The sequence below is a fragment of the Cervus canadensis genome, chromosome 11, assembly GCF_019320065.1.
Source record: "Cervus canadensis isolate Bull #8, Minnesota chromosome 11, ASM1932006v1, whole genome shotgun sequence".
Taxonomy (NCBI): Eukaryota; Metazoa; Chordata; class Mammalia; order Artiodactyla; family Cervidae; genus Cervus; species Cervus canadensis.
This window is the reverse complement of record NC_057396.1, coordinates 2104219-2176307: the sequence shown is the minus strand read 5'-3', so window position 1 is coordinate 2176307 and position 72089 is coordinate 2104219. Positions and strand designations below refer to the sequence as shown.

Genomic DNA, 72089 nt, shown 5'->3' with positions numbered 1-72089 from the left:
AGGAAGGCCTAAGTGGACATTTCTCCAAAAAGAACAGAGATGGCCAATAAACACATGCAAAGATGCTGAACATCACTAATTATTACATAAATACAAATGAAAACTATAATGAGGTATCACCTCACACTGGTCAGAATGCCCATCATCAAAAAATCTACAAATAATAAATGCATGAGAAGGTGTGGAAAAAAGAGAACCCTCTTGCATTGTTAATAGGAATGCAAACTGATGCAGCCACTATGGAAAACAGTATGGAAATTCTTTAAAAAACATAAAATAGAACTACCATATGATCTAGCAATCCCACTCCTAGGCATATATCCAGAGAAAGCCATAATTCAAAAAGATACATGCACCCCAATATTCATTGCAGCACTATTTACAATAGCCAGGACACAGAGGCAACCTTAACTTCCATCAACAGAGGAATGGTTAAAGAAGATGTGGTACACATATACAAAGGAATGTTACTCAGTCATAAAAAAGAATGAAATTGTGCCATTTGCAAAGACATGTATAGACCTACAGACTGTCACACAGATTAAAGTATGTCATAAAGAGAAAAACAAATAACATATAATATTGCTTGTATGTAGAATCTAGAGAAATAATAGAGATTAAGTTATTTGCAAAGCAAAAATAAGGGCACAGTGTAGAGAACAAATATGGATCCCAAAGGTGTAAGGGAAAGTGTGATGAATTGGGAGATTGGGATTAATATATATACACAGCTATGTATAAAATAGATAACTAGTGATAACCTATTGTATAGCATAAGGAACTACTCAATGCTTTTGGTGACTTGAGAAGAAAATCCAAAAAGTGGGGGCATATGTATGTGTATAACTGATTCACTTTACTGTAAAACAGAAATTAACAAAACACTGTAAAGCAACTAGACTCTAATAAACATTAAACAACAACAACAAAAAAAGTTTCCCAAAAGTCATCAAGCTTCATTTTCTTGGGTGCTCTAGCGTTTGAGACTGTATACTGTCAGTTTCAGATAAAGCAAATAAGAAAACTCTCTGGTTAATTATGATTATATTTCAAGTTTATACTACTTTGCAATTGATTTCACTTCTTAAAAAAAAAAAAAAAAACTTTTGGCAGGGCCAATGGTAATGATAATGGAAAAGGAAAAATATTAAAGCTATATTAAGAAGATACTGTTGAAGGATTTGCTTCTACTCTGAGAGGAAGAATTAAAACTTTAGAATCTGAATATTGCTTGCTATTTTACAAATTCATGGTAAGAACTGAACATCTGCTAAAAAGTCTCTGATGAAACATGTCACCATTTTTCTAAAGTTTATTTCCAGTTTATTACAAGCATATGCCATCAGTTTAAAAAAAATTAGAAGCTAACACATTACACAAAATAGAATATTTATATGCCAGAAAATAAATCTTGTCAATTTATCTCTTTATTCTCTGATAAAACTAATTAATACATTTAATTTTCATTTTATATATCCTCATCAATTCCATATACAGTTTTCTGGATTCATTCTTTCATAATACTCTGTGCCTTCTACTTTTAGAGCCTATCTTGTCCAGCCCAATTTTCATTCTTTAATACTATTTTTTTCCAGATTTTCTTATAGACTCTTGGTTATATGCACTAGTAAATTCTTTCACAACTTATTTTCAACTTCACGACATGCATGAAACTTGATGTTCATACGTGTGACCATTCTCATGGGAAGGAGCATAGTTATGTGACATTTCTGAAATGACACACTGTACATCTCTCCCTTTCAGTTAGACAAACACAAAAGCAAAAAAAAAAAAAAAAAAAAGACATAGGACAGCTCAATATTGTAAAGATATTAGTTCATTCTAAATCAGTTAATAAATGTCAGCCAGTTCAGTTCAGTTCAGTCGCTCAGTCATGTCCAATTCTTTGCGACTCCATTAATTGCAGCATGCCAAGCCTCTCTGTCCATCATAAACTCCCGGAGTTTACTCAAACTCATGCCCATCAAGTTGGTGATGCCATCCAGCCATCTCATCCTCTGTCATCCCCTTCTCCTCCTGCCCCCAATCCCTCCCAGCATCAGGGTCTTTTCCAACAAGTCAACTCTTCGCATGAGGTGGCCAAAGTATTGGCGTTTCAGCTTCAGCATCAGTCCTTGCAATGAACACCCAGGACTTATCTCCTTCAGGATGAACTTGTAGGATCTCCTTGCAGTCCAAGGGACTCTCAAGAGTCTTCTCCAACACCGTGGTTCAAAAGCATCAATTTTTTGGCACTCAGCTTTCTTCACAGTCCAACTCTCACATCCATACATGACCACTGGAAAAACCATAGCCTTGACCAAATGGACCTTTGTTGGCAAAGTAATGTCTCTGCTTCTTAGCATGCTATCTAGGTTGGTCATAACTTTCCTTCCAAGGAGTAAGTGTCTTTTAGTTTCATGGCTGCAGTCACCATCTGCAGTGATTTTGGAGCCCAAAAATGAAGTCTGATACTGTTTCCACTGTCTCCCCATCTTTTCCCATGAGGTGATGGGACCAGATGCCATGATCTTAGTTTTCTGAATTTTAAACTTTAAGCCAACTGTTTCACTCTCCTCTTTCACTTTCATAAGAGGATTTTTAGTTTCTCTTCACTCTCTGCCATAAGGGTGATGTCATCTGCATATCTGAGGTTATTGATATTTCTCCTGGCAATCTTGATTCCAGCTTGTGCTTCCTCCAGCCCAGCGTTTCTCATGATGTACTCTGCATAGCAGTTAAATAAGCAGGGTGACAACATACAGCCTTGACATACTCCTTTTCCTATTTGGAACCAGTCTGTTATTCCATGTCCAGTTCTAACTGTTGCTTCCTGACCTGCATACAGGTTTCTCAAGAGGCAGGTCAGGTGGTCTGGTATTCCCATCTCCTTCAGAATTACCCACAGTTAATTGTGATCCACACAGTTAAAGGCTTTGGCGTAGTCAATAAAGCAGAAAGAGATGTTTTTCTGGAACTCTCTTGCTTTTTTGATGATCCAGCAGATATTGGCAATTTGATCTCTGGCTCCTCTGCCTTTTCTAAAGCCAGCTTGAACATCTGTAAGTTTTCAGTTCATGTATTGCTGAAGCCTGGCTTGAAGAATTTTGAACATTACCTTACTAGCGTGTGAGATGAGAGCAATTGTGTGGTAGTTTGAGCATTCTCTGGGATTGCCTTTCTTTGGGATTGGAATGAAAACTGACCTTTTCCAGTCCTGTGGCCACTGTTGAGTTTTCCAAATTTGCTAGCATATTGAGTGCAGCACTTTCACAGCATCATCTTTCAGGATTTGAAATAGCTCAACTGGAATTCCATCACATCCACTAGCTTTGTTCATAGTGATGCTTTCTAAGGCCTGCTTGACTTCACATTCCAGGATGTCTGGCTCTAGGTGAGTGATCACACCATTGTGATTATCTGGGTTGTGAAGATCTTTTATGTATAGTTCTTCTGTGGATTCTTGCCACCTCTTCTTAATATCTTCTGCTTCTGTTAGGTCCATACCATTTTTGTCCTTTATTGAGCCCATTTTTGCATTAAATGTTCCCTTGCTATCTCTAATTTTCTTGAAGAGATCTCTAGTCTTTCCCATTCTGTTGTTTTCCTCTATTTCTTTGCACTGATCACTGAGGAAGGCTTTCTTATCTCTCCTGGCTATTCTTTGGAACTCTGCATTCAAATGGGAATATCTTTCCTTTTTTCCTTTGCTTTTCACTTCTCTTCATTTCACAACTATTTGGAAGGCCTCCTCAGGTGACCATTTTGCCTTTTTGCATTTCTTTTCCATGGGGATGGTCTTGATCCCTGTCTCCTGTACAATGTCACGCACCTCCATACATAGTTCATCAGGCTCTCTGTCTATCATATCTAGTCCCTTAAATCTATTTCTCACTTCCACTGTATATTCATAAGGGATTTGATTTAGGTCATACCTGAATGGTCTAGTGGTTTTCCCTACTTTCTTCAGTTTAAGTCTGAATTTGGCAATAAGGAGTTCATGATCTGAGCCACAATCAGCTCCCAGTCTTTTTTTGCTGACTGTATAGAGCTTCTCCATCTTTGACTGATAAGAATATAATCAATCTGATTTCAGTATTGACCATCTGGTGATGTCCATGTGTAGAATCTTCTCTTGTGTTGTTGGAAGAGGGTGTTTGCTTGTAAGTCAAATTAAAAAAACAAAGAACCTCTTTTTTTCCCCTGAAAACAGATTGAAGGTCATGTGAAAAATTAGCATGCCAGAACAGCTAAGAATTTCTGAAAAAGAACTATGTGGTCATGTTACTCCAACCAGGAATTAAACATGCTCTCATTCCTCTAATTGAATGCTATTTTACCATCATATAACTAGATAGATAGCCTGGTGAAATACAATTTTAAAAATCCAGAAATAGACCCAAGAATATATGAAATTTTTAGTTAATGATGCAAATGGCATCACCAATCTTTGAAATAAAGATAGACTTTTCAATTAAGTGGTGCCAAAATAATTTGATAGCTGTTTAGAATAAGATAAATGTGTATCCCTTTCACACATACAGAAGAATAAACTCCAATGGACTAATAAATCCAATATAAAAAATAATGCATGGACAAGTAGACAGTTTAATAAATCCTTCCATGTAAGGAGGGCTTCCCTGAAAGCTCAATTGGTAAAAAATTCACCTGCAATTCAGGAGACTCCGGTTTGATTCTTGGGTCAGAAAGATCTGCTGGAGAAGGGATAGGCTACCCACTCCAGTATTCTTGTGGCTCAGCTGGTAAAAAATCTGCCTGCAATGTGGGAGACCTGGGTTTGATCCTTGGGTTGGGAAGATCCCCTGAAGAAGGGAAAGTTTACCCATCCCAGTATTCTGGCCTGAATAGTCCATGGGGTCACAAAGAGTCAGACACAACTGAGCAACTTTCCATGTAAGGAAAGACTTATTATGACTCAAATCCAGATGTAGTAAAATAAAATACCAATAAATTGGACTACATGATATTTGGAAACTTACTTTTGAATGAAAAAAAAAATCAAAGTTAAAATATGTGTGATGTGTAAATGGAAAGGAACTTTCAGTTCAGTTCAGTCGCTCAATCAATTCCAACTGTTTGCAACCCCATTGACTGCAGCATTCCAGGTCTCCCTGTTCACAACCAACTCCCAGAGTTTAGTCAGACTCTTGTCCATTGAGTCGGTGATATCATCCAGCCATCTCATTCTCTGTCATCCCCTTCTCTTCCTGCCTTCAATCTTTCCAGCATCAGGGTCTTTTCCAATGAGTCACTTCTTCGCATCAGCTGGCCAAAGTACTGGAGTTTCAGCATTAGTCCTTCCAATGAATATTCAGGACTGATTGCTTTCAGGATGGACTGGTTGGATCTCCATGCAGTCCATGGGACTCTCAAGAGTCTTCTCCAACACCACAGTTCAAAAACATCAAGTCTTCAGCACTAGGCTTTCTTTATAGTCCAACTCTCACATCCATACATGGCTACTGGAAAATCCATAGCTTTGAGAAGATGGACCTTTGTTGGCAAACGAATATCTCTGTGTGTTTTTTTGTTTGTTTGTTTGTTTGTTTTTAATATACTGTCTAGGATGGTCATAACTTTTCTTCCAAGGAGTAAGTGTCTTTTAACTTCATGGCTGCAGTCACCATCTGCAGTGATTTTGGAGCCCCCCAAAATAAAGTCTGTCACTGTTTCCACATCTATTTGCCGTTAAGTGATGGGACCAGATGCCCTGATCTTAACTTTCTGAATGTTGAGTTTAAGGAACTTTGGCAGGTGGATGAAAGATGAATACTGATTTTTCTGGGAGGGCTTTCTGAGATGAAAATAGCATGTCTTAAAAATACAAATAATAATAATAATAATGAGGAGGTGACTGTGAAACTCTGAATATACTAAAAACTATTAAACTGCATACATTGAATTGAGTGGGTGAGACATAAGTGAATTGTATCTCAATAAAGCTGTTATTTAAAAAGAGCAGAAAGTATTAATTTTCCAAGGGAGAAAATTGTTATGCCTCTACTTAACCAAGTGATTAAATTTATTATCAGTGACCTAGAATATGTCTTCTAGAGTTACTGCTGCATCACTGGAACATCCAATAGTTAATGAAAATGAACCCTGCTCTGTATTCAGACCCTTTTGAGATCTGATAAGTGGTTGGTGAGGCTTCTACAGGCTTCCTTCGTTGCTCGGATGGTAAATAATAAGTCACTTGCTTATGTTTATTTGTAAAAACCAACTCCATACATGTGATATAACAGTATCTTCACTCTTGGTACCTTGAAACATTCTCTCAGATGACATTAAGAGATCTCAACTGTCTATTTCTGTACTTTGATGATTCATGGTGAAAACTTTCCAAACTCGAAAATAACGAGTTGATAAGTTAGATAAGTGGGATAGATAGACAGATAAATTATAAATAAATAGATTATACATAGATAAAAATAAATTCTTCTTACATAGTAGCTGTGCACAAGTAAGATCATGATCCAGACGATTTCACTAACCTTAGAGCATTATTGATAATATTTATAGAGAAGAAGCAAAAAGAAATTCTTCTCTATTACTAGTGGTAACTTTAATACTCAGTTTATCAGCTTACAGCAAATTCAAAACAGGGGCAAAAACCTCATCCTTATTACAAAATGATAGTTAAATTCTTATGTAAAAGAAAATTTCTGTTCTATCTGCAGGAAAACATAATAAAACTTCACTGGAATTTTAAAGATTAGGAAGTAGTGAGTACAGGAAAATGCTAACTAGTGTGGTAAAGTTAAAAACGTCATCAGATCTTTACCCCAAATATAGAAAAAAATAGTTGTGACACTGATACTATTATAAAATACTATATTAAATTACCATCTCTCCACTCGAGATGCTTTACTACTGTAAGTGTAGAGATATTTCAGCTGTTTGAAATAGATTCTGTGGATGTTCTGGAATGAATTCTTATCAATAGACTTTACATTTTTCATCCCATACTGAGGGACCTCAAGTCAGGTGTCTAGTGTTAGAGAAAGAAAATACATCTTGAAGAATTCACAGAATTATAGAGGGTCAAATATCTGTCTGTCTAAGGTGGGTATGCTAAAATTTTCTGTTTCACCAAGCTGGCATTTATCTGACCTTAATAATAAAAACAAAACAAAAGTTTTTGATACTATAGTTTAAGAACTAAATTCATACAAAGATGCAGCTATGTGTAGGTACATCTCATATATAAATGCAAAAATAAGTACATGTACAGGTTGAGAGCAACAAATAGAGTAATAGTTTAAATATGAGGTTGTCACAGAAGCCTAAGCAATCTCTAGCACTGGTGAGTGAGCAATTGCAGGGATTTCATTTTCTCCATTAGTGAACAAAGGAAAAAAAAAATCTAAATATTTTGATATCCTAGAATGAAAAGAGTACTTCATAGCTTTGTTCTGACTGTTTCAAAGCTTTGGGAGAATGCCATGGCACCTTCCCCAGCACCCCTTGCTGATAAATCTATCTTCATCTCCATCAATGCGGCCTTAATCTTAGGTAACAAGTCTGACACTGATTTGGATCACTTTGATTTATGTCATGTGTGTGGATTCGGTCGCTTCTGCCTTTTTGCGGCCCCATGGATTATAGACCGCCAGGCTCCTCTGCCCCTGAAAATTTTCAGGCAAAAATACTGGAGTGGGGCGCCCTTTCCTAATCCAGTGGATCTTCCCTACCCAGGGGTCAAACTCTCAACTCTTGCATCTCCTGCATTGGCAGGTGGATTCTTTACCACTAGAACCACCTGGGAAGGCCTTTTTTTTTAGGTCATACTGGAGAGCAAATAAAAATTTATTAATTCTGGAGCTTCATATTCACCCTTCTTTTTTCTTTTTTTAGAATATTTGATGAATTTAAAAACTCCATTTTTTTTTCTTTGAACTTCCATAAAAATAAGTTCAGGATAGTGTTGAATTTAATTACATATTTTATTATTTTTCTTTTATAGATTATATGAAATAACCTATTTATCTATAAAACCTTAAAAACCATGTGTTCTTGAAATTACATCTTGAAAAAGCACCACATTACTAGTACTTAACCTGTTATAATCCCTGGTACTGTGTTCTTGATAGTTTTTATATGAGTAAATGAGAGAAAAGTTTATGTTAAGCACCCTAAATTACTCACTGTTCTGTATTTTTCTACTCTAGATGAGACTTAGAAAAGATCTTATTAGAGTGAGTCACTGTGATCTTCAAAAAGTCATTTCCAAAAATAATACATGCATGTTTAAATTCCCTTACTGTATTAACATTATTTTAAAAATAAGGATTCAAATTATAATTAGCAATGATTGAAGCTATTATAACAAGATATAATATATTTACAATTTGGTTTTAATAAAGAATTATGTTGATAAAATTGTGTAATTTTTGGAATAGAGTTTTAAATATTTAGCATGAAAGTCACACAAACATATTAAGTGAAACTTTGTACACTATATTGAAAAAAAATTTAAGACTCAGAAAATGATAAAGATATAAATTTTATTTATAATAATATAGGTATTAATGGTTCCAGTGCTATAGTTGTAAACATAAAACAGATTTATTTTGATGATATAAAACAGTTAATGAGCTTGTCCTATTACTGTCAGTTTATATTTCAATGACAAGTGAAACAGATCAACTGAAATATCTTCTCCATGAATGCTCCAACTGTTTTGGGCATTTAAGCTGTAAGATTCATAATATTGTTTTATACATATTATATATTTTATATGATAACTAACTATAGAGAAGATGTAATTTCAATAATCATCACATTCTTTCCTGAGCAACTGGATTCTTAGAAATGTTTAGCTTGTTTGTTACTTATGCAGAAGAACATCAATAAATCACTCCATTTGAGGATATATATAGCTTACATGCCAGGTCATGTCATATCAAACTATGTCAAATGGATAAGCATGAGAAAGGCTAATCATACCTATTTAGAGTTTGTTTTGTGTATAGTGTTAGAGAATACACTAATTTCATTCTTTTACATAGAATTGTCCACTTTTCCTAGCACCACTTATTGAAGAGATTTTCTTTTCTCCATTGTGTATTCTTGCCTCCTTTGTCATTGATCAAATGACATGTATGGGTTTATTTCTGGGCTTCCTATACTGTTCCATTAATCTATATTTCTGTATCAGTTATTTTCAATTAACCCTATGTGCCACTGCAAAACAAAACAAAACAAAAACTGAGTTTCTCTCATTCAAGTGGGACAGTTTATAATAGAGTCAGTATTGAACTAACAAAAGATAAGTGATAGTAGTTAGACTACCACATTGGGACTTCACTGGGAAAATTGTAGACTTACACATATTTTATGTCAGAGAGGCAACTTCAAGACCTTTGAAACAAAACTTCTCCTCTTTTCTAAGCCCTGGAGTGGTCAGCTGGTTATTTTATATCATAGAATGAGCTATTGTAAAACCTTTATCAAAACCTCTAGCTTTCTGACTTCTAGTTCTAGACATTTTTCTATTATGCCAATAAATTCAGTAGTTCATTTTCTTTTTAATTTTACTTTTCAAACTATTTCAACTCTTTACCTCACAGTTTGTTGACATAGTATATCTATGAGACTATTTAACTAGATTAACTTTTAAAAATATGCATTTGAATGCTAAAATATATCTATTTTTTTTTGTTTTATGCCCATCCTAGGATAAAATTAAGTGCAGTTATAAAGAAGAATGAGCAGTCCACTTCTAATTTAGTTTTTAATTCCTAAAATTTACACTTTAAATTAAAATGTTTACTCCATACAGTTAAAACCAAAACATAAAATGCTTTTTATATTCCTAAATCTAGTGGCATTTCAGAAGCTCATCTGATCTCTCTGTCCTGAACTTGTTAATGACAATAAAGAAAATCTTATTTTAAATAAATGAAGGAAAAACATTAAGTAATGCATCATATCCATACAATATATTCATGAAAAATATCAAAGTCTTACTTATTTGCCATTAAAATAATTTAAAACACTTATTTTTCATCTAAACTCTTGTTTTCAATCTCATTAAAATTTCAGAACAAGTTAAAGAGACAATATAGAACTAAAGAGAAATCACAGATTATGAATAGTCTTCCTGGAACTGTGTTCTACTTTTCAACACTTTTTCAATACCCCTTTACACCATGATTTAACTTTATGAGCCATATAGTGTTTTAGGTTGACTGACTACGAAGCCCAGAGTAACAAATGATGCCCATCACTTCACAAATGAATAGATGTGTTAGAACAGAGCTAGTCACTACGTTCTTCAAACACTACTACAAGCACCCCAAATTTTGGTAAATTTGGTCTTGAGATGCTACTAAATCATCAAATTATTTCAGAAAGCATCCTCATCTAGCTATATATTTATTTAATAATCTAGTAATGTAACACGACCCATACAATATATGTCAACCTGAAAAGGGAATAAAGAAGCATCAGTTTGGTTACAGTTAACTATGAAGACATTGCTACACTGTGTAACGTCCATCCTGTGAATTCTCAGGCAACCTCGTACCATGTGAAATAGAGATAGTGGAAATTACCACACAATGGTAGGATTTGGATAGAAAGTGGAGTGGAAAGAGATTCTTGCAGGACTCAAAAAGGACATAAAGAGATGTTTGGGCCACTAAAGGAAAATTCATTTGGAGGCATAAGAATTAGTCAACTTGGCTAATGCCAAAAAAAGTAGTTACAATTGCAAATCCCTTAACGATAGGGGAAAAGTTGTGATGACTGAAGTAGAGGCTATTGTTGTTCAGTTGCCCAGTCTTGTCTGACTCCTTGTGACCCCATGGACTGCAGTAAGCTGGCCTCCTGGTCCCTCACCCCTTCCCAGAATTTCCCCAAGTTCATGTCCATTGAATTGGTGATGTCATCCAGCCATCTCATCCTTTGATGCCCTCTTCTTCTGCCCTCAATCTTTCCCAGCATCAGGGACTTTTCCAAAGAGTCAGCAGTTTGCATCAGGTAACCAAAATATTGGAGCTTCAACTTCAGCAATCTCAAAGTAGAAGTCAAGCAGGAAGTATTTACTACTCAACCTGTAGCTCTTTGAAATTCCATTTCTAGTGATGGAAGGCAGAATCAGCTCTGGTGTAAAAGAAAGAATAGTTACACTTGCAGGTGAAAAGAAGAGGTTTTCCTTACTTTCTCTTATATCGAACCAATATGTAACCATAAACGGACTGAGAATAGTGCATGTGATTGTGGATAAAAGGATCTGAAAATCTTTACAACTATTTCTATTTGACAAGGCTAACACTTATCCCCCCAAAACCAAGTGCATCACAACATAAAATAAAGGATTCTGTAATCTAAATGACCAATAATAAAGAGTCCTGATGGGTAGCCATGTATGAGTATGCATTTACTATATGATTAAAGGTGGCAGCTCAGATCCATAGGGAAAGAACTGAAAAATGACTTGGAGATAATTGGTGATGCATTGGAAAAAAGAAATTAAAAACAGATGCCTCCCTCATATCATATTAAAAAATGCATTCCAGAAACAGGAAAAAATTCCAGAAAAAAGATAACTTATACTACATACAGGAGAATAATTTTATAATTTTTGTGGTATAGCCCTTTCTAAGTATGACAAATATTAAAATTCATAGGTAATATGTATGGAAAACTTTTGGTCATAAGTGTGAAAAAAGTTAATAGAGAAAGACTATACAGAGTTAAAAAAAATGTTAACTGGGTAAAGCAAATTACTATAATTAGCAAATGGTAGATAATTTTCATATAAATAAAGCCTTTATAGATAAACATCAATTATTAAAAACATAATTTTATTATTATTAAAAACAAAATAATAAATATTATTAAATATAGATATGAATAATATCTATAAAATAATCAAATATATTGAACATTTAACACCTCAGACAATATGTCTTGTACTTTACATACAATGTATGTATGTATTTGTGTGTGTGTGTTATTTAACATTTATTATTTACCATGTGCCACGCTCTATTCTTAGTGCTTGTCACTTATGTTGCTTAATACTCAGAATAATTCTATGATGTAGATACTCATCTCATTTTTACAGATTAAGAAAATGAACTTCATTATAGTTAGAGCCCCTTCATGGATCACTGCCTTGTCATGGCGATGGGACTTGTGTAACTCAGTGAAACTATGAACCACGCCATGTAAGGCCACTCAAGACAGACAATCATAGTGGAGAGTTCTTACAAACTGTGGTCTACTGGAGGAAGGAATGGCAAACCACCCCAATATACTTGCCATGAGAACCTAATGAACTGTACAAAAAGATATGACACCAAAAGATAAGTCCCCTAGGTCAGAAGGTGTCCAGTATACTACCGGGGAAGAGCAAACTATCAATAGCTACAGAAGGAATGAAGTGGATTGGCCAAAGCAGAAACAACCCTCAGTTGTGAATGTGTCTGGTTATGAAAGTAAAATCTGATGCCACAAAGAGCAATATTGCATAAGAACCCAGAGTGTTAGATCCATGAATCAATGTAAATTGGACATGGTCAAGCAGGAGATGGCAAGAATAAATATTGACATCTTAGAAATCAGTGAACTAAATCAGTTATAGAAGGACCCTAAAAAAATTTTTTATCTATTTTATCAAAGTACTAATAATTGACACAACAGTCCTGGGAACTTTTGGGGAGCTCAATTTTCAATATTACAGTTCAATATTTCTTCTACTTAAGTGTGAAAATTAAGTATTAAAATGCTTCTTAGGCTTGCTACTCAATTGGGTGCAGATATGTGAAGATCATCAGTATGTATATCATATCTGGTACATATGAATTATTAGGAGAGATTTTGGTTGATATTAATTTCAATGTAGAACAAGCAGAAATAAAACATTAAGGTAGATTTATTAATGCCTCATTTAGGCATTTTAGGAATCAGTGAATTAAAATAGACAGAAATGGGTGAATTTTATTCAGATGACCATTATATCTTTGGTCAATAATCCAATAGAAGAAATAGAGTCGCTCTCATAATCAACAAAAGAATCTGAAACTCAGTACTTGGGTGCAGCCTCAAAAGCAAGAGGATGATCTTGGTTCATTTCCAAGGGAAGCCATTCCGCATCAAGGCAATTCAAGTCTATGCCCCTGCCACCGATACTGAAGAAGCTGAAGTTAATCAGTTCTATGAAAATCTAGATGACCTAATAGAACTAACACTAGAAAAAGATGTTCTATTCATTATCGGGGATTGAAACACAAAAGTAGGAAGTCAAGAGATATCTGAAATAACAGGCAAGTTTGGCCTTGGTGTACAAAATGAAGTGGGGCAGAAGCTAGCTGAATTCTGCAAAGAGAATGCACTGGTCATAGTAAACACCATTTTTCAACAGCACAAGAAATGATTTTACACATGAACATCACCAAATGGCCAATACCAAAATCAAATCAATTACATTCTTTGTGGCTGAAGATGGAGAAGCTGTTTACAGACAGCAAAAACAAGACTTGGAGCTGACTGTGGCTCAGATCATCAGCTTCTCATCACAAAATTCAGAGTTAAACTAAAGAAAGAGGGGAAAACTACTAGAGCCAGCCAAGTATGACTTAAATCAAATCCCCTATACATATGCAGTGGCAGTGATGAATAGAAGCAACAGTTAGTATTCTGTGTGGGACAACTGATTGTTTCAGGACTGAAAAAGAAGTACACAGGGCTATCTGTTGTTATCCTGTTTATTTAACATATCCTCGGAGCACATTATGAGAAATTCCAGGCTGGATGAATTACAAGCTGGAATCAAGATCAGTTCAGTTCAGTTCAGTCTGGTTCAGTCACTCAGTCGTGTCCGACTCTTTGCGACTCCATGGACTGCAGCACGCTAGGCTTCCCTGTCCATCACCAACTCCCAGAGTTAAGGTAGGCAAGAGAAATATCAGCAACCTCAGATACGCAGATGATACCACTCTAATGGCAGAAAGCAAAGAGGAACTAAAGATCCACTTGATGAGGGTGAAGGAGGAACGTTTGAAATTAAATATTCAAAAAAACTAAGAATATGGCATCCAGTCCCATTATGTAATGGCAAATAGAAGGGAAAGGGTGGAAGCAGTGGCAAGATTTCCTTTTTTTGGGCTCTAAAAGCACTGTGGATGGTGACTGCAGCCATGAGTTCAGAAGATGATTGCTTCTTGGCAGGGAAGTTATGACAAATATAGACAGTGAGTTGAAAAGCAGAGACATCACTCTGCCGACAAAGGTCTGTATACTCAAGGCTATGGTCTTCCCAGCCGTCATGTATGGTTGTGAGAACTGGACCATAAAGAAGGCAGAGTGCCAAAGAATTGATGTCTTCGAACTGTGGTGCTGGAGAAGACTCTTGAGAGTCCTTTGGACAGTAAAGAGATCAAATCAGTCAATCTTAAAAGAAATAACCCTGAATATTCATTGGAAGGACTGATGCTGAAGCTGAAGCTCCAGGATTTTCGTCACCTGATGCAAACAGTCAACTCATTGGATAAGCTCCCTGATACTGGGAAAGATTGAGGGCAGAAGCAGAAAAGCATGTCCGGGGATGAGATGGCTGGTTGGCACCACCAATGCTATCAATGGAATAAACTTGGGCAAGCTCCAGGAAATGGTGAAGGATAGGGAGACATGGCGTGCTGCAGTCCACCGGGTTGTGAAGAGTCAAACATAACTGGGTGGTTCAACAACAGCGGCAGCAGCAACATGGTTATACACTGTGGTCAATGTTCCACACTAGTTAAAAAGCAGAGTGCAATCAGACCCAGAGACCAAGATTTTAGCCATTATATTATTTGGAATTGTAAACTCTCATATTATTTTCAAGAGTGATTATTTTGGAAATAGGTGTCAACTAAATTATGAAACACCCATATTTGAAAGAATACATACTGTCGTGGTTAAATGAAAAGGGAAAACTATGTGTATTAACATGGAAAATAATTTCAGAACATGTTAAGTGGGAAAAAATGTTACAGAACACACTGACATATTTTAAAAATTCTATGTGTAGGTACGTTCATACGTACCACAAAAGCATGGAAGAGGTATTGAAAGGATGTGTATTTGTGAATATGGTTTTTCTTGAGGCCTGAAGTGGGATAAAGGGAAAGGAAACTAATAAGAACTTTCCAAAAGTTGTTCTAAGAGCTCTTAGCATTTGAATCTTTACAAAAATATGTAAATTTATAATTCCATTAAAAAAAAAACATATTGAACAGTGTGATTTCCTAGGAAGTGTAAGTTTGTGTGCAGCATATATGCAAAATTTTTAATATAGATAATATGCCATTGCTAAAATAACAAATTCAAATGGATGTGCCAAAATACTCTGTGAAATAGAACCTCCTATAGAAGCATTAATTTTAATATATGTATATATATATTGCTTATGATTATTTAGTTAAGAATTGCTTATGGAATATTTGGGACATTTTCAGACTGATTTACAAAATGACCAATATTTATCTTATGTATCAGCATCTTAATGTGTTTAAGAATGCCTTATCAAAATATATTCTTAGACTGAAGATGAGTCTAGAATGGGTTAAAATGTGTCACATAGAGCAAGCCTATTCGTTTTCCCCACACACATTATAATCTATTAATTTTCCATTAAAGTAAAAGTCTCCCTGAGATTTTTCCCTACAAGTCCACTTTCTGACCTTTAGGTCAATAAATGAGGCTCATATTTCTTTCCATATAACTCTTTCTTGCAACTGGCTTAAGGCATTCATCTTGAGATGCTATTACCACTGAAGTTGAATTATTACTAATATATACCAAATTAAATGAACCAGGAAATATGTTTCTCACATTTCACAATACCTAATGTAGGTACAGTGACTGATAGAATCCCCCAAATTACCCTCAAAGTTCAAATTGAATATGAACCACAAAATGCTTCTGTTTACATTGGAAAACTCTATCACTGCCCTGCATTTGACAAAGGGTTAATTTAAAGCTGAGGCCTTAATCAGTTGCTACTTGGATATCCATAAAAAATGCAGATCTGAATTTATTTGGGTCAGCATTTGTTTTCTTTCAATATCACAATGAAGACTGACTTTCTTTATCAGTTGAAACAAATGTGAGAAGGCAGAAGCATTTCAAGCACTTTCTATTCTTGTTTTTCTGTTTCAACATCTTACTGGAGTAGAGTAGCATACACACCCACAGAAAAGTGTAAGTATCGTAGTATACAGCTCAGTGACTTTCACAAATAAACACACAAGTAAACAACACATAGATGCAAAAATAGAACATAACCTGAATCCCAACTTCCATCTTGTTGTTATCCATGTCCATGAAGGAATTTGAGGGAAGCTGCCACAAAATGTCTCAGTTCCTTCCATATGAAAGTGTCTGCTTCTTAAGAGGAACTCTGAAAGTTGTTAAGCAAAACCTACTGCTGCTCTCTGCCAACCAGTGGTCATACATATGTTTGTATATGCTTCTGGTACATAAGAATATGATTTTGTGCTATAGGTAAATATGATTTTTTTCTTCTTAAACCATCACAATTTGCTTGAGTGCCTCCTATTACAGAATTGAAATAGAAGTTCTTACCATGGGCTTCTAGTAAATGGCATTTCTGGACTTTTTACCACTGCACTGGAAAGACAGGTTTAGAAGAGTAAGTGTGATATTATTAATAAATACTTTAGCACACCTTGTAAGAGCCTTCTAAAATCTAAAGTAACCATCTTTCCTGCAGAAACAGTTTAATGTCTCATTGACACCCATAGTGAACCAAGAATTTGAAAGAAAAAGTGGGTGCTTGATATTAACTGCATGGAGTAAAAAAAGATTCATTTTATTAATTATGTAAATTCAGTATTTACAAATTTTGAAAGAATGATATGATGAAACCCATTATTTAGTTTCCAAATTTCAACCTTCTTTCATCTATGCCTCCACCTCCATCTATCCTTTCCTCATGGATTATTCAAACAAATCGAAAATATTAAATATTTGAATGAAAGAACATGTATCATTATATATAAAATATAACAGTTTAAAATATAACTAAAGTCTTATTGTTTATTATGCCTAAAATATGAATGAAAATAGTATCATAATATTACCAAATATTCAGAGTTCAAATATATCCATATTGTTAAATATCATAATTGTTAAAGGAGTTTTAAAAATTAGAGTTCTGATAGGTTTTATATGTTGCAATTGGTTGATAAGTTCATGGGTCTATAGATTTTTCTTCCCCTCGCTCACTCTCGTGCCTGTGGTACATGTGCATGCTCTCTTACTCTAGCTCTTGTTCTCACTATATCGCAGTCTCTTACAATTTATTTGTTGCAGACTCGGGTAGTTTTCCACAATACGGTTTTGGCTGTTTGCATCCCTGAGGTGTTATTTAACATGCTCCTCTCTCCCTTGCTGCTGTTAGACTTAAGAGTCTTGATGGATTCTGGAATGTGGTACTTTGTATTTTCAGTAGGAAGGACATACAGTCTCAGCTTTCTCTCCTTTTTTGTGATTTTTAGCTGTTATTGGTAACTGTTTCCTGCATTTTTATTTCTCCTGGTTCTGATTCTGATTATATCATTTTTTATTTACAATGCTGGGCACTTCCTCAAAGAGAAATTCTGGTACTCAATTATTTAGTTACACTTAAGTAAAATTTACATTGGAAAAGCTGTATGCGGACTTTATCAATTTTCTAATAGTTCCTCTAGATCCTCAAATGTGGTTAATGTTGCTCAAACCCAGTTTTAACACTTGAAAATTGTGTAACACTGAGAAATGCACCTTTCCTCCCTATATATATGTGAATTTGGTAATGATTTTGGACAGTTAGATATGCAAAAACATAATAAATAGAAACCTCAGTTAAATAGAGTTGGAGGATCAGAGGCCAACATGAGAAAGAAAGACTTCTCTTCTTTCCTGGCAAGGACTCAGCCAATCAAAAGCTATGGAGTATTTGTTTACTGTGGCTCTCTTCATTTTATTTTTCTCCCTACAAAAGTGTCCTCCTTCCCTTAATGTGCAGGAACTACTACATGTCTTGCCATGATGGAAGATCCCAAATTACAGTTCTCTGCTGATTCTGAATAAGCCCATCTCTGCTGAAAAACTATCTGTCAGTGCAGTTTCATGTCAGCAGATGTAATGCGTATAGAGTGCACAGTAGTTTTTCTTGCATACTGTAGAATCTCAGTACACTATTACCATTACTTATTTGTTAAATCTCCCAGATCCAGTCTTCACACATTAAGAGTCCAGTTACAAATTTTTAGAAGCCATGGGACCAGATGAAGGAGGAGAAAAGAGACAATACTGTTTTTTAAAGCGAATACAATTTGGCAAGTGTAGGCTTCCCTGGTAGCTCAGATGGTAAAGCGTCTGCCTGCAATGCAGGAGACATGGGTTCAATCCCCGTGTCGGGAAGATCCCCTGGAGAAGGAAAAGGCAACCACTCCAGTACTCTTCCTTGAAAATTCCACGGATGGAGGAGCCTGATAGGCTACAGTCCATGGAATTGTAAAGAGTCAGACGCGACTGAGCAACTTCACTAGTCTTATTGAGTTAATATTTACTTAACCGCCAAGTGGAAGAAAGTGTGCTACAGTCATTTTAGGCCAATGGATGTCATTTACGGATGTCTTGTCTATGAAAAGAAGAACATTTGTTAGTGACTCAGCAGTTAAACAGAAAAGGTAAAGTTTATTCAGTTGTGGAAAGATAAATTAGTTGGGAGTCAAAGTATTGTGTAACTGATATGCACACACATACACACACATTTGTATATATATTCTACTCAAACTCCAGAATTTCTGAGAAAAAAAGGAGTTGTTTTGCTTTTATTTTCACCTGGTACATGTTCCTAGTACACTGAATTGTATTTTCACTTAGTAAATGTGTCCTAGTACACTGGACTATTTCCATCAAAAATCCATACTTCTAGCCCCATCTGCCATGTTATCTGCCATGTTTATATGCCCCTTCCTGGGTGAATGGATCTTAAAATACTAATTTTTCTATGAAGTTTTATGGGATCAGAGATGAGTGATAAGGGATTAGCTCTAAATAATAGAGCTAAATAGTATAAACTTGGTGTGTTTTGATAAAATCTAGCTTTAGCCTGAAAAAAGAAAAAACTATTTCTTTTTCAAATGGGATTTCATATAAGCTTGCAAGAAAAGGAGAATAAGAGTACTTATACAGATAGCTAACTCTGCAGGTGAGAACTCGATCAATCCAAGGTCAAGACCTCATGTTTAATATAGGCTCATTATTTTCATGTTTTCATGTCCAAAGAGTACATATTTAACACGGGTCAGCATTTACATAAATGCTTGCTCATTCACTCATAAGGGGTGATTTTTTTAATTTCTAACTCCATAACTAGAAGAAGATTTTAAAGTACTCTCATAAATTTCTGAATTGGTAATGTCAGCCTCAATTTAAAGCCAACATTAATAGTATTATGACCATTATTGTCCCACTGACTTATTAATTTGTATTTAGGATTGCTGATTTTCTTTTTATTGACAATAAAGTTCCTTCAACTCATTGAAGTAATAGAAAGTTCATAAATCAGGTAATCAACATGAGCTGATTTTTGGCTCTCCAGAATATGATCACCCTTCCCATGTTTGACTTCTTATATACCCTCTGATTTGGAGAAGGAAATGGCTTCCCTCTCGAGTATTCTTGCCTGGAGAATCCCATGGACAGAGGAGCCTGACGGGCTGCGGTCCATGGAGACACCAGACACCAGACACGGCAAAGCGACTGAGCACAGCACAGAACAAACACAATAGTTTCAGCCTCTCTTGCAGCTAGATTGGCAGTGTGTGGCCTTGCTGCAAGTTTGTGCCGTCTGGGACTTTGAAATGGGATTTAATAAGTCTAAGCCAGAGGACATGTAAATCGATTACAGCAATAGTAGCAGCATGCTCCAGGTTCCAGGGACGGGGCAACAAGAGTAGAAGCAGCAGAGGGCATGCCCAGAGTGCAGGGTTTGGTGCCACCTGGCCGAGGGACAAGCTGGCCTGTGTGGGGCTCAGCAGCTGCAGCAGCAGCAGAACTAGCATTTGGTCTACTGTTAGCAGTTACTTCGTTTCCCTTCTTCCTGGCCATTTTTCCTGCCTGATTCTCTAGCCTTCCTAAAATACTCTGTGAACCACTAGTTAGCCTCTTCACAAATATTCTGCTTAAATTACCCAGCTTGTTTCTCCTGCATGAAATAAGAAACCTTAAGTGCTATGAGGTGTAGTCACTTAAGTGATCAGTTAATTTTCTAAACAGGGCTGAAATGAAAAAAATTCAGGTAATATTTAGGGAAAGAATTCTGTCCATGTTTAGCATGTAATGGAAAGAGCAGAAGTATTATTTGATACCTGAACTCTATTTGTGTGAATACATATTGAAATATCTTTTAAGTAAATGTTAATAATATTCACTGTCTAAATTGAAAATTGGTATATAAAAAAAAAACTACATGTAGGTGTCAGTAAAACATTTGAGTTGCATGAGTATTAGTATGAAAGGATGTAGAATATGACATAAGCTTATCTAAGCAACTTTATTTTCTATAGGTTTCTGTCTTGTGTGTGCATACCTGTATGCTAACTGGCTTCAGTCATGTCTGACTCTTTGCCATGCCATGGACTGTAGCCTGCCAGAATCCTCTGTCCATGGGATTCTCCAGGCAAGAATAGTGGAGTGGGTTGCCATGCCCTCCTTCAGGGGATCTTCCCAACCCAGGGATCAAACCCATGTCTTTTATGTCTCCTGCATTGCCAGGCGGGTTCTTTGCCACTAGCGACAACTGGGAAGCCTCTTTTGTTTTGTGCTTGCATTTTAAAAATATGCTGTGCATTTTGGATATCACTTCTCCCTCATAAGTAACTTCTAAAGGCATTCTGATGCTGTTGCTGCTGCTAAGTCGCTTCAGTGGTGTCTGACTCTGTGCGACCCCATAGATGGCAGCCCACCAGGCTCCCCTGTCCCTGGGATTCTCAAGGCAAGAACACTGGAGTGGTTGCCATTTCCTTCTCCAATGCATGAAAGTGAAAAGTGAAAGTGAAATTGCTCAGTCGTGTCCGACTCTATGCGACCCCATGGACTGCAGCCTACCAGACTCCTCCGTCCATGGGATTTTCCAGGCAAGAGTACTGGAGTGGGTTGCCATTGCCTTCTCTGTAAAGGTATTCTAAGGAAGTATAAATGTCTGTGAAGAAAGTAGGTTATCCTAAGAGTCAGCAAATGTCATACATCAGAAGAAAATTTAGAAGTAGTCAAGTGTGACTACATAAGAGACATAATCCTGACTGTATTTATTCTCATCTACTGTGCATGTGAATCATTTCTCTCCGTGAGACAATACATAAGATATATAAAAGTGCTGTTGGTACTGGAAATATTCAACATGCTATTTATATATGGCATAATAATTTTAAAAAAAATCAGGAAATTAACTTTTTCAGTTCATTGGTAATCACAACCAGCATGAGTGCCATGAAGCACTATGTTGACACAAGAGAAAGTGTTGAATATATTTTAAAATCTGAATAAGGCCACAATGGAGGATTAAGATGATTTAGTGAAGTAGCTGAGAAACAGATAACTCAAGACAGATCATGGATCTTCTGCTGATAATCAGCAGTCTTCTGCTATGAATTGAAAAATTCTATTGTTGTTGACTTCAAACCTCTGGGGAAACCAGACTGACACAAAGCATAGAATCTTGAAACTTAATAACTGGGCCAGTTTTACTGAGACAGGGAGGGAATTTACTCATAAGCTCTTGTCAACATGTAAGAAATGATTACGGAGAAAGACATTCTACTTGATGCTCATTGCTGTTCTGAGGGGGGAAAAAAAAGGAAAAGAACTCATGGATACCATATACCATTTCTTTAAAAGTATCTTTACATTATGCAGATCAGTTAAATGCTGTTGAATGCAAGCTGGACCATGACATGGGCACTGCAAAAACTTCACTTTCCAAAAAGTGATTACAAGTTTATGTAGCTGTATAAGTGATCTCACGCAGTAATAGAGCAAGCTGATAATCATTTCATTTTTTATTTATTCCAACCTCTAAAATTCTGTAATTTCAAGTACCAAAAGTGAATCCAATCACTTGGATTCTTGAACACTTCAGATTGTTTCAACCTCTCCTTTACCAGCTCATTCTCAAAAGGGTCCAGAAAGCAGCAGCATAAACTCTGCAATGAATACAAACTCACAAAGTTTAACAAGGTTATCAAATATTATACATTGTTACAATAATCAAAGCTTTCCAGAGCTTCTATGATGGTTTGCTTAGTTAACTGAAACTAGATACAGTGGCACATTGATGGATATACAGATGACAGAAACATCTTCATTTACAGTAAAGGGCTAGTAGAAGGACTCAAGGTGGTTAAATAGGATTCTGCTTCTCACATGTATATGAAGAATTTATCTACAAATGGAACTGTTGTCACAGAGTACATGCTGAACACTAGTGAAGGACCTCAGACATCAAAAAGGACCAAAAAAAAAAAAAAAAAAAAAAAATCCCACTTTACTGTGTAGGATGAACGCAAAAAAAAAAAAAGGAAATGGGAAGTGACCAGCACTGCTGTGGAGAAACTGAAAGAGAGGAGAGATTCCCATACTCAGAGAACCCCTCTCACAGTGGGTGGACCAGCTGGGACAGGAAGGACTTTCAGGGGATTCGAGAGGAGCCCAGAAACTGATCTGTGGAAGGCAGGACAGATTAGGATCTATGCACATATTTTGTGCTTCACCCATGTGCACCCCAGCCTGAGTTGCATGTCTTCTGGGGCAGAGGGTAACTGGGGGTTCAAAGTGGAGTTTGGAGAGTGGACTTAGGGAGGGAACAGCTGTTGGCTGTGAGGAGACAGCCTGAAGGGAAGAAAGTGGGGATATCTACAATCAGGAAAGTTTGCCAAGAGGTCTGGGACACCATAAAACAAGGCACTATTATTGAGTGGTGCACAAAGGGTGGGGTGCTACTGCAACCCTATTCCAACCCACAAGCCATTGTCTCCATGAGCACTGGGAAAGGCAGCCTTATGAGTAACTCACCCTTCCTTCAAGCCAAAGCCTCCTCTGGCTGTGCAGGCCCCAGTGAAACCACATGCTACCCTGCCAGGACCTCCTGGGGAGTCAGCCCTGGGTGTCCCAGCCTGAGTCATATGTCGACTAAGGCTGGCAAGGGCTGGGTGCTAAAGTGTGAGCTTAAGAGAGTGGACTGGAGAAGAGGAGCACTGTTGGCCATGTGGAGATGGCATGCAGGCATGGGAGTAAAGAGCACTGTGATCAGGAATGCTCCTGAAGGAAGTACGACCTGCCTCCTAAATAAGGCACCATCACTGAGTGGCACACAGGGAGGAGGCTGCCATCACAGACTCTCCCTACATGCCAACTCTGCCTCCACAGGCACAGAGAGCAACTCACATTAGAGCAAGTGTGCATTAGTCTCTTACACTCATGCCAGCCTCTGCAACCCTGGGCATGAGAGAGACATACTGTGGACCTACTCTGCTTGCCCTAGTCATGGCCAACTTGTGCTTCCCTGCCAGAGTGTGCATGAAGCCTCTCGTCTGTCCCTGCATTCTGGCCCTCCCACCTAAGCAAGCAAGCATGCCCCAGGCAGTCCTATTTTTTTCATTTGTCTTGTGTTCTGTTTGACTGCTTTTCAGTTTGTTTGTTCGGTTGGTTATTTATTTATTTATTTATTTTTGCTTAATTTGGTTGACTTGGGGTTTGTTCATTTTCCTTTTTTTTTTTTTTTTTAATTTGCCATTCTATACAGTTTACAGGATCATCATTCCCTAAGCAGGGGAGAAACCTGAGCCCCAAGGTGGAAAGCACAGAGTCTTGTCCCCAGGGAATATTAATCAGTGTAAACTCTCCTGGAGGCCCTTATAACAGTACCAAGAGCTGGTTTCTTCCCCCTGCCTGCAAGCTCCAACATTGGATGCCTCAGACCACATACAACCAGCAAGATGGGAACACAGAAGCACCCATCAGCAGACAGGCTTCTAAAGTTGCACTAATCTCAGACACCCCAATACAAACCTCCTAAGGTGAATCTGCCAATCAGAATGGCAAAACTCAAATCTATCCATGGTGCACAGGAAACATTCCTTCCCAGTAGGAAGCCCACATAAACCCCTGGGCCAGCCTCAGCCATCAGGGGGCAGACACCAGAAGTAGGAACTACTGCCCTGAAAGCTGCAGAAAGAAAACCACAAACACCATGACTTAAACAAAATGAAATGAGAGATGAATATGTTTCAGATGGAGGAGTACGTTAAAAATTCACTAGACAAAATTAATGAAGAGGAAATAGGCAATCTACCTGAAAAAGAATTCACAATAATGATAGTAAAAATGACCCAAGATCTCCAAAATAGAATGGAAGCACAGATTACGAAGAAACAAACAAAGATTAACAAGGACTAAGAAGAACTAAAAAACAAAAAAATTGATAAAAAGACAATAACAAATGAAAAGTATACTAGAAAGAATCAATAGCAGAATAACTGAGGCAAAATAATGTATAAATGAGCTGGAATATAGAAAGATGTAAATAACTGCCATGGAGAAGAATAAAGAAAAATGAATGAAAAGAAATGAAGACAGTCAAAGAGACTTCTGGGACAACATTAAGTACACTGATGTTTGAATTAAAGTGGTCCTAGAAGGAGAAGAGAAAGAGAGAGGGTCCAAGAAAGTATTTGAAGACAATATTGTCAGAAACTTCCCTAACATGGGAAAGAAAATATTCAATCAAGTTTAAAAAGTGCAGTGCATCCCATAAATTCAAGGAGAAATATACTGAGATATATATTAATCAAAATAACAAAAAACTAAATACAAAGACAAAAGGTTAAAAGCAGCAAGGGAAAAGCAATAAATAGCATACAAGGGAATTGTCATATTATCAGCTGATTTTTCAGCAGAAACTCTATTGGTCATAAGGGAGTGGGGAGATATTTTTAAAGTGATAGCCTTCATAATGGGAGAAAATTATAGCAAATGAAGAAACAGACAAATGATTAATCTAAAAAATATACAAGCAACTCCTGCAGCTCAATTCCAGAAAAACAAATGGCCCAATTAAAAAATGGGCCAAAGAACTAAACAGACATTTCTCCAAAGAAGACATACAGATGGCTAACAAACACATGAAAAGATGCTCAACATCACTCATTATCAGAGAAATACAAATCAAAACCACAATGAGGTACAATTACACGCCAGTCAGGATGGCTGCTATCCAAAAGTCTACAAGCAATAAATGCTGGAGAGGGTGTGGAGAAAAGGGAACCCTCTTACACTGTTGGTGGGAATGCAAACTAGTACAGCCACTATGGAGAACAGCGTGGAGATTCCTTAAAAAACTGGAAATAGAACTGCCATATGACCCAGCAATCCCACTCCTGGGCACATACACCAAGGAAACCAGATCTGAAAGAGACACGTGCACCCCAATGTTCATCGCAGCACTGTTTATAATAGCCAGGACATGGAAGCAACCTAGATGCCCATCAGCAGACGAATGGATAAGGAAGCTATGGTACATATACACAATAGAATATTACTCAGCCATTAAAAATAATTCATTTGAATCAGTTCTAATGAGATGGATGAAACTGGAGCCCCTTATACAGAGTGAAGTAAGCCAGAAAGATAAAGACCAATACAGTATACTAATGCATACATATGGAATTTTAAAAGATGGTAATGATAACCCTATATGCAAAACAAAAAAAAGAGACACAGAAATACAGAACAGACTTTTGGACTCTGTGGGAGAAGGCGAGGGTGGGATGTTCTGAGAGAATAGCATTGAAACAAGTATACTATCAAGGGTGAAACAAATCACCAGCCCAGGTTGAGTGCATGAGACAAGTGCTCAGGGCTGGTGCACTGGGAAGACCCAGAGGGATCAGATGGGGAGGGAGGTGGGAGGGGGGATCGGGATGGGGAACACATGTAAATCCACGGCTGATTCATGTCAATGTATGGCAAAAACCACTACAATATTATAAAGTAATTAGCCTCCAACTAATAAAAATAAATGAAAAAAAATAAAGTGATGAAAGGGAAAAACCTACAAACAAGAATATTCAACTGAATAAGGATGTCATTCATGTTCAGAGGGCAAATAAAAAGCTTTACAGACAAGCAAAAGGTAAGAGTATTCAGCACCGCCAAATCAGTTTAGCCCCACCAGAGCGCTGCTGAGCAGAAACCCACAAACTGCAGAACAATTACACCAAAGAAATTCTAGCACTTTTAAGAAAGTTCTAGGACCCACAACAGATTTCCCAAACTGGGGATCTGCAAAAGGACTGAGAACCCCCAGGGAATTTGAATTTGGAGGACAGTGGGATTTGATTATATAACTTCCACAGGACTGGGGAAACAGACTCCTGGAGGACAAAAACAAAACCTTGCGCACACCAGAATCCAGGAGAAAGGAACAGTGTCCCCACAAGAGACTGAGACAGGCTTACCTCTGAGTGCCCAGTAGTTTCTGGCAGAGGCGTGGGTCAACACTGGCCTGTTTCAGGGTCAGGGGGACTGAATACAACAGTGAGTGCACACGTCCTTTTGAAGAAGGTAAACATTACCTTCATTAACCTTACTATAGTTTGACCTCAGGCCAAACAACAGGTAGGGAATACAGCCCCAACCATCAACAGAGAGTTACAATAAAGATTTACTGAGCATGGCCCCACCCATTAGAACAAGACCCAGTTTCCCCCACAGCCAGTCTCTCCCACCAGAAAGCTTTGATAAGCTTCTTAACTTTATCCACCAGAGGGCAGCCAGAATGAAAATCACAATCACACAAATCTAACCAATCTGATGACATGGACCACATCTTTGTCTAACTCAGTGAAAATATGAGCCATGCCATGTAGGGCCACCCAAGACAGATGGGTCATGGTGGAGAGGTCTCACAGAACGTGGTCCACTGGAGAAAGGAATGACAAACCACTTCAGTATTCTTGCCTTGAGAATCCCGTGAACAGTATGAAAAGTGAAAAATATATAACACTGAAAGATGAACTCCCCAGGTCGGTAGATGCCCAATATGCTACTGGAGAAGAGTAGAGAAACAACTCCAGAAAGAATGAAGGGATGAAGCCAAAGCAAAAACAACACCCAGTTACGGATGTGACTGGGTGATGGAAGTAAAGTCCAATATGGAAAGAACAACATTGCATGGGAACCTGGCTTATTGGGTCTTGAATCAAGGTAAATTGGAAGTGGTCAAACAGAAGATGGCAGAATGAACATTGACATTTTAGAAATCAGTGAACTAAAACAGACTGGAATGGGGGAGTTTAATTCAGATGACCATTGTGTCTACTACTGTGGGCAAGAATCCCTTAGAAGAAGTGGAGTAGCTCTCATATTCAACAAAAGAGTTTGGAATGCAGTATTTGGATGCAATCTCAAAAATGATAGAATAATCTCTGTTCCTATCTAAGGCAAAGTATTCAATATCACAGTAATTCAAGTCTATGTCCCAACTACCAATGCTGAAGAAGCTGACTTGATGGTTCTGTAAAGGCCTGCAAGAACACCTAGAATTAACACCGCCCCCCCCCCCAAATATGTCTTAATCATAGGAGACTGGAATGCAAAATAAGGAAGTCAAGAGATGCCTCGAGTAACAGATAAGTTTGGCCTTGTAGTACAAAATGAAGCAGGGCAAAGGCTAACACAATTTTCTCAAGAGAATGAAAGCACTGTCTTCCAAAAACAAAGGAGATAACTCTAAACATGGACATCACCAGATGGTCAGTACCAAAATCAGATTGATTATATTCTTTGCAGCTGAAGATGGAGAAGCTATATATCATTAGCAAAACAAGACCAGGAGCTGGCTGTGGCTCAGATCACAAACTACTTACTGTAATATTCAGACTTAAATTGAAGAAAATAGGGAAAACCACTAGACCCTTCAGATATTACATAAATGAAATCCCTTCTAACTGTACAGTGGAAGTGACAAATAGATTCAAGGGATTAGGTCTGATAGAGTGCCTGAAGAACTATGGATGGTGGTTGTTGACTTTGTACAGGAGATGATGATCAAAACCATCTCCAAGGGAAAAAAATGCAAAAAAGCAAAATGGTTGTCTAAGGCAGAGACAAATAGCTGGGAAAAGAAGAGAAGCTAAAGACAAAGGAGAAAAGGAAAGATATACTCATCTGTTTATTTAAATTATGTGCAGAGTACATCATGAGAAATGTTAGGCTGGATGAAGCACATGCTGGAATCCAGATTGCTGGGAGAAATATCAATAACCTCAGATACGCAAATGACACCACACTTATGGCAGAACGTGAAGAAGAACTAAAGAGCCTCTTGATGAAAGTGAAAGAGGAGAGTGAAAATGTTAGCTTAAAGCTCAACATTCAGAAAACTAAGATCATGGCATCTGGTCCCACCACTTCATGACAAATAGATGGGGAAACTGGAAAGAGTGACTGTGTCTTTTTTTTTTTTTTTTGACTTTTTGTTGTTGCTGTTGGGCCCCAAACTCACTGCAGATGGTGACTGCACACATGAAATTAAAAGATGCTTGCTCCTTGGAAGAAAAATTATGACAAAACTAGGCAGAAACACTACTTTACCAACAAAGGTGGTCTGGTCAAAGCTGTGGTTTTCCAGTAGTCATGTAAGGATTGTGAGAGTTGGACCATAAAGAAAGCTGAGTGCTGAAGAACTGATGTTTTTGTGTTGGAGAAGATTCTTGAGAGTCCCTTGGACAGCAAGGAGATCCAACCAGTCCATCCTAAACGAAATCAGTCTTGAATATTCATTGGAAGGACAGATGCTGAAGCTGAAACTCCAATACTTTGGCCACCTGATGCGAAGAACTGACTCATTGGAAAAGAACCTGATTCTGGGAAAGATTGAAGGTGAGAGGAAAAGATGATGGCAGAGGACAAGATTGTTTCATGGCATCACCAATTCAAGGGACATGAGTTTTAATAAACTCCGGGAATTGGTGATGGACAGGGAGGTCTGGCGTGCTGCAATCCATGGAGTCGCAAAAAGTCAGACAAGACTGAGTGACTGAACTGAACTGACCTATCTGAATGCAGAGTTTCAGAGAGGAGCAGGAGAGACAAGAAAGCCTTCATAAGTGAAAAATGCAAAGAAATTGAGGAAAACAGTAGAATGGGAAAGACTAAAGTTTTCATCAAGAAAACTAGAGATACCAAGGAAATATTTCATGCAAAGATGGGCACAATAAAGGACAGAAATGTCATGCATATAACAGAAGCAGAAGATATGAAGAAGAGGTGACAAGAATACACAGAAGAACTATACCATAATGATCTTAATGACCCATATAGCCATGATGGTGTGATCACTCACCTAGAGCCAGACATCCTGGAGTGTGAAGTCAAGTGGATCTTAGGAAGCATCACTATGAACAAGCTAGTGGAATTGATGGAATTCCAGTTGAGCTCTTTCAAATCCCAAAAGATCATGCTGTGAAAATGCTGCATTCAATATGCCAGCAAATTTGAAAAACTCAGCAGTGGCCACATGTCAGAAAGCATTTAACAGGAGGCTTCCTGTGTGCTGTTTTGGATCTGTCAGGAATCCTCTGGCCCTTATTAATTCCTGAATATTCAGGAATTAAGAGGAGAGGCATGCCTTTCCCGGGGCTGAGGAATCCAGGCATTTCTCATTATGGTGATAAGTACCCTCTTCCTTTTTATGAACCATAAGGTAAAAAGTGATTGTTTGCAATTCTCTTTTTGATATGGATAGTCTTATGTTTTGTAAATCTGGAATTTCAATCTTTATCTTTGCTGAGAATAACTACCTTGTAAGATAGTATATATGCCCACACCATGTTGATTAAAACACCTTTGCTCCATCAGAGCTTGGGTCCCTGTGTCTTTCTTTCTTTCTTTCCTTCTTTCTTTGTCTTTCTTTCTGTCTTTCTTTCTCTCTTTTCTTCTCTCTCTCTTTCAGGCTAATTCCTTGGAGCACTGAGGCCTGCTGAGCTCACTTTCTTGCCCAGGCTTCCAAGACCCTCTTGAGAAGGCGAACTGTGCCTTCACCCACAAGAGAGAGGGTGCCTGGTGCCTACGTGCAGCAGTGCAAGCTTCAAGAACAGGGCTTTATTGGCTCTCTGCGTAAACCAGGGGGTATTAGCCTCTTTCTCCCTCTTACTTTCTTATTGTTGACTCTGGACCACCAGGTCCATTAAAGGACCAACAGCCACAGGACTGGAAAAGGTGAGTTTTCATTCCAATCCCAAAGAAAGGAAATGCCAAAGAATGTTCAAACTACTGCACAATTGTACTCACCTCACACACTAGCAAAGTGATGCTCAAAATTCTCCAAGCGAAGCTTCAACACAGCATGTGAGCTAGGAACTTCCAGATATTCAAGCTGGATTCAGAAAAGGCAGAGGAAACACATATCAAATTGCCAACATCTGTTGGATCATAAAAAAAAGCAAAAGAGTTCCAAAAAATATCTATTTCTGCCTTATTGACCACTCCAAACTCTTTGAATAAGTGGATTGCAACAAATTTTGAAAAAATTCTTAAAGAGATGGGGAGACCAGATCACCCTACCTGACTCCTGAGAAATCCATATGCAGGTCAAGAAGCAACAGTTAGAACCAGACATGAAATAGTAGAATGCTTAAAACTTGGAAAGAAAGTACTTCAATGCTGTATATTCTCACCCTGTTTATTTAACTTATATGTGAAGTACATCATGTGAAATGCTGGGCTGCATGAAACACAAGCTGGAACCAAGATTGCCAGGAGAAATATCAATAACCTCAGATATCCCGATGACAATACCCTTATGGCAGAAAGTGAAGAGGAACTAAAGAGTCTCTTGATGAAAGTGAAAGAGGAGAATGAAAAAGCTGGCTTTAAACTCAACAATTAGAAAACTAAGATCATGGCATCCAGTCCCATCACTTCATGGCAAATTTATGGGGAGACAATGTAAACACTGACATACTTTATTTTCTTGGACTCCAAAATCACTGCAGATGGTGACTGCAGCCATGAAATTAAAAGACTTGCTCCTTGGAAGAAAATCTATGACCAATGTGGACAGCATAATAAAAAGAAGATACATTGTTTTGCTGATGATGGTCTGTCTAGTCAAAGCTATCATTTTCCAATAGTCATGTATGGATGTGAGATTTAGACCATAGAGAAAGCTGAGTGCTAGAGAATTGATTTTTTTTTTTTTTTTTTTTTTTACTGTGGTGTTGGAGAAGACTCTTGAGAGTCCCTTGGATTGCAAGGAGATCAAACCAGTCAATCCTAAAGAAGTCAGTCCTGACTATTCATTGGAAGGCCTTATGCTGCAACTGAAGCCCCAGTACTTTGGCCTCATCGAAAAAAGATCCTGATGCTGGGAAAGACTGAAGGCAGGAGAGAAGAGTTGGACAGAATATGAGATGGTTGGATGGCATCACCAACTCGAGGACATGAGATTGAGCAAGGTCTGGGTGTGGGTGATGGACAGGGAAGCCTGGCCTGCTGCAGTACATAGGATTGCAAAAAGCCAGACACAACTGAGCAACTGAAGTGATCTGAACTGAAACCACTTTTACAGTAAATGCTAAAGGATCTTCTGTCAGTAGAAAACACAAGAGAAGAAAAAGTCCTACAAAAACAAACACAAAACAATTAATAAAGTGGCAATAAGAACATTGTAAATGTTTAAATTAATTTAAATGTGAATGAATTAAAAGCTCAAACCAAAAGACAAAAATTGGCTGAATGAATTAAATAACAAGACCCATAAATATGTTGAATACAAGAGGCCTACTTCAGACATAGGTACACTAGAGATGATAAGTGAGAACATGGATAAAGAGATTCCAGGAAAATGGAAGTAAAAAGTAACCAAGAATAGTAATATTCATCTGAGACAAAATACACTTTAAAATAAAGGTTTTTGCAAGAAACAAAGAAGGACACTACATAATCCTTGAGGAATTGATCCAAGAAGAGGATATAACAAATTATAAATGTTTATGCACCCAAAATTTGTTGTTGTTATTCTGTCACATAGTCATGTCCAGCTCTCTAAGACCCCACAGACTTCAGCTTGCCAGGCTCCTCTGTCCTCCAGTATCTCCCAGAGTTTGCTCAAACTTGTGTCCATTGAGTCATTGGTGCTCTCTAAACGTCTCATCCTCTGCTGTCCCCTTCTCCTTTTGCTTTCATTCTTTCCTAACACAAGGCTCTTTTCCAGTGAGTCAGCTCTTCCCATTAGGTGGCCAAAATAGTGGAGCTTCAGTTTCAGCAACAATCTTTCCAATGAATATTCAGGGTTGATATCATTTATAATTGACTGGTTTGATCTCCCTGAAGTCCAAGGGACTCTGAAGATTCTTCTCCAGCATCAGAATTAAAAAAAACAAACAAACAAACAGACCAAAAAAAAAAAAAAAAATCAATTCTTGGTGCTCAGCCTCCTTTTGGTCCAACTCCCTTTTCCATACATGACTACTGAAAAAAAAAAAACACGTAGATTTGACTATATGATCCTTTGTTGGCAAAGTAATGTCTCTGCTTTTTGATACACTGTGTATTTTTCTCATCATTTTCCTTCTAAGGAGCAAGCATATTTTAATTGTATGACTATAGTCACCATTCACAGTGATTTTGGAGCCCAAGAAAGTAAAATCTGTCACTGTTTCCACTTTCCCCCCTTCTATTTGCCATGAAGTGATACCAGATGCCAAGATCTTAGAGTTTTTAACATTTAGTTTCAAGCCAGCTTTTTTACTTGCCTCTTTCATCTTCATCAAGAGGCTCTTTAGTTCTTCACTTTTTGCCATTATAGTATCATCTGCATATCTGACGTTGCTGATATTTCTTCAAGCAATTTTGATTCCATTTTGTGATTCATGCAGCCCAGCACTCCACATGAAGTACTCTGCATATAAGTTAAATAAGCAGGGTGACAATATACAGCCTTGGCGTACTCTTTTCCCAATGTTGAACCAGTCATTTGTTTCATGTAAGGTTCTAACTGTTGCTTCTTGATCCACATAGGTTTCTCAGGAGACTGGCAAGGTGGTCTGATAGTCCCATTTCTTTAAGAATTTTTCAATTTGTTGTGATCCACACAGGCAACGGTTTAAGCTATTTTAATGAAGCAGAAGTAGACATTTTCCTGAAATCCCCTTGCTTTCTTGATGATCCACTGAATGCTGGCAATTTGACCTCTGGTTCCTCTGGCTCTTTGAAACCCTGTTTATACATCAGGAGTTTCTTGGTTTATGTATTTCTGAAGCTTATCTTGAAAGATTTTGAGATTATCCTTGCTAGCAAGTGAACTGAGTCCAGCTGTACAGAAGTGTGAACATAAATGGAATTGATGGAATGTTACTCAGCCATTAAAAAGAACACATTTGAATCAGTTCTAATGAGGTGGATGAAACTGGAGACTATTTTACAGAGTGAAGTAAGCCAGAAAGAAAAATACCAATACAGTATGGATACACACATATATGGAATTTAGAAAGATGGTAATGATAACCCTGTATATGAGACAGCAGAAGAGACACAGATGTATAGAACAGTCTTTTGGACTCTGTGGGAGAGGGTAAGGGTGGGATGATTTGGGAGAATGACATTGAAACATGTAAATTATCATATGTGAAATGAATCACCAGTCCAGGTTTGATGCATGATACAGGGTGCTCGGGGCTGGTGCACTGGGATGACCCAGAGGGATGGGATGGGGAGGGAAGTGGGAGGGGGGTTCAGGATGGGGAACACATGTACACCTGTAGCAGATTCATGTCAATGTGTGGCAAAACCAATACAATATTGTAAAGTAATTAACCTCTAATTAAAATAAATAAATTTATTTAAATAAATTTAATAAATAAAAAAATGGAATTGCCCTTCTTTGGGATAGGAATAAAAACTGGCCTTTGCCAGTCCTGTGGCCACTGCTGAGTTTTAAAGACTTGAACACATGTTTAGTGCAGCATTTTAACAATGCCATCTTTTAGAATTTGAAATAGCTCAGCTGAAATTCCATCACCTCCACTTTCTTTGTTGTAATGCTACCTAAGGCCTACTTGACTTCACACTCCAGGAAGTCTGGACCTAGGTAAGTGACAACATCATCATGATTATCTGAGTCATTAAGACCTTCCTTGTATAGTTGTTCTGTGTATTCTTGCCACCTCTTCTTAATTTCTTCTGCTTCTGTTAGGTCTTTACTTTTTTTTTTTTAATCATGCTCATCTTGACATGAAATGTTCCCTTGATATATCCAATTTTCTTGAAGAGATCTCTAATGTTTTCCATTCTATTGTTTTCCTCTATTTATTTACACTGATCAATTAAGAAGTCCTTTTTATCTCTTATTGCTATTCTCCGGAACTCTGCACTTAGTTGAGTATACAGTTTCCTTTCTCCCTTCTCTTCTTTCCTCAGCTATTTGTAAAACTATGACAAAAGAGGCAACACTATACACTGGAGAAGAAAGAGTCTCTTCAATAAGTTGTGCTGGGAGAAAAAAAAAATACATATAAAAGAATAAAATTAAAACATTCCCAAACATCTTACACAAAAATAAACACAAGATGGATTAAAGACCTAAATGTAATGTCAGATATTATAAAATTGTTAGAGAAAAACATAGGCTGCACACTCCTTGACATAAATTTCAGCAAACTCTTTTTTGATCCACCTCCTAGAGTAATGGAAAGATAACATTTTTTTTAAAGGGGGCCCAAGTAAACTTTTTTTTTTTAAAGGGGGCCCAAGTAAACTTTTTCAAAAGAAAGGAAACCATAAGCAAAATGAAAAGACAGCCTTCAGAATGGGAGAAAATATTTGGAAATGAAAAACTGACAGGAGATTATTTTCCAAAACAATCAAACAGCTCATGCAGCTCAATATTAAAGAAAAAACACTATAAAGGAGTTTCAAAGAGTTAGACATGACTGAGTAACTGAACAACAATAATAATAGTCACAAAACTGACAGAAGAGCTAAGTAGAAATTTCTTCAAAGAAGACATACAACAAACATCTTAAAAGATGATCTACATTCTTAATTTCTAGAGAAATACAAATTACAACTACAATGAGGTATCATCTCACAATGGTCAGAATGGTCATCATCAAAAATCATCAAACAATAGATACTGGGGAGGGTGTGGAGAAAAGAGTACCCTTGTATGCTGCTGGTGGAAATGTAAACTGGTTATAGCCACTATAAGAACAGTCCAAAGGTTCCTCAATAAAGTAAAAATCGAGCTACCTTATGGCATAGAACTCTCACTCCTAGGCATATATCCAGGGAAAACATAATTCGAAAGGATTATATGCACCCCGATGTTTGTTGCAGCACTATTTGCAGTAGCTAAGACCTGGATGCAGCCTAAATGTGCATTGACAGAAAAGTGGATAAAGACTATATGGTATATGTATTCAATGGAATGTAACTCAGACATAATGAGGAACAACATGGTGCCATTTGCAGAGATGTCAATGAACCTAGAGGCTGTCATACAGAGTGAAACAAGTCAGAGAAAAGCAGATACTGTATAATATCACTTATACATGGATTCTAGAAAAATGGTAGAGATGAAGTTATATGCAAAGCAGAAATAGACTGTTATAGAGAGCATATTAATTGTTAACTAGTGAGGTACGGAGAGTGGAATGGGATGAATTGGGAGATTGGAACTGAAATATATATGTATATATATATAATATACAACTAATGGTGACCTGCAGTATAGTACAAGGAACACTGCTCAGTGCTCTGTGGTGACCTAAATGATAAGGATACCATAAAAAGAGTAGATATATGCATGCTTATGTCTGATTTACTTTGTTGTACAGCAAAAGACTAACACAACATTGTAAAGCAATTGCACTCCAATAAAAAGTAATTAAAAATAGAAAAAGGTATGCTAGTCACTCAGTCGTGTCTGACTCTCTGTGATCCCATGGACTGCAGCCTGCCAGGCTCCTCTCTGTTCATGGAATTCTCAAGGCAGGAATACTGGAGTAGGTGGCCATTTCTTTCTTCAGGAGATCTTCCTGACCCAGGAATCAAACCCAGGTCGCCCCCATTGCAGGCAGATTCTTTACCGACTGAGCCACAAGTGAAGCCCAATTTAGGTAGTCTAGTAATATCTATGCTATGCTATGCTATGCTTAGTCACTCATTCGTGTCCGACTCTGAAAACACTGAAAAAAATAAAGGGTCACTCAGTCATGTGTGACACTGAAAAAAATAAAGGGAGAAATCCACAGGTTTGGGAAATACGTAGGTGGAGCATGTTTTTCACGAATTGAAGAAAAGTTTCAGTCACTCTAGCCACTTCAGTAAGTGCTAAGTCGCTTCAGTCGTATCCAACTCTGCAACCGCATGGATTGTAGCCTGCCAGGCATCTCTGTCCATGGGATTTTCCAGGCAAGAATACCGGAGTAGGTTGCCATGACCTTCTCCAGGGGATCTTCCCGACTCAGGGATGGAACCCACATCTTTTAAGTCTCTTGCATTGGCATGCGGGTTCTTTACTACTAGCACCACCTTGAAAGTTCAACCAGGCTTGTTTAACTGGGCATAAATGCTTTCAAGATTCAAACATATTGAAGCATATTATCAAGCATATTACCTGTCAAGCAAGCTCCTTCTGAATCACTATATGGATATTTGATATTCTGTGTATCAACTCAACAGTTGATGAACATTGAGATTATTTCTTGATTCTGCCTATTGTGCACAGTAACATTAGGAACATTCACATATGTGTCTTTGGAAGTTTTTTTCCTTTCTCCTGGGTAGATTCCCAGGAATGAAAATGCTAGTACATACAGTAATTTAACATTCCACTTTTTAAAAAGGTGTCAAAATGTTTTTCAAAGTCACTATTTTGTCCTTGTCCAGTCACTCAGTCGTTTCCAACTCTTTGCGACCCCATGGACTACGTATGCCAGGCTTCCCTGTCCTTCACCTTCTCCCAGAGTTTGCTCAAGTTCATGTCCATTGAGTCCAGGATAGAATCCAACCATCTCATCCTCTATCATTCCCTTCTCCTCCTAGCCTTAATTGTTGCCAGCATCAAGGTCTTCTCCAATGAGTCGGCTCTTCTCATCAGGAGGCCAAAGGATTGGAGTTTCAGCTTCAGCAACTGTCCTTCCAATGAGTATTCACGGTTGATTTTCTTTAAGATTCACTGGTTTTATCTCCCTGCTGTCCAAAGTGCTCTCAAGAGTCTTCTCCTACCCTGATAGCTATTGAAGATGTACCTTCTTCCCGCAGCCTGATCACCTTCAGGGCTACCAACTTTCCATTCACCTTGCTTTTCCCTTTGTATACTGTAGCATAAGATCCTTCCCCTAGCTTTTCCAGTTTTCCGTGTGAGTCAGCTTTTCCAAATTTGGGACTTGTTGGAGAACTGGGGTGAGCTGGAATGTCCCAAACTTTAGGAGACTCTGCCCGCGGAGGAGCTCTTATTAAAGTTAATGCAAATATTGTTCTCAGAATGCACCCTCTTTACTTGATTAGTGGGTTTCTCAAACGGGTCAAAAGCACTCTGTGTCCTCTGAACCCTGACTTTCTTATCCTCAGGAATTGTGTCCATGGGTTTGATCACTGAGTCCATTCCTGGGCAGTTCCGTGTGGCCATCTCTGTGAAACATATCTCACTAAAGGCGGTGTCCTCTTTCTTCAAGGCAATGCAGCTGAAACTATCCGACAAAGTTCTCCACAACTTCTTCATCTTGCCGATCTTCTCGGCCAGCTGCGGCTCAATGAGATCACACATCTGGGCGACACAGGGCTCCGGCAACTTCCTCAAACTGGTCCAGAGCAGAGCGCAGACAGCTGGAGCGCGGGGACTGGGACGGCAGCGCCTCCTCCATCTCCTGCACCTCCCCCACCTCCTCTGGCAGATAAGTGGGATTTTTTTCAGTAAGTTGGAAAAAAAAAAAAAAGAATTCCAAAGAGATGGGAAAAAAAAAAAAAAAAAGTTTTATTCCTCCCCCCTACCCCCCGGGTTTTTTTGTTTGTTTGTTTTTCTTTGTTTTTTTACTTCATTTCTCTTACTGTTTTCTATAGGGGACATTTGTGGTGAGAATTCTATAGTTTTAAAATATCAAGGCATGTTGCAGTCAGGAAAAAAAAAAAAAGAGTAGTTTACCTTTCCCCTGAAATACTGGTACTCTGACTGGATGCAGTAACTGGTGAGATTTTGAGTTCCCCTTTTTGGTGGAAAGTGAGAATATATTTTAGTTTCGTGAAAGATGGTGTAATACACTAAGGTGGAGTTTTTTCATTCTACTTTTTCTTTTGCAGTATAAAAGTTTTTTCATTGTTTTTGCATCACTGGGCTGTGAAAAGTAGTTAAGAGCTGTTAAAAGCTTGTCAGGCAAATAGGCACATAACAATGGGTATTTATCATGTTCCCTATGACAAACATCCCCTTCTCTTTTTATAGCTGGGCAATTCCTTCCCTGTGAGTGATAGTTGAAGGAATTGGTTGAATTCCTTATATAGTGAGTATTAATTCAAGTATAAGTATTAGTTGAATGGAAGCTGAAACTGCCAGATAGTTTTCTCAGGACATGGGATATAATACTGTTTCTGCCAATCCAATTCAGCAACTCTGGACTTGGAATCGAGAGACAAGGACAAGGAACCCATTATGTCAGTGTACAACATCAGTAACAGGAGCAGATGCTTGAGGTTAGAGGCAGCAAAGAATGGTACCTAGTTTTCAGCATCAACAATGATAGCACTGCACTCCATGGTGCCTATGCTCTGTGGCAAGTGCAACTGTTTTCTGATTGGACCAGTGTTACTGATTTTGATGCCTCTGTTCCCCCTAAATTTCCACCTAAATTTTCCAGTTCCAGTTATCTAGTCTTCCTGGAGTTTCAGTGAGTTATGTAACACCCTTTTGATAAATTCATTATTTTCTTTTTAAATATGCCTGTTGCTGCAGCAACTAAGTTGTCTGTTGCAGCAACTAAGAACAATGACTGATTCTGGGTTCTTCAAAGTAGCCAGCAGTCTATGAAAAGACAGTGAATGTACCTTCAGTTCAGTTCAATCTCAGTCGTATCCAACAATTTCCAACCCCATGGAACATGGTAGGCTCCCCTGTCCATCACCAACTTCTGGAGCTTGCTCAAACTCATGTCCATCAAGTTGGTGAGGTCATTCAACCATCTCATCCTCTGTCATCCCCTTCTTCTCTCGCCTTCAATCTTTCCCAACACCAGGGTCTTTCCTAATGAGTCAGTTCTTTGCATCAGGTGAACAGAGTATTGGAGCTTCAGTTTCAGCATCAGTCCTTCCAATGACTATTCAGGGCTGATTTTATTTAGTATTAACTCTTTTTATCTCTTTGTAGCCCAGGGAACTCTCAAGAGTCTTCTCCAACACCACAGTTCAAAAGCATTAATTTTTCAGTGCTCAGCTTTCTTTATAGTTCAACTTTCACATCCATACATGACACTGGAAAAACCATAGCTTTGACTAGATGAACCTTTGTCAGCAAATTAATGTCTCTGCTTTTTATATGCTGTCTAGATTTGTCATAGCTTTTCTTCAAAGGAGCAAGTGTCTTTTAGTTTTATGGCTGCAGGCACCATCTGCAGTGATTTTGGAGACCAAGAAAATGAAGTCTCTGTCTGTTTACATTGTTTTCCCATCTATTTGCCATGACGTGATGGGACTAGATGCCATGATCTCAGTTTTTTGAATGTTGAGCTTTAAGCCAGCTTTTTCACTCTTCTCTTCCACTTTCATCAAGAGGCACATTAGTTTTTCTTAACTTTCTGCCATAAGAGTAGTGTCATCTTCATATCAGAGGTTATTGATATTTCTCCCTGCAATCTTGATTCCAGCTTGTGCTTCATCCAGTCCAGCATTTCACATGATGTACTTTGCAAATAAGTTAAGTGAGTAGGGTGAAAATATACAACCTTGACATTCTCCTTTCCAAATTTTGAACCAGTCCTTTATTCTATGTCTGGTTCTAACTGTTGCTTCTTGTCCTGCATATAGATTTCTCATGAGGCAGGTAAGGTGGTCTAGTATCTCAATCTCTTTAAGAATTTTCTACAGTTTGCTGTGATCCACACAGTCAAAGGCTTTAGTGTAGTCAGTGGGGCAGAAGTAAATTTTTTTTTATTGAATTCTGTTGATTTTTCTATGATCCAATGGATGTTGGCAATTTGATCTTTGGTTCCTCTGCCTTTTCTAAATCCAATGTGAACATTGAAAGTTCTTGGTTGATGTACTGTTTAAGCCTGGCTTGGAGAATTTTGAACATTACTTTGCTAGCATGTGAAATGAGTGCAATTGTGTGATACTTTGAACATTCCTTGGCATTGTCTTTCTTTGGGGTTAGAATGAAAACTGACCCTTTCCAGTCCTGTGGCCACTGCTGAGTTTTCCAAATTTGTAGGCACATTGAGTACAGCACTTTCACAGCATCATCTTTTAGGATTTGAAATAGCTCAATTGGAATTCCATCACCTCTGCTAGCTTTGTTCACAGTGATGCTTCCTAAGGCCCACTTGATTTTGCACTACAGGAAGTCTGGCTCTAGGTGAGTGATCACACCGTCATGATTATCTGGGTCATTAAGATCTTTTTCATATAATTTTCTGGGTATCCTACCACCTCATCTTAATATCTTCTGCTTCTCTTAGGTCCATACCATTTCTGTCCTTTATTGTGTCCATTGTTGCATGAAATACTCCCTAATGTTCTATATGAAAACTCTATAATCTTTCCCATTCTATTCTTTTCCTCTGTGTCTTTGCATTGTCCTCTTAAGAAGGCTTTCTTTTCTCTCCTTGCTCTTCTTTGGCACTCTGCATTCAGATGGGTATATTTTTCCTTTTCTCCTTTGCCTTTCACTTCTCTTCTATTCTCAGCTGTCTGTAAGGCCTCCTTACAAAATCATTTTGCCTTTTTGCATTTCTTTTCCTCGGGGCTAGCTTTGATCACCACCTCCTATACAATGTTATGAACCTTTGACCATAGTTCTTCAGGCACTCTGTTTATCAGATTTAATCCACTGAATCTGTTTGTCACTTCCACCGTATAATTGTAAAGGATTTAATTTAGGTCTTACCTGAATGGTCTAGCAGTTTCCCCTGCTGCTGCTAAGTCACTTCAGTCGTGTCTGGCTCTGTGCGACCCCATAGACAACAGCCCACCAGGCCCCCCCATCCCTGGGATTCTCCAGGCAAGAACACTGGAGTGGGCTGCCATTTCCTTCTCCAATGCGTGAAAGTGAAGTCACTCAGTCATGTCTGACTCTTAGCAACCCCATGGACCACAGCCTACCAGGCTCCTCCATCCAGGAGATTTTCCAGGCAAGAGTACTGGAGTAGGGTGCCATTGCCTTCTCTGGTGGTTTCCCCTACTTCCTTCAATTTGTATGAATTTTGTAATAAGAAATTTATGATCTAAACCACAGTCCTTATCAGGAAACTTTTAAAATAGGAAGCTGATCTGTAATCACATTTGCTTACCTTGAAGTTAACAGTTTTACTTTGACCCAGAACCAATTACCAAGCAAATAAATCACAGTTCCATTAGGAAAAAGAAAATAGCATTTTTAACTGATACTTTGAAGTGAGTTTAAGTAAGTGACTCTTTATAGTTGAACCAACAAGAGATAATGAAATTTTGCAGATTGGCACCTAGTGAAAAGCTTGCTCAAGGTAAAGAGAGAAACTATCGTCAGTCATAGGAGAACTGGCAGTAGGAATTTGAAAGGAGTTATAGTTACAAAAGGTCAAACTCATAGGCACAACCATGGGACCAAAGCAGATAGGAAGTTGGAGATCAGTGAAGAAGTATTCTGATCTTAAAATCACAGGCCTCCAATCAGCTGTTGTGTTCTCCCATTTCTAATCACAGGAACTAAATGAAAACTGGTGAGCAACATAGTATACCTTGAATGAAAATTAATTTACTTTTGAAATTAATTATGAGAATTTTGTGATATACCCTATCTTATTAAATTAAAATATTGGAAAAAATCCTAGGAAAATACATACAAATACATATAACACATACTAATAATAAAGAAATGTCTGTATTATCCAAGAGAAAATTAATTAAACATTCATTTTTCTAAAGCAATTTTGAAGGATTTGGAATTAGAAAATATGATTTTTATTTAATATTATATGGTTTAGAAATGAACAGTTTCAGAATGATAACATAAGGAGGATCAAAAACTTTCTCTTGAATAAGACAGAAATTACAAACAGCCACATTAAATCTCTGGAATTTATCCTAATAGCATATAGAAAATTGAGAAATATTTAATGAAAAAATCCATTAAATTCTGGTAAAAATGGGGGCAAATTCTGAATTTGAGGAAGCATAACTCACTTTCAGCCCATCTGTAGCTCATCATGTTGGGAGCCCACTATAGGCAGAAAATAAGAGATAAAAGAAAATGGGACTTCTTCTCCTGCCAGCTTCCAATAAAAGGGTGTGGATTCTTTCTTCAGGAAGGTCAGAATCCCAGCACTTCTTATTCCTCTCATCTTAGTTTTGGAAGAGCTCTAGTCTAGACAAGAGGGACTGAGAGACCTGGGCACACATTTTCTATTCAGTTATCAACTCATAAGATAAAAGCATTATGCTAGTGCTAGGTGCACAAGCCAAGAACACTGAGTCCTAACTACCCTTGAACCAGCTCGCTGAATGAGCAGAGGCTTTATGCTGAGAAAGGCAATTCAAGACCAGAGCTACTGCCCCTGCCTAGTGCCTCCCTCACAGAGCAGGAAGTCAATTCAAGAGCAGAAAACATTGTTTCCACTTTCTGGGTTCAGAGTTCAGTTCAGTTCAGTCGCTCAGTCGTGTCTGACTGTTTGTGACCCCATGAATCGCAGCACGCCAGGCCTCCCTGCCCATTACCTGTTGGTCTTTTAATGGACTAGAACCTGGTGGTCTGGAGTCAACAATAAGAAAGTAAGAGAGAGAAAGAGGCTGATAGCGCTTGTTAGTGCTTTAATGGACCGGAACCTGGTGGTTCCGAGAGTAAGAGAGAGAAAGAGGCTGATACCCCCTGGTTTACGCGGAAAGCCAATAGAGCCCTGTCCTTAGGGCTCGTGCCGCTGCACGTAGGCACCGGGCGCCCTCTCGAGTGGGTGAAGGCACAGTGTGCCTTCTCGAGAGGGTCTTAGAAGCCCGGGCAAGAAAGTGAGCTCAGCGGGCCTCCGCGCTCCAAGGAATTAGACGGGGGGCGGGGGGAGAGAGAGAGAGAGAGATGGGGACCAAAGCTCTGATGGAGCAAAGGTGTTTTAATCAACATGGCGTGGACATATATGCTGTCTTACCAGATGGTTATTCTCAGCAAAGACAAAGATTAAAATTCCTTACAAAACATCAGATGATCCCTATCAAAGAGAGAGAGTTGCAAACAATCACCTTTTACCATTTGGCTCATAAAAAGGAAGAGGGTACTTATCACTGTAATGAGAAATGCCTGGATTCCTCAGCCCCGGGAAAGGCGTGCCTCTCCACTTAATTCCTGAATATTCAGGAATCAATAAGGGCCAGAGGGTTCCTGACAGATCTAAAACAGCACACAGGAAGCCTCTTGTTCAATGCATCCTGACAATTCCCCCTATTTTATTATATTTGTAAAAAAATAAGGTCTTGACCAAATGAGTTTTGTTAGTATTAACCAACCTTATAGAAAGGCAACGATAAACAACAAATACAATTATCAAGACAACCACTAAAGTTATAGTTCTAGATGCTGTGGGTAATACTTTGGAACCATCCTTGTGGGTCTAGCCCGGATAATTTGTTCAGCTAAAGTTTCCAAGTTAGTGGAAGAGGGCAGATGTTTAGAAAAAGTTTCAAAGATTTTCTTTTGCAGTAATTGTACATTCAGAGAGTCATTATCATGTAAATGACATTTGATTTGTTCCCAATAGTAGGTACTATGATTGAATTAAACAGGAGTATCACAAAATTGGCAATTAATATAAGTTATAGATCAAGTTGTAAATTTCTTACGGCTATAACAAAAGGAAGTGGGACACAGGCCTATATAATATGAGTGATTATAGCGAAAGAAATAGTTACTATGACCACGACTAGTCTCTGTGAAATCTCTGGTCGGAGTCCCAAGTTCTTGGGTGCTGGCAGCAAGTTTCCATATGTTTTATATGTCTCTAGTTCAGGCCCAATTTGTTTACTGAGGATGATGATTCGAGGAGGAGGAGGATGTCAGCCAAGAAGTCCTTTCTCATGGTAATGTTTCAACGTTGTGTTAGTAACCTTTTACATAATGTTTTTTGTTCTTTCCCTCTTTCCCTAAAGTTTCAGTAGTAAACATGGTTCACAGACAGGAAAAGGGCAGCAATGTCCGAAAGTCTTCTTTTGGAGGCAGGACGAAAGCACAGGTTTATAGACCGACATTTATGCATAATTTTGCTGGGCCCATGCACAAAGGAAAGACTTCATAACCTAAAGAAATGTTAATTAGTTTTCCCTCCTCCCCAGGGTGTGAGGGTTCCAGGGAGAGGGCAGGGTGGAGGCATTGGTTGTTATGCTGGGTCTTTTCTCCGTCCATTTTATGACATGAAATAAAAGGGGGTTGGGTAAGTAAATTAGTTAATCCAGCTTGAGTGGGCGGGGGGCGGTCACAGGCCAACGGAGCATAGCGATAAGGTTTCAGGACTCTGAGGCATTCCCTGTTGAGAAATCAGATTCTTAACTTGACTAGTGAGGGTTTTTATTTGTCCCCAAGTGGGGAGATCATAGGGTTGATGTCGCTGAGGGCGGTGCTTTCTGGAGATCTTTAGAGCAGCCATGGCCTGTATTGGAACTTCTTCCTCCTGGGGTTTTTGTTGTTTCTATTTTGAATGTCGGGGGCCCCCTTGGGTTGAATTTTCTGAGGAAAAAGTTTGTTGGACCCACCTGGGGAAATACAAGCATATTCCTTTACCCATAAGATTAATTTCTCAAATTTCTATTGTTTATTGAACCCGTCTTGGTCCCAAATGGGCAGAGGAAGAGAAGTGTCCTTCAATTCCTCGAAGTTTTTCTTCTCTTGTTAAAATATTTCCCTGTGGTAGGTTTAAAAAATTTAAAACAAATAAAGCTGTATTAACAATAATTATGGGTTTAGAAAATATCTTATGTTGGAATCTAGTAAAGTCTGCTTTAGATAAGGAAGACAGTAGTGTACCTGTGTATTCCCCCTTCTTTAATTTTTTTATTTGTAACTTTAGTGTGTGATGTGTTTGTTTGACTATGTCTCATGTCTGTGGATTATAAGGAATATTTGTAATATGTTTAATAGAAAAAGATTGTAAAAATTATTTAAAGTATCTAGAAATATAGGCAGGGCCAGTGTCTGTTTTAATAGAACTAGGAGTTTATGGTGGAGGTTTTTATATCTTTTAATACAAAAACTGAATATTTAGAATCAGAGACTAGATTAATGGGGTAAGGATATAGGCAAATAACTTGAATAAGAACATATAATTTATTTTGTTGAGCAGAATGAAATTTAGTGTAAAGGCAGGTTTCTAAGCAAATACAGTTTCATTAACATAGCTTAAGAGAACATTTGCATGAGTAAAACATACGGGTTTGTCAAATCTGTTTTGAGTTTTAGGCAGAACCAACTTGAAGACAGAGTCTGGGGTAAATGTATAGCACATTAACATAGCTTAAGACAAACATTTTCATAAGAAAAATGCATTGGTTAACTCAGGGTTTGAGAAAAGTTAAGTTCAAGTGAAACCAGGTGTCATTATGGCAACACAGTATTTCAAGAGAAACCTCTTTTTAAATTTGTATAGAGAAGAAATATATATATATATATCTAGTTTTTTTTTTTTTTTTCTTTTTTTCCTGCTGTTTAAGAGAGAGAAAAATGTCTGACACTTGCAGCCTATTTTTTCCATTTGGAGACCCCTGTCTTTTTTGTCTGTTAAGTCAAACTAGATCGGTCAATAAAAGACTGAAGGTTTGTGGGGGCAGGGGCCCAAAAAATCTAGTAGATATTCTAGAGGGGACTGCTTGACGGTAAAGGAGTTTAGGGCTGGTATAATCGAGGGCAGCACTGCTGGATGTTGAGGGTTTGAGGGAAAAGATGGAATTTGTCCCTGGTTTTTGTTGAAGGGGACCTGGGAGGTCTCTTGCTTGGAGTTTCCCGGAATAGGTTTTGTTTTGTTTTTTTTTTTTTAATATCAAATTTAGATTTCTACTCTTTGGCCCAATGCATTTTTCTATGGCAGTAAGGGCAGATTTTTGGAGGTTTTTTAAAAGTTTTTTTAGGGCAGCCTCTTTTTAAATGATACTTATCTCTACATGTAAAACATCTATTATTTTCTTGTTTTTAAGGCAGCAACCATTGTTTCAGCTAGCATTTGTATCTTTTGAGTTTTTGATTCTATATTGTGACAAGCCTTCAAATAATCAAAAATAGTCTCTGTATCACGAATTGGGGCTATAGACCTTTGACATTCCTGATTTGTATTTTTATAAGCAAGTAATTTTTTTAGTTGCCTTTTAGCTTCTTCTTCAATTGCTGTACAGAAATAGCAGTTTCTAATCTAGCTAAGAAATCGGCATACTTTTCATTAGGTCCCTGTAATATTTTAGTGTAGCTACCTGTAAGCTCCCCTTGAGGAGTAATTCAATCCCAAGCTTCAAGGGCCACTGTTTTTAATTGATCATGTAACAAAGGAGGGCGTCGTATTTGAGCTTTTATAGCGTCAAATTGTCTGGTGCCAGTTAACATTTCAAAAGTAATTTGGTTTTGCCTGAACATTTTTGTTAGCATGATCTCTGGCTGTATCTTGAAACCACATTGTCCATTGAAGATACTCTCCTGGTTTAAGGAGAGCTTTTATTAAAATTTGCCAATCATAGGGAATAAAGTTTCCAATAGAAGATGCCAGAACATTTAGAATCTCTCTAGTAAAAGCTGAATGTGGCCCATACAAAGTTATGGCCCTTTTCACTTGTTGTATGTGAAAAAGGTTAATACCTTCATATTGAGGTGTTATTTGCCCCTGAGCATCAACATTTTTTTAAAACTGGAAAGGCGGAGAAACCTTCAGCTTCAGAGACTTGCAATTGCAAAGCCAGCAACTCAGAGAGCCTCTGTTGGGAAGCAGGTAGATTATTGTTATTCAGAAAGGTGTTGTCAGTTTTAATGTTAAAAGGTGTCTTAGGGGAGTCTTTGTCAAAATGATCAGGTTTTATTGAGGGAGAGACTTTGGGATATGTGCCCTCTGGCAGGGGAGGAGCACTTGGAGCAACCGGCGAAGGGTTAGTAGGAAAATCTTGAAGTATCTTTTGTTGTTCTAATTGGGCCTTTTGTAAGGTATCATCATCTAATTTATATTCATGTAATAAGTGTTCTGCCTGTTGCCAATATCAGGAGGGCTAGAATTACCTTGAAATGGCAGAATCACAGTTTCAATGAGAGCCCATAGGGGCCAGAAGTCTATCAGAACTACCTTTATTAGGGAACCAAGGGTTACATTCAACCACTGTCTGAAGGCAAGCCTCTACTCTCTGGCAAGAAACCGAAAATCCCTGAACTTTAAATAAGTGCTAAAGTAAAGTAGAAAAGTGAGGGGCTTTCCAGCTGATTTACCCATGTCTTAGTACTTACCGGCCTCAATAGGCCCTGGGGGTCACTCCGTTCGAAGTCACGTGTACCAGAGTCCCTGTTCGGGCGCCACTTCTTGGTCCTTTAATGGACCGGAACCTGGTGGTTCTAAGAGTAAGAGAGAGAAAGAGGCTGACATCCCCTGGTTTACACGGAAAGCCAATAGAGTCCTGTTCTTAGGGCTCGCGCTGCTGCACATCTAAAGCATACCTAATGCTGCACAGATAATCAGCTGTTGATAAAGATGTAGTGAATCCCATAGCTCTCTAGGATCCTTCTGCCTTTCCAAGGCCTCTTTTTCTCCCATGATTTAACAGAACAACATCCCTTATAAAGCAGAAGTCTTGGCTTACTACTCTGGAAGGCATGTCGTTTCAAGTTGCAATGCTATTGTCTGGAAAATTTATGGAAGCAACTGAAACTCTTCCTAAAATATTTGATTATATGCTGCATATAGGAGCTTCTTTGATGGCTCAATGGGAAAGAATCCTCCTGCAATGCAGGAGACCCAGGTTTGATCCCTGGGCTGGGAAGATCCCCTGGAGGAGGGCATGGCAACCCACTCAGGTTATTCTTGTCTGGAGAATGCCATGGACAGAGGCGCCTGGCAAGCTACAGCCCATGGGGTCACAAACAGTTGGATACCACTGAAGTGAGTGAGCATGCATGCTGATGTGTGTGCTGCATGTAGTTATACGTGCTCATTTGTCACTGGCCAGAAAACAGTACATAGATTCTAATAAAGAAGCATAGTCACATTTTTCAATATCATATATGAAGTGATACATTTTTATGTAAGTAAAGCAAAGGATAATTTCCATTCAGTTCAGTTCAGTTGTTCAGTTGCGTCTGACTCTTTGCATCCCCGGGGACTGCAGCATGCCAGGCTTACCTGTCTATCACCAACTCCCAGAGTTTGCTCAAACTCATGTCCATCAAGTGCATGATGCCATACAAACATCTCATCCTCTCTCATCCCCTTCTCCCACCTTCAATCTTTCCAAGCAGTAGGCTCTTTTCCAATGAGTTAGTTCTTCCCATCAGGTGGCCAAACTATTGGAGTTTCAGCTTCAGCATCAGTCCTTCCAATGAATATTCAGGACTGATTTCCTTTAGGATTGATTGGTTTGATCTCCTTACAGTCCAAGGGACTCAAAAGAGTCTTCTCCAGCACCATAGTTCAAAAGCATCAATTCTTTGGCACTCAGCTTTCTTTATAGTCAAACTCTCACATCCACACATGACTTCTGGAAAAAAACCATAACTTTGACTAGACAGACTTTTGTTGGCAAAGTAATGTCTCTGCTTTTTAATGCAGTGTCTAGCTTGGTCATAGATTTTCTTCCAAGGACCAAGTGTCTTTTAATTTCATGGCTGCAGTCACCATCTTCAGTGATTTTTAACCCCCCAAAAATATAGTCTCTCACTGTTTCCATTGTTTCCCATCTATTTTCCATGAAATGATGGGACCAGATGCCATGATCTTATTTTTCTGAATGTTGAATTTTAAGCCAACTTTTTCACTCTCCACTTTCATTTTCATCAAGAGACTCTTTAGTTCTTCATCACTTTCTGATAAAAGGGTGGTGTCATCTGTATATCTGAGGTTTTTGATATTTTTCCTGGAAATCTTGATTCCAGCTTGTGCTTCTTCCAGCCCAGAGTTTTGCATGATGTGTTTTGCATATAAGTTAAATAATCAGGGAACGATATACAGCCAGCCTTGATGTACTCCTGTCCCAATTTGGAACCAGTCTGTTGTTCCATGTCTGGTTCTAACTGTTGCTTCTTAACCTGAATACAGATTTCTTAGGAGGCAGGTAAGGTGGTCTGGAATTCCCATCTCTTTCAGAATTTCCCACAGTTTGTTGTGATCCACACAATCAAAGGCTTTGGCATAGTCAATAAAGCAGAAGTAGATGTTTTTCTGGAACTCTCATTTTTCTATGATCCAACGGATGTTGGCAATTTGATCTCTGGTTCCTCTGCCTTTTCTAAATCCAGCTTGAACATCTGGGAGTTATTTCATGTACTGTTGAGGTCTGGCTTGGAGAATTTTGAACATTACTCTGCCAGTGTGTGAGATGAGTACAAATATGTGGTAGTTTGAAGATTATTTTGCACTGCCTTTCTTTGGGATTAGAATGAAAACTGACTTTTTCCAGTCCTGTCGCCACTGATGAGTTTTCTAAATTTGCTGGCATATTGAGTGCAGTACTTTAACATCATCATCTCTTAGGATTTGAAATAGCTCAAATGGAATTCCATTACCTCCGCTAGCTTTGTTCGTCATAGTGATGCTTCCTAAGGCCCACTTGACTTCACACTCCAGGATGTCTGGCTGTAGGTGAGTGATCATACCATCATGGTTATCTGAGCCATGACAATCTTTGTTTTTGTTTTTGTTTTTTATATATTTATTCTATATATCCCTGCCACTTTTTCTTAATATCTTCTGCTTCTGTTAGATCCATACCATTTCTGTCATTTATTAGTGATAAAGGATATTAGGGTAGCCTATCCCTTCTCCAGCAGATCTTCCTGACCCAGGAATTGAACCAGGGTCTCCTGCATTGCAAGAAGATTCTTTACCAACTGAGCTATCAGGGAAGCCCAATGATTTCCATTATTTAGAAGCAAAAAATAAGATTTTTCTTTTTTTTTTTAAGTCAAGATGATATTTATTAGCTATGCTAGTTAGCACTTCTGGTTTTTAGCACCTTTATTTGTTAAGTTGGAAAAAATAATTCATATCTTATGGGCTATGTGAGAACAGGAAAAAAAATATCAGTACATCTATCAAATAGTAGGTAATAAAGATAATTTCTAATATTTTTATGTCATTTGGTTATTAAACCTACTGTCATTCTGTCAATTTAGTACAGCAGATTTTTCAAATGTAATATTTAAGCATAGCATACATAATTTTCACAAACTATTAAACATGTTACCCAGTACCCAGGATAAGAAACATAACAGTGCTGTCATCCTGGAAAGTTCCCCCACCCATGTTCTAATCGTAAATCACATCCTTCACAAGGATGCTCCCATCATGGTTTGTAATATATTGATGAATTTTGACTGTTTTTGAACTTGATAACTACTTCCTAAATCCTCAAATCTGTCAGCATGTTACATGACCAATAGGACTTTGCAGATATGATTTAAGTTAAGAATTTGAGATGGAGGAAGTGACCTAGGTTATTTAGATCGGCCCAATTGATCACAAATATTTAAAAGCAAATAAACTTTCCTTGCTACTGTGGATGAGAAAGAGTGAAATAGAGGAAGAAAATCAGAGACATAGAGAAGAGGATACACAAATAGAGACAGAAATACAGGCAGAGCGAGAGACAGAGAGATGGCAGAAAGACAAAGAGAGAGATTCAATGGGGGGAGAAGGGTGAGGAACATTCCTGGCATTAATAATTCAGGTCTTCACCATGACATGAGGAATGCAGGGAATTTTTAGAAGCTGGGAATGGTTTCAGAAGGAAGTCTCATGTGGAGTGTGCAGAAAGGAACATAACTGCTTTAGTTTAGCCCAATGAGAGCTGATGAGGTTTTGATTTAAAAAACTGTAAGATAACAAATTCTTGCTGTTTTAAGTCACAGAATTTATGACAATTTGTTACAGCATCAATAGGAAACAATACAGTTATATTTCTATGGCTGGAATTGCTGAGTTATAGAGTCAGCTTATGCTTGAGTTTATTGGAAACTGTCAAAGAACTTCCAAGGCTGTTTTACCAGTCTATACTTCTACTAAGATTACATGAGAATTCTAATTCCTACACATCTTCCTCAATATTTGGAACTTTCTTTTGTCATTTCCATTCTTCTAGTAAAATTGTGTATACTGTGATTCTATTCTGCATTTCTCAAATAATAAGTGAAGTCAAATACTTTTCGTGTTTATGGGGCAAGTAGACTGTTATCTAGTGATGTGACTGGCAAGTCTCTTACCTATTTTTCAATGCATTTCCTTACCTAATCCTGAGAGGTTGTTTTTCTGTTTGTTTGTTTTGTTTTTAAATATACTAGAGTATATGAGTCATAATATGAGTCATCTCTCAGACATAGTATCATCAATATTGTCACATCTTCTTATAATCTGTCAATTTTTCTTCTACTATCTTACTGGTTGGTGAAGACAAAACAAAAATGAATATGCTCTTAGCCTCTTTCTGTATTATTTAAGGAAGCTTTTGCTATTCCAAGATCATTAAGGTTTTCTCCTATGATTTTTTTTTCAATCTTTTATTTTTTGCCATTTATATTTAATGCAATCTGTCCTTAAGACAAAAGTTTTAAATCTGTTACAAATGACAAAGTGAGGTATGGAGATTTAAACATTAAATAGAAAATGAAAGAAGAGATTAAATTGTGTTCTTCTGCTGTGCTTATCTACAAACACTGCTTTATCTACTGACCTTGTTAAGTCTTCCCTGATAACTCCAAAGTTGAATGGATCTTTCCCTTTCTCAGCCCCAACATTTCTCAATTCCACTCATGAGGTATACTTTTTAACAATTGTAGATATTGCATGTATTTGTATGTGTTACCTTCCCTCCTGGATTTTAGACTCTGTGATCAATGGCTGCTTAATCATACATCTCTATGGGATTCACATAATTAGCCCAACTTAGAACTGGTGGTATTTATTCCATGCTTGCTAAAATAAAGGAAAATAACCATTAATTTCTCTGCTTTACACATATAGTTCACATGGCAACAGTACTTCCTATATGACTCAAAAAAATCATGAAAACCTTATTACAAATAACAAACTTCTGGCATAAAAAAAAAGGTCTGAGAAGACAAAAATCTTTTTCATGGAAATACATTTTATTTTATTTCTAAAATTTATTTATTTATTTTTGGCTGTGCTGGATCTTCATTGCTGCCTGTGAGCTTTCTCTAGTGAGCAAGTGAGCAAGGGCTACTCTCTAGTTGTGTGCAGATTTCTCATACGATGGCTTCTCTTGTTGAGGAAAATGGGCTCTAGGGCACATGGACTTCAGTAGTTGGGCTCCACAGTTGTAGCTTGAGGGCTCTAGAGCACAGGCTTAGCAGTTGTGGTACACAAAAGCTTGTTGCCCTGCAGCATGTGGAATCTTCCCAGACCAGAGGTCGAACCCTTGTCCCTTGTGTTGACAGGCAGATTCATAACCAATAGACCTCAAGGGAAGTCTGGAAATGCATTTTATTTTAAATATAGCTGTCTATACATGTCAATCCCCAAATCCCAGTTTAGCCCTCCCGCCAACTCTTCCCCTTTGGTAACCATAAGTTTGTTCTCTAAAGATACTGATCATAACAGATCATTCACTTTAGAGATGCAATGAGAGACAAGCAAGGAACAGGAATCACAGTGACCAATAGAACTATTATATAATTGACTTCTTTAAGCTCTAAGGCCATCAGACCAAATCAAAGTAGTGCATATATTCAGCCTCCTCTATGTCTCACATACACAAAATTTTCAAGATGGTATATATCTCAGAACCTCACTTGGGGCCCAGATTTTGTCACACATGACAAGAAAATATATCAATCATGTGGATAGTAGCTACTTAAATGACAAAACAGTACTTTATTAGCACTAATTTTTGACTATTCAATACCTGGTCAGTAACACATAGTTGCATTCCAGTTAGTGGTGGCTAAGAAAGTGGGCACTCTAACCTAAAGTAACCAAAATTTAGAATTCACTTCTTATATAAACAAAGTTTTTTTTTGTTGTTGTTGTTCCACTTTTTGGCCTTCTACCTCAAAATACTCCTACTTTTGGACAATTGTCAAGAATATTTGTGTTCTTGGAGTTTTGCATAGGAAGTTATGGACAATTAAAAAGATCCATTCCCATTCTCTAAGAGTAAAATGCTATCTCATGTCCTTCTTTAGTTATATCAGGAGCATTTTTTAGCACTTAGAAAAAGTTGTGCTGTTAAGATAAAGTGTGATTGTAACATATTTGAATAAATTAGAAGAACATATGTATCTTAGGAGAAATTGACAGAAGTGCTTGAAACACAGAGAGCTACACTATTGTTTTTTAAATGCATGTTAGAAGATTTCATTACAAGGCAAGATCAAGTTTGATTTTTATCTAATGAACCTGAACTTTCTGCCAATATGAGTCATTTCAGAAGCACACCTGAGTTCACAGAGTACAACCACATCAGTTTCTGATAGATTAGTAGGCAATGAGAGTACTCAGCCTTGATTAAGCTGGGAGATTGCAAATTCTGATCTTGATATCAAACTCTGTCTTTTATAGGAAAATCATTCTACTCTAAACAAGGATGAGATAGTATTTTAACTAAGTGATCAAAACAGCTAATTTACAGCTAAAGCTTAATATATACCATGAAGAATCTATTTTATATTTTTACTTTCAAAAATATCTCCGAAGCAATGTTTTTCAAAGTGGTTTACTTAGTTTTGAGAAGTGGTTTTCATATCTTAAAAAAGTAAAAAACTGGATTCAAGATTCATTTTATCCTAAAGACATCATAAATCTTTAGTATTTATCCTAGTCTGGACAACAATTTTGATTTTTCACTGGAATTTTTGTTGAGACATTTTTTAGCTGTCATAACCATAGAAGACTGATAATTCTTTGTAACTAAGTCCAATACATGTTAATTTGTCCAACCCTTGAGAACAAAGTGTTACTCTCTAGTCAAGAAGAAGGCAAATGGGAAACATTGGAAGAACTTTTTATTAGTAGTGATTATTATTATTATTATTGTTTTTAATTTCAAGCATGAGCTCAAAAAGGAGTCATTGTGACTGACTTATGATTACTTTCTGTAAAAGTCTGTATCTTACTCATTTTTGTCTCCACAAGACTCAACACAGCATCTACCATCTGAGCAGAAACTGAAAAAAAAAAAGAAAAGAAAAATGCTTCTAAGATATTTTTGCACTGTGAATGCCTAGAAGCTTAGATGCTTATCTAAGACCTACTTTATTCTATTTTCATTACATTTAAAATTTGTAGTTGTGGAAAGAAAACAGTACCCATGGATTACAGTACCTACAGCCCAGTAGGGCTATGGTGCTTACACCACCTACCCCACTCTTGGATATGCACAGACCACTCAGGCATATTGGACCATATGGACAGCCCACTAATGTCACTTATACCCAGGCTCAGATCAATGCAACCTATGGGCAGACCACATATGCAGCTTCCTATGGGGAGCCTCCCAATGGATATTCTACTTGAACTGCACCCCCAACAAGTGTACTATTAGCCTGTCCAGTACATGGTACTGCTGCTTATGATACAACCACTGCTACAGATATTACCAACCAGGCCTCTTATGCAGCTTAGTCTGCATATGACACTCAGCTTGCTCAGCTATAGACAGCAGAGTAGCTACTATGGTCAACAAAGCAACTATGAGCAGTGGACACCTACTAGTTACACTCCATCCCCCAACTGAATGCTATAGCCAGGTTCCAAGGCAATATAGGCAAGAAAACAGCAGCTACGGCAACAGAGTTCATTCCCACAGGACCACTCCAAGAGTACTCCACTCCCGCTTACAAGCAGGAGTCTGGAGGATGTTCCTGACCAGAAGAGAATGGGAGAATAAGTGACCTGGTTAACCTGGGCAGAGGAAAAGGGAGATTTTATTGTGGAAGTATGAGCAGAGGTGGGCAGAGGGAAAGATGAGGCAGAATGGTTGCTAGAGAGTGAGGTGGCTTCAATAAGCTTGGTGGACCCATGGATGAAGGACAAGATCTTGATTTAGGCCTACCGCAGGTCCAGATGAAGACTCTGGAAACAGTGAACTTTATGTGCAAGGGCAGATTAAATGCCAGTGTGACATTAGACGACCTGGCAGACTTCTTTAAGCAGTGCGCAGCTATTAAAATTAAGGAGTGGACAACACATAATCCATATCTACTTGGACAAAGAAACAGGAAAACCCGAAGACCATGATGCTACAGTGTCCTATGAAGATATGCTAAAACTTCTGTAGAGTGGTTTGATGGGGGAGATTTTCAAGAGTCTCTCTTGCAAAGAAGAAGCTTCCAATGAACAGCATGTGGGAAGGAATGACACACCATGAGGACAGAGGGACACCACTACCTCCTGAGGAGGTCCAGGGGCCATGGAGGTCCTGAAGGACCCATGGATCACATGGAAGGTCATGGAGGGGACAAAGAGCCCTCCCACATAAAAGGCCCTGGGGTTCCCAAGGGAACCCATCTTGAGGAGGAAACTGGAAGTGCCCTGATTCAGGGCGTGGAAGACAGAACTTCATCCAGAGTGCAACTAGTCTAAGGCCCCAAAACCTGAAGGCTTCCTCCCGCCATCTTTCCAACTCCTAGGCAGTGGCTGTGGCAGAGGTGGCTCTGGTGGTTGGTGGGAAAGAAAAAGTGACCTCATGGACCCTGGTGGTTCCAGTTCAGTTCAGTTCAGTCACTAAATCGTGTCTGACTCTTTGCGACCCATGGACTGCAGCAGGCTAGGCCAACCTGTCCATCACCAACTTGCAGAATTTACTCAAATTCACATCCATTGAGTTGGTGATGCCATCTAACCATCCCATCTTCTGTTGTCCCCTTCTACTCCTGCATTCAAACTTTCCCAGCATCAGAGTCTTTTCAAATGAGTCAGTTCTTCACATCAGGTGGCCAAAGTATTGGAGTTTCAGCTTCAGCATCAGTCCTTCCAATGAACACCCAGGGCTGATCTCCTTTAGGATGGACTGGTGGATCTCCTTGCAGTCCAAGGGACTCTCAAGAGTCTTCTCCAACACCACAGCTTAAAAGCATCAATTCTCCAGCATTCAGCTTTCTTTATAGTCCAATTCCTACATCCACACATGACCACTGGAAAAACCATAGCCTTGACTAGATGGACCATTGTGGACAAAGCAATGTATCTTCTTTTTAATATGCTATCTAAGTTGGTCATAACTTTCCTCCCAAGGAGTAAGCATCTTTTAATTTCATGGCTGCAATCACCATTTGCAGTGACCTCTTAGCTTCATCCAGTTGGACCAGAATAGGCAACTTACATAAGCAAGGTTAACTGAAAGCTGGTCAGCAACTTGTGATGTGACTATTGATTTGGATTATTGGTAGTCACATTCATAGACATTTAAAGTAGGAATGTCTTGAGATAGTAAGTTTAACTTACTTTCCAAGTTCAATTAATCACTGTCTCAGGATGAAATAGATAATTCCCTCAAGTTAGAATTATTCAAGGAGGATTTACTAGAGTCAGAGAGATGTGTGCAAGGTTTGAGTGAGACAAAGAGGATATCTTTGGCAGAAGAGAGGATAACTGGAGAGTTTAGGGAAGTGAGAATAGAATAAAATGACTAGAGCATAGGGCACAGTGAAAAATGTAAGGGAATGAGTCTCAAAAGTTTTCATAAGTATGGTAATGTGAGACATACATGCATTGAAAACTCTCTTAACAGATGTGAAAAATTTGAGGACTCCAGAATTGTCTGAATATGATATATCTACATTTTTTCTTTCTTTCATTTTTTTCTTTTTGTAGGATAAAGTACATGTCATTGGGCCTCTGACTTGAGGAAATTCCCACATATCCCTTTAAAGAAGTTGAACCTTTCTTCCCTTCTGAGGTAAATACCAGAAAATTTTAATGATGAAATCTGTTTTCCTTGTCCAAACAGTAACCCCTGTTCCTTGCATCTTTTCTTTCCAATCTTTTTCTAGGAAGATAGAGCAAATGTGCATTTCCCTACTCCTCCAGCTAAGTACAGGAAAAGGGACAGCCTAGCAAGACAAACTCTTAGACATAGTCTCCACACTAGCAAAGCACCACAGCAAAAAGCTATGACTGAACATTTATCCATTCCAGCAAAGGCTAGGTGGGAAACCTAAATTTCCCTTATCTGGTTATATTCTGAGTGGTCCCAAAGTGATATAAGGGAAATTGAATTGAGAGCTGGAACTTTTATCCTGAAAGGACAGACCCATGGTACTAAGGGAGTTATATAAAGATCCTGGATTTCCATGCTGCCATGAACTAGTGAGATGTTGCTCTTCTTTCCTGCTAAGGTAGTGACACGGATATTTAGTAGAGTCAGAACATTGACTGCCACCAGGTGCTATTAAAGCCTCCCATCTGTAGAATCAGTAAAGCTATGTGGGAACAATGAGGCATCTTCAACCTTTACAAATCAGGAAGTTATCACTAAAAGAATACTTGGGGACTAGAACCTCCATCCCTTTATAGCAGTAATGAGGAAACACTCCTCAGGTGTCAATAGAAGCCAGTTGAGGGACCTGAGCAGCTACTCCTACATTTGCCTATACAGACCACTGTAGGTAAACTCTGTGAACAGTGTACTTAACCAACAGGTAATTGTTTTTATGACCCAGGATCTTGTGAGTCTAAGAAGAGTATAGGAGCCTAAGTCAGAACTAAGTTTGAATTCTTTGAGGTCTCTCTAGATGGCTACTTACAGACAGTATCAGTTGGGCTTCCTCAGAGTAGAAGTCAATGGGAAGAAGGAACCATCATGCATAGGACTGGCCATGGTAAAATTCCCAATTTTTAAGTTAGCCCCCCCCACCTTTTTTTTTTTTAGTTGGAGGCTAGTTACTTTACAATATTGTAGTGGTTTTTGCCATACATTGACATGAATCAGCCATGTAAGTTAGCCTATTTAATCACTCATTTTCTTCATTAGCCTACAGATAACCAAAGGATGACCTTGTTGGGGGACAGCCATTTTTAGTGACTGGACTTTCTTACTCAGTTATGTAGAACAGAGTTGAGAGTGGAAGAATCAGAAATCCTTTTGAGTTAACTTAAAGATGTTCATTCCACCTCATTTTGACTCCAGTAATCTGAGGATAATAAGGTATCTGTTGAAAATCATGACAGTTAATCTATTAAGTGATTTTTTTTTTTTTAAAGACAGAATGCTCACCACTATTAGAACATAGATAATCTGGAAAGCTGAAAACATGACACAATTTTTGCTTTATGGAGTTAACTGCTCAAACTGGAACAGCAGTGAAATATCAATAGTTGCCTAGTTCAGTTCGGTTGCTCAGTCGTGTCTGACTCTTTGCGACCCCATGGACTGCAGCATGTCAGGCTTCCCTGGCCATCATCAACTCCCAGAGCTTGCTCAAACTCATGTCCATTGAGTTGGTGATGCCATCCAGCTATCTCATCCTCTGTCATCCCCTTTTCCTCCTGCCTTCCCAGCATCGGAATCTTTTCCAATGATAGTTGCCAAAATATTCCACATGGTCAAATTTCCAGAAGCAGTCAGGGGCTCATCCAGTACAATATGACCTTTGTTGCCCTAAGACAAATGGGATCATTGTTGGCAAAAGTCGTAAGTTGACTTGCAGTTGTAGTTTTTGCATTAGAATCATATAGAGTATTAATAGTGTTCCCCGTCTATGATGGTGGATGTGCTACCATATGTGATTTGATGATGGCTTCAAGTGGAGATTGTAGTGATTGGGTAGTGTTGGCTTTATCAGCAACTGGATTGTAGTTAGTTTCCTCAGAGAATGGATTTTGTTTACTGTGGAATCCACCTGAGTGACCCCAAATTTCCAATTTGCAACAGTGATTTATTTCTGCAAATTTTGACCCCTCTCCTCTCAGTGATCACTATCCTGCACTCCTGGTTACTGAATGTATGAAACTGTCATTTCCTACATTTTGTTCAGTTTTTAGTTTTTCTGAACAGAAGGGCAAATCCATCCCCTTTTACTCCACCATGTCCAAATGTGGAAACTCACTTCTCTTTCTTAGTTGAAGCAGTTAGAAAATATTTCTCAGAAGATCCTTCCTCTAGGAGAAAAATACTGGCTAAGGTGATTGGAGGTTGAAGAGGGAAACAACATAGAATATCCAGATATCAAAATTGTTCAAGGGACTGGTATGTTCTTTTGTTCTATTTTTAGGGAAATCTTAACCATCATGTGAGAACTTAGGTTGCCAAGATTTATCCCTAATTCTTAAAATGATAAACCAAAGAGATGTGCTCAAAATTTTTTAGGGGGTGGAGAGCTTCACCAATGGCATTACAAGATGCTTCTGTGAGTATGAGCTTATTGACCCCTCTTCATCTTGCCTTTCACATACTTTTCTTTGCAAATATCCTCTCTTTGCAGTGAGTTTAATTAATTACATTCTGAGCAAGGAGCAGTCTCAGCATCCCAGCAACAGCTTGATGGATCACAGGCTGAAGATATAAATGACTAGTGAATATATTCAATTTATTAATTGGATTTTCCCATATAACTTCCAGCCAAATCCTTTTCAGGGCAAAAGGAAGGCCAAAACATATGCCATTAGCTCACTAACATTTTCCTTACAATTACTGGCTCTTCCCTTTGACATCTATGTGTTTGTAAATAGTCACACATCTAAACAGAGATCTCATCTCTGTCTATGTTTTAAAGTTCATCTGTTCAACATATTTTCATTTTTGGGACTGTTCCCAATAATTAGTCTAAAACAAAGTCTCACTATAATTTTACATAGTGAGACACTTTGTCTAGTTGTTGTTATATGCATTTCCTACATTTCACTCATCTTTTGAGCAGTTTTCATTTCTCAAAACTAAAATGTAAGATGTATGTCTGTGAAGGGCTTTTTTTTTTTTTTTTTTTTTTTTAAGATCTAAGTCAGTGAGCCGGGAAGAGGAACAAGAAAGGTAACTAGTGGACACTGAGGGCCTTTTTACTTATAACAACCTCTCTACTTGGGATTGTGCATTGAGTGTCTCATTCAACAACCTTGTGATATACCTGCTGTTGTTCTGAATTAATAGGTAAATAAATATAGACCAAGAAAAAGACCAAGTTCTGTGCATAGGCTTTTCTCAATTCTCCCAATTTGAAACATTTCTTATATTCTCCTCTTTTGCAAATTAAGTGTGTAAAGTCAAGCAGAGATTATACTGCTCTATTTTATTTTATATATGCTTATTTAAACACTACTAGGATTTCATTCTTATTATAATATAAGCAACTCAAAAACTAAAAAGTGGTATTTTTTTTCATTTTTATTTTTATTTTCACTTTCTTTTCTTTTCTTTCTTTCTTTTTTTTTTATAATAGCAAATGAAGAAATAGACAAAGGATTAATCTCAAAAATATACAAGGAACTCCTGAAGCTCAATTCCAGAAAAATAAATGACCCAATCAAAAAATGGGCCAAAGAACTAAACAGACATTTCTCCAAAGAAGACATACAGAGGACTAACAAACACATGAAAAGATGCTCAACATCACTCATTATTAGAGAAATGCAAATCAAAACCACAATGAGGTACCATTACACGCCAGTCAGAATGGCTGCTATCCAAAAGTCTACAAGCAATAAATGCTGGAGAGGGTGTGGAGAAAAGGGAACCTCTTACACTGTTGGTGGGAATGCAAACTAGTACAGCCACTATGGAGAACAGTGTGGAGATTTCTTAAAAAATGGAAATAGAACTGCCATATGACCCAGCAATCCCACTTCTGGGCATACACACTGAGGAAACCAGATCTGAAAGAGACACATGCACCCCAATGTTCATCGCAGCACTGTTTATAATAGCCAGGACATGGAAGCAACCTAGATGCCCATCAGCAGATGAATGGATAAGGAAGCTGTGGTACATATACACCATGGAATATTACTCAGCCATTAAAAAGAATTCATTTGAATCAGTTCTAATGAGATGGATGAAACTGGAGCCCATTATACAGAGTGAAGTAAGCCAGAAAGATAAAGAACCATTACAGCATACTAGCACATATATATGGAATTTAGAAAGATGGTAACGATAATCCTATATGCAAAACAGAAAAAAGAGACACAGAAGTACAGAACAGACTTTTGAACTCTGTGGGAGAAGGTGAGGGTGGGATGTTTCAAAAGAACAGCATGTATATTATCTATGGTGAAACAGATCACCAGCCCAGGTGGGATGCATGAGACAAGTGCTCGGGCCTGGTGCACTAGGAAGACCCAGAGGAATCGGGTGGAGAGGGAGGTGCGAGGGGGGATCGGGATGGGGAATACGTGTAACTCTATGGCTGATTCATATCAATGTATGACAAAACCCACACACAAAAAAATTATTTATTTATTTATATTGTAGTGAAGAGGGAGGCGGGAGTGGGGATCGGGATGGGGAACACATGTAAATCCATGGCTGATTCATGTCAATGTATGGAAAAAAAAAAAAAGTGGTATTTTTAGAAGTATAAAATGCTTTGTTTTCTGAGTAACCAATAATTTTGAGTTTCACACTACATGCATATATTCAAATACACATGGAAGTGGTGGTGGTTTAGTTACTAAGTCATGTCCAACTCTTGAGACCTCATGAACTGTAGCCTGCCAGGCTCCTCTGTCCATGAGATTCCCCAGGTAAGAATATTGGAGTGGGTTGTCATTTCCTTCTCCTCAAATATACATATTACTTTGAATATTGGTAACTTTTATTTTTCATGTATTATATTCTTCAACTTTTTTTAAATTTGAAATTAATCTTTAATTTCTTTCTTCATTAAACATGATATACTAACTTCTAAAATTGCTGCATGGTATTCTGTTGTGTGCTAAAGCGTAACTTTTTAATCATTCACTGCTTTACTGTTTTATACACACACACACACACACACACACACAGTGTTTTATATTGTAAATAATACTACAACCAACATCCATACAATTACATCTTTTCATATATGTAAATGTATAATTCATTTTCTTTCTCTATTTGGCCATTTTCCTCTTTTAATTTAGGAGATTGTAGTTTAATTAGCGAATGCACTATCCAGTAACATTGCCAGCTTTACCTCGTCTTGCTAAAGAATTTAAATGATCTTCTCTCTATCCCAGCACTTTTTGGGCTGACTGATATTGGCAGTCAGATAACAAACTCTTGATTCACAGCCATTCAGGTCTTAAAAGTATTGGATGTTCCAGCACTCACATTGTCAGAGCAGGTTCATAGAGTTATAGAAATTAAGAGATTGAAATGACCTTTTGGCTCCACTGTTCCATATACCTGCCAGCACAAGATTCTTCTTTATAATATAACTTATTAATAGCATGGACTGGAATATATTTCTTTAGAATTAGTTCTTCCACTCAAACAAAAAGGAAAAAGTCTTCAATGAGAAGAGGCATTCACCTAAACGAGTGATTTCAGCATCACATAAAAAATAAGGCTATAGTTTTACTGCAATGTTAACAGAATTATATTGAATGATGCTATTTAGCTTGATTTAAAATGTTCTTTATCAGTACAATTTCTCTCTTTTTCTCAGAGCAGTATTCCATTACTTAAAACTTATTACCAATAGAAAAAGTAATTCATCTCAAAGGTAAATTTTCTAATATTCCTAACTGGAGAAGTTTGATAGCTGAGGGAATGGGCCACATTCTGATTTCAAGAATAACCACTTAAAGTAAGAATAATACTGCCAAAATTGACATGCCACCCTCCTCATACACAAATATACAATTTAATGATATATAGGTTTTGTTAAATTTAGGTAAGACAAAAATGTTCAGTTCTTAGGACATTGTGTAGCACACACTCAGCAACTGTTTTTTTTTTTTTTCTCATCTCATTTATTCACCTTCCTTACCACCTAAATTAATCTTCAATTCTTTGTCTTAGATATTCATTCATTTATTTATAATATACTGAGTTCCAACACTATTGTGGTAAATACTACTGGTATAGTAAATGGATATGGGGACTAACTAAATGTCAGTTTGTTTTGTTCTTTTGGAAATTATAATCTATTTGGGAAATTGGTTACTAATCAAGGAATCACACACAAAAATAAAAAATAATCAACTATTGTAGGAGAAAGAAATAGGTAACATGAGAGTCCAGAGAGATTAATTTGTATAGTCAGAGCAAGACACCTAAATGATGAATCTAAGGTGGAAAATGGAGGAGAGGAAAGGCGAGAGTATCCCATCATAGAAAGAGAATACAATGAAAATTATAAGACACTGATGAAAGAAATCAAAGGACATATGCAGATGGAGAGATTCTCTGTGTTCCTGGGTGGGAAGAATCAATATTGTGAAAAAGACTATGCTACCAAATGCAATCTACAGATTCAAAAAGATCCCTATCAAATTACCAATGGCATTTTTTTCCCAGAAATAGAACAAAAAACTTCACAATTCATATGAAAGGGAGCACAAAAGACCCTGAATAGCTAAAGCAGTCTTGAGAAAGAAGAATGGAGCTGGAGGAATCAATCTTCTTGACTTCAGACAATACTACTAGCTATAGTCATCAAGACAGTATGGTACTGGCACTAAAATAGAAATATAGACCAGTGGGACAAGATAGAAAGCCCAGAAATAAACCCATGCACTTATGGGTACTTTATTTTTGACAAAGGAGGAAAGAAACAATGGGGAAAAGACAGCCTCGTCAATAAATGATGCTGGGGAAACTGGACAGCTACATGTAAAATAATGAAATTACAACACTTCTAACACCATGCACAAAGATAAACTCAAAATGGATTAAAGACCTAAAGGTAAGACCAGAAACTATAAAACTCTTAGAGGAAAACAGGCAGAACACTCAATGGCATAAATCAAAGCAAGATCCTTTATGACCCACCTCCTAGAGTAATGGAAATAAAAACAAAAGCAAACAAGTGGGACCTGATTAAACTTAAAAGCTTTCACTCAGCAAAGGAAGCTATAAGCAAGGTGAAATGAAAACCCACTGATAAAGGATTAATTTCCAAAATATACAAGCAGCTCATACAACTCAATACCAGAAAAACAAGCAACCCAATCAAAAAGTGGGGAAAAGATCTAATCAGACATTTTTCCAAAGAAGACATGCAAATGGCTAACAAACACATGAAAAGATGCTCAACAATGCTCATTATTAGAGAAATACAAATCAAAACTACAATGAGATATAACCTCACACCAGTTAGAATGGCCATCATCAAGAAGTCTATAAACAATAAATGCTGGAGATGGTGTAGAGAAAAGGGAACACTCTTGCACTGTTGGTGGGAATGTAAATTGATACAGCCATTAAGGAAGATGGCATGGATATTCCCTAAAGAAAACTAGGAATAAAACCACCATATGACCCAGCAATCCCACTGCTAGGTATATACCCTGAGGAAACCAAATTGAAAAAGATACATGTATCCCATTGTATTGCAGCACTATTTACAATAGTTAGAATATAGAAGCAACTTAGAAGTCCCTCAGTAGATGAATGGATAAAGAGGTTGTGGTATGTATACACAATGGAATATTATTCAGCCATAGAAAGGAACACATTTGAGTCAGTTCTAATGAGCTGGATGAACATAGAACCTATTATACAGAGTGGAATAAATCAGAAAGAGAAAGATAGATATTGTATTCTAATGCATATATATGGAATATAGAAAAATGGTACTGAAGAATTTATTTATAGGGTAGACATAGAGAATAGACTTATGGACATGGGGAGGAGGGAGGAGAGGGTGAGATGTATGGAGAGAGTAACATGGAAACTTACATTTCCATATGTAAAACAGATAGCCAATGGGAGTTTGCTGTATGCCTCAGGAAACTCAAACAGGGTCTTTGTATCAGTCTAGAGGGGTGGGGTGGGAGGGAGATGGGAGGGAGGCTCAAAAGGGAGGGGATACATTTACCTATGACTGATTCATGTCAAGGTTGACAGAAAACAACAAAATTCTGTAAAGCAGTCATCCTTCAATTAAAAAATAAATGCATTTTTTTTAAAGAGAAAAAAATCAAGACTAAAATATTCAATAGCTAAAATGAAATACATACTAGATAGAATGAACAGCACTCTAAGTGATACATAATTGTGCATAAGTGATATGGAAAACAGAATAATGGAAATTATTCAATCAGGACAGCAGAATGAAAAACCCTTAAAAAATGAAAGCAATTTAAGAGATCTAAGGAATAACATTAAGCTTTCCAAAATTCACATTTTAAGGGTGACAGAAGAAAGAGAAGGGTGACAAAACTCTACCTGAGGAAATAAGACTGAACACTTTCCAAACTTGAAGAAGGCAGCAGGCATCCAGATTCGTGGAGCACAGAGGGTTTGAAACAGCATAAACTGTAACAATGAAATGAAACCAAATATTGAAATTATACCAATGGCAACAATGTGGATGAACCTAGACACTGTTATTCTTTTTTTTTTTTTTTGATACTGTTTTTCTTATCAAAATAATTCAGACAAAGACAAATACTGTATGATATCTCTTATATGTAGAATCTAAAAAAAGAAAAAATGTCAACTGATATATATGCAAAAGAAAAACAGACTGGCAGATACAGAAAGCAAACTTGTGATTATCAAATGGGAGAGGGACCGTGAAGGAACAAATTAAGGGTATGGAATTAGGAGATACAAACTACTATGTACAAAATTAGGAGCTACAAGCTACTATGTACAAAATGGATAATCAACAAGGATATCCTTTATAACACAGAGTGTTATAGCCATTACCTTGTAATACCTTTTAATGGAGTATAATCTACCAACAATACTGAATCACTATGGTATACAAGTGAAATTATTACTGTAAATCAACTGTATTTCTATAAATACTGGGGAGGGTATGAAGAAAAGAGAATCCTCATACATTGTTGATGGGAAATTGATAAACACTGTGGAGGAGAAGGGGACGACAGAGGATAAGATGGCTGGATGGCATCACCGACTCAATGGACATGAGTTTGGGTAAACTCTGGGAGTTTGCGATGGACAGGGAGCCCTGGCATGCTGCGATTCATGGGGTAGCAGAGTCAGACATGACTTGAGTGACTGAACTGAACTGAACTGATGGAGAAGAGTATGGAGTTTCCTTAAGAAACTAAAACTAGAGCTTCCATGTGATCCAAAAAACCTACTCCTGGGCATATATCCAAAGAAAAACATGGATTGAAAGGATACATGCAACCCAATGTTCATAGTAGCACTGTTTACAATAGCCAAGACATGAAAGCAACCTAAATGTCTATTGACAGATGAAAGGATAAAGAAGATGTAATATAGGCATATAATGGAATATTACTGAGCCGTTAGTGAGAATGAAATAATGTCATTTGCAACAACATGGATGGACCTAGAGATTATCATACTATGTGAAGTAAGCCAGAGAGAGAAAGGCAAATACCATACAATAGTGTTTATATGTGGAATCTAAAATATAATAGAAATGAACTTATTTACAAGACAGAAACAGATTTGTAGACATAGAAAACAAATTTATGGTTACCAAAGGGGAAAGCGGGAGAGATAAATCACGAGTTTGAGATTGGCAGGTACAAGCTACTGTGTATACAACTGGTGAACAACAAGTTTTATTGTTTAGCAGAGGGAACTATATTCAATCTCATAATGAACTGCAATGGAAAATAATTTTAAAATTCAATATTGTATTTAGAACATGGCATACACTATGGTTATAGATAGTAAATGACTTTGCCATAAATTTTGTGAGTAATATGTATAAGGTACGGAGTTAGAGTAGGTGAGGTTCAGAAAAAGAATGAGACTGGCACTCTACAGGAACAGATCACCTTTAATGAAGCAAGAAGGGGCAGCAGTCAGATTAGCGAGCTACTGCACTTATCTAAGAAAAGAGTAAGTATATATAGGCATGTATGTAGAAAGATACTGTCTTAAGGTGGCCTCTCCTTCTCCAAGGTTGCTGGGAGTAGTTATCTCTTAAATGGCTGGGGCAAGGAGTTCTGGAGATCGGCCAGAGGCTGGCAGGCTTGCAGATGGGCGTAGTCAACCTAATGTCTACTTTTTCTTCAGGTGAGAGAGTTCTTTGTTTTGCCTAGAAGGGTGGGGAGGATCTGGAGGGGACTTTTAACTAAAGGCTACCTTAAGCCATGCAAATTTCCTTCATTCTAGACCTTAAGGAATATATATATATATATATAAAGAGAAAGAGATGTGGCCGCTGTTAATGTTCAGGGCTACTTCGTGCTGATAAATGAGGGCCAGGGGTTTCTAGTCCAGGAGGAAGTCTAAGGCCTGTAGTGTTGATTTTCTTTTCTTGCCATCAGGGTTTCAAGCAAAAGAACAGTCTTGACTTGGTCTCGAGAGATGGCCCAAATCCGTTCTTGGAGAAAACTTTGAAAGAGATTGAAGAGACAGGGTCCAAATAAGAGGAATAAAATAATAAGTACCAATGGCCCCAGGAAAGGGAGCAACCAAGGGAGGATCTGTTGGAACAGGTTTTGGGGAGTGTAAAGGTTTTGTAACTCTTTTTTGCGGTGTTCAATTCTGTCTCTAAGTTCTTTGACTCTGCCCTGGACTATGCCCATTTCATTAACAAAATAGCAGCAGTCTTCCCCTAGAAAACGGCAGGCCCCTCCCTTTTCTGCAGTGAGAAGGTACAGGGCTTGCCTATTTTGTAGGGCCACAGAAGCTACTGAGTTAATTTGTCTTTGGACTGAAACAAAGGACTCTGCTACTTGCACCATATCCTCATTAAGTTATTGGGACAGCTTGCAGTGAAAATGGGCCATGGTCGAAATGCCTCCAATCCCGATGCCGAGGGCTGCTGCTATGCCGGTCCCAATAAGGAGGGGGGCTATGACAGCTAGTCTTTTTCTGTGGGAAAGTTTCCCTTGGCGGTAGACTATTTGTTCTACCTCTTCTTCTTTGAGGAATGTTAGGCCCGGGGTCAGGAAGACCAAGAAGCAAGGTCCAGGGGGTCAAGGGGGAGACATGAATATGCATAGGTCCCACAGAGAATGAAGATTCCCAGGTTGGTGCAATTATTTGTGCTGTTCCAGAGAACCCAAGTGGAACAGAAGGAGGGAGCGGAGTTTGTAAGACCAGTGTACTTGGGACTAGAGTAGTTGATACAGTCTAGGCTTGAAGAGGCTGAGAGTAGGATGTTGTCAGAGACTGGCCCAATAAGTTGTGTGTTTTTTGTTGTTGTTGTTGGGAAGGGGAGGTATAATTGTCCTGTGAAAGCCAGGTTGAGGGTAAGGGAATTGCTATGTGTGGTGAGGGAGACAGTGACATGCATATCCAACACTGGGATGTGTGTTGTGTGTACTGTAAGAATTGGAAAGAAGAGTTGAGAAGGCGGGTAAGGTGTTGGTTATCAGAAGGAGATTTTAGGAGAGGCCATAATTGGAAAAGGAGGTCTAGGTGTTTATAAGGCTCAGGGGTCACCTGTAACTGGGAAATTAAGTTTTTTTGATAACTTGTTCTTGTTTGTTTGTTTTTCTTTTCTGATTTTGATCTAGTATCCAACCCCCATCTGAGTACCCCCAGTGGGTAACGGGATAGAAACATATGTGTTTCCCGCCCCCCCCATTTGGCCTATGGCAGGTGCTAACGAAACTTATTCTCTTTTGTACTTTAACAGCGAGTAGGGGTTTGGACTCCCCCCCTCCCCAAGGTTCATGGTGCACGGCCTTGGAGCCATATTATAACATGAGGAATGAACATAGGAATAAATGTCTGGGAAGGCCAGGGACTAGCCAGAAGGCTGGGGAGTGCAGCAAGGATAAGGAACAGAGGAGTCATGGTTCTGTTAGTTAGGTAGTGCAGAGGAAATAGTACCCTAGGAGTAGAACACTGCTAACAATGTAGGTGATACCAACGGAAAGACGAAGGATAAGTGACCAGTCCTGAGGTGAGATAGTTATTAGGTCTATAGCAAGGACTAAGATTAAGAGTGCAGTTATAGTTAGATGGGAAGAGGCCAGTCAGGGCAAGGGGCAGAAGGTCCTTGGTGGTTGCTTGAATCTGAGGAGGAACAGTGTTCATTAGAATGTAGAATGATGTAGAGAATGAGAGTAAAGAAATCAATTTCATCTGGAGTTAGGTTGTAAAAGGTCCCCTGGAGCCACAGTTGAGACACCAGCGTGGTCAGGTCTTTGAGGGAGGTTCCTGTCAGGGCGCGGGTCCAGAGTTCTTGTAGTAATTGGGTCAGGAACAGCTGTAGGTTGAAGAGTGTCCAGATCATTCAGTGTCTTCTTGCATGGTCGACAGAGGTTGTTGTTGGGTGATTTTTAAGGAGGTAGGCCCTGTGAGAGAGACCTGATAGGGGTCAGTTAAGGAGTGCAGCGCAGGATCAGAGGTGTGAGAGAGGTATACCCAGGAGGTGACTCCAGTGGGTAATGGGATAGAAACTTTTTTTTTTTTTTGGCTTGAAGTTGTACTACTCTGTCTAAGGCTGACATCTCAGGCAAAGTGGGTTGTCTATTTCAATAACATGATAAGAGTTAACTACAGGCTTTTGCCTAGGCATGTTTTTATTATATCATGGTTGGAGCTGTTGGGTCAGGAACAGCTGTAGGTTGGAGTGTCCAGGTCATGCAGTGTCTTCTTGGATGGTCAGCAGAGGTTGTTGCTGGGTGACTTTTTAAGGAGGTAGGCCCTGTGACAGAGACCTGATAAGTTAAGGAGGGCAGTGCAGGATCAGAAGTGACCCATTTTAGGCGAGAGAGGTGTACCCAGGAGGTGACCTTCTCGAGTTTAGCTACAGTTGGGGTAAGCAGGATGATTTTGAATGGTCCCTGCCACTTTGAGTTTAGGTCACCCTGGGGATTATCTGACGGATAGACCATATCCCCAATTTGTAAAGGGGGCAAGGGGGCTTGGGGGTCAGGGGCAGGCAGGTTGTGGTTGACGAAATTTCCAGAGGGCATTGTGGAGTTCTGCCAGCAGAGGGAAGTGTAAGAAGCTTGGTATGGGAGGAGGTTCAGGGGGAATCCAGGAGGGAGCATGGGCCTTCTGTACATCACATCAAAGGGGCTCAGCCCCAGGGGCTTTCTGGGCAAAAGCCCGCACTTTGAGGAGAACAATTGGCAAAAGTTTAGTTCAATCCCGATGTACCTCGAGAGTTAATTTGGTAAGAGTTTCTTTGATTGTTCTGTTCATCCTTTCTACCTCTCCCGAGGACTGGAGATGATATGGAATGTGAAATTTCCAGGATATCTCTAAGGATTGGACAAGTTGTTGGGTGACCTTGGATGTAAATTCCAGGCCCTTATCAGACTGTAGGGATGAAGGCAGGCCAAATCTGGGGATGATTTCTGTGAGGAGGATTTGGGCCACAGTGTGGGCTCTTCTGTTCATAGTGGGAAATGCTTCTACCCATCCTGAAAAAATGTCCACAAGGACCAGGAGATATCTGAATCTCCAAACTGGGGGTATATGAGTAAAGTCTATCTGCCAATCCTGTGCTGGGAGGCTGCCTCGCATTTGATGGGATGGAAAGTGGGTAGGTTTAAGGTTGGAATTGGGATGAATACATTGACATGTTTGACAGGAGCGGGTAAGGTTATCTAAATATTGTTGGTCAGCAGTGGATATTGGGAAGTGGTTACGGAGGAATTGTTGGAGTGTCTTGGATGAGAGTTGAAAGAGCTGGTGTAGATAAGAGAGGATTTTTCTGGTGGTGGGAGCGTCAGATGGAGTCAGAGCTAAGATGACAGGGACTGGAGCGAGGGATGGGACAGGGCTATCTCTTTTGCCTTCTGGTCTGCAGCATTGTTGTAGGCTGATATGAGACTTCTCTTTTGATGTCCCCTACAGTGGAGGATGGTGGCTTTGTTTTGTAAGAGTGCTGCTTCTAGAAGTTTGTGGATTAGGTCTGAATTAATAATGGGGGATCCCTTTTGGGTTAGGAAACCTCTCTCTCTCCATATTAGGATGTTTGAGTGAAGTATGTTATAGACATATTTGGAGTCTGTGTGGATGTTAACCCTTAGATTTTTAGCCAGAGTCAAAGCTCTGGTGAGAGCTATCAGTTCTGCCTGTTGGGAGGTGGTGTGAGGTGGCAGAGGTGAAGCTTCAATTGTCTGGGTCATGTAATTGTGGCAAAGGTCCCCATGGATGATGGCATATCCTGCTGCAAAGGGTGGAGATTTTTGAGAGCTGCCATCAACGAACCAGTGTGGAGTGTCTGGGTCTCGGATGGACTGATCTGTTACATGTTGAAAAGGGTTTTGTGTAAGATCTACTGTTAGGTTGCAGCTATGTAGGAGAGGGTCTGTTTGTAGAGGATATGGGTAATAAGCTGGTGGGGTTAAGGGGAGAGCAGGGGGAGAATGAGAGCCGAGGGTCGAGGAGAAAGGCATGAAGGATTTGCACCCTCGAAGGGGGAAGGGAGAGGAAAGCCCGATGTGATAGTAAGTCTTAGAAGGTGTGTGGAGAACAGACTGCTGAAGGGGCATGTCTAGAGAGTTTATTTGCTTCAGGTACGAGGGCTGTGATAGCAGCCATGGCCTGTATGCAGGGAGGCTACCCCTTGGTCACCATGTCAAGCTGTTTTGACAGATAGGTTATGGGAGCCCAGGTGTCTCCGGCCCGCTTACATAGAAGTCCCA

General features: G+C 38.4%; 1 long non-coding RNA gene and 1 pseudogene across 1 annotated transcript; both read left to right on the top strand.

Moving 5' to 3' along the window:
* The first annotated feature begins 13332 nt into the window (after positions 1-13332).
* Positions 13333-27895, top strand: LOC122449572. The gene is made up of 3 exons (XR_006271971.1): positions 13333-13375; positions 23475-23479; positions 27784-27895. It is a non-coding gene; the product is annotated as an uncharacterized LOC122449572 (long non-coding RNA).
* Positions 27896-44164: 16269 nt separating this feature from the next.
* On the top strand, positions 44165-55858 carry LOC122450000 (annotated as a pseudogene).
* The last annotated feature ends 16231 nt before the right edge of the window (positions 55859-72089 follow it).